This window comes from Nicotiana tabacum, chromosome 23 (genome assembly GCF_000715075.1).
Source record: "Nicotiana tabacum cultivar K326 chromosome 23, ASM71507v2, whole genome shotgun sequence".
Classification (NCBI taxonomy): domain Eukaryota; kingdom Viridiplantae; phylum Streptophyta; class Magnoliopsida; order Solanales; family Solanaceae; genus Nicotiana; species Nicotiana tabacum.
This window is the reverse complement of record NC_134102.1, coordinates 67,453,325-67,525,413: the sequence shown is the minus strand read 5'-3', so window position 1 is coordinate 67,525,413 and position 72,089 is coordinate 67,453,325. Positions and strand designations below refer to the sequence as shown.

Here is a 72,089-nt window from a genome sequence, read left to right as displayed (position 1 = left end):
AGTATGTTTGAGGTGTTGTGCGTATGAGACTGTTTTGGAAGGTTTTTAAGCTAGGTATCGGCTGGTTATTGATGCAGTAGCTTAGGTGTGTTGTTGTTTATTCTGTTCTTGTTGTTTTTGGTGTTGGTTTGAATTGAAAAGAAGTGACATAGGTGTTGCCCAATTTTATGAAAATAGTAGGTGTGTCGTTGTTGATTGTTGGACTATTTGGGAGGCTTAATATGATTAGTGTTGATGTTTTTTGGGATTTTTGGTGATTGTTGTAACTTGTGGTAAGTCATGTAAATAGGGGAGAAGATGTCCGTTTTATTGTAGAATAAAGTGTGCCGTTCAAATGCGCTAAGTTATGGAATTTATATTGTGATGATAGTATTGTTCATTGCTTGTAGACACAGGAGCTGCTGGTTAAGTTAGCTTGAGGATTGGACGGGATATTATGAGGTATGTTAAGGCTAATTCTTCCTTCTTTTTGCATAATCCAGGTAATGAAACGTAAACATAATGTTATTCTATAAATGGTTCTACTCTTAGTAGTTAAGGATGTCTATGTTATTCATTCCTGTGAAATGTAATTCAAAGCATGTCTAAGTATGTTCCTAAGTCCCTATTGAGGTATACGATAAAGATGTCCTAATGATCCTAAAAGTCTCTTCACGCATTTACCACCGAGCTATGGCCGGTCGGGCAGTTACCACCGGTTGGGTAGTTATGTATCGTTATTTGTCACCAGTTGGGAAGACACGTATTTACCACCAAGCAACGGACAGTCGGGCAGTTACCACTGATCAGTTGGGCAGTCATGTTACGATATGGATAATAGTCCAAAAGAGAGGCATTAAATATATAAGTATAATTAATATGCATATCATGGCCCTTCAGTGGCACTTCAGAGGTTCAGGTTGATTCTTATATATCTCTCATTGATGTTGGCTTATTGTTATGTTTTAGTTCTTCCTTACATACTCGGTATACTATTCGTATGAACGTCCGTTTTGTTGTGGACACTACATTCATACCTGCAGGTGTAGGTAATCAGTTTGACGAGCCCTCATAGTAGACGAGGTAAGCATTCAACGAAGGATCGGTAAGACTCCACTTTATTCGGAGTGCAACCGAGTCTATAAGTCATCATGTCAATGTTTTGATATAGACCTATGGGTAGGATGGGGCCCTGTTCCGACCATCTTTCGATGTCAAATACTCGTTGAGGCTTTGTAGACACAAGTTCATTATGTACAGTATGTTAGAGGCCTTGACGACCTATGTGTATTCATGTTTTGAGTACGATAATTAGCTGATATATTGTTTTCCCACTTACAGTTATACATTACGAGTTGTGGCCATGATGGCCCATATAGTTACAGAAAGAATGAGTTCCACCTAGTTGGCCTATGTATGGTCTAGGTTTCATCGAATGATCATGAGCTATAGAGTGGTTCACTCGGGCCAGTACGACACCGGGTGCCTGCCACGCCTCCCCAAGTTGGGGCATGGCAAAGTTGTATCAGAGCAGGTCATGTCCTAGGGAGTTTACAAAGCTATACCTTGTAAAGTGTCACTTATGGGTGTGTTGCACGCCAGACTTATAAGAGGCTATAGAGAATTTAGGAAATGTTACTCTTCTTTCATTTTCTGATCGTTCCATTGAGCTAAGTCATAAGAAGTTAGTATGAAGCTTCCACTGGATTTTGTTTGCACCATAGGTGCAAGTATTACAGTAGATCTTTAAGGTGTGGATGTAAATTCCACCCATGTGGAAGGGAAGTTATGAACGCGACGATGTGAGATTAAAAGGTAAGTAAGGTAAAAGTGAAGAAGGTACGAGATACTCAAGTACAGAGGGTTGTGAATAGTCCAAACATAAGATAGAGGGCTAGAACTGCCATGATTTAGTATCCATAATGATAGTGGTGTCGTCAGTAGAACATCTTCCAACCTATGGTTTCTAGGTACCAAGAGGTCTAGTTACGAGAGCAAAGAAGAATTAGAGGTAACGTGATGTCTCGCTTAAGGTTCCAGAATAACATAAGAAAATCCATGGTGCTAGCAAGTTAAATGAAGGTTGCGAGTAGTATGAATATATACGTGTAGGTTGAATGCTAAAGTATGGTAGAGCGACAAGATATTGGGTAGACATGAGTAAATATAAGAAAATGTGAGTGAGAAGGTGAAGCGAATAGGTAAGGCCTCAAGATTAATTCCATCAAAACAAGAGAGCTTATGGTTTTCGTAAGTTATAGAATGCTACGTATAGCCTGAATGAACTCAGAGGAGTTTAAGACTAGGACCAATTAGAAGAGATGTAATGCTTCCCTAGTAGAAGAATAAGAGCGTACTTGCGATAAATGATAAGAGGATTACATTTAGGAATATAGCCTTTGATTGACGTAATGATTCAACAAGAAGGGATTTCATGAATTGCACGGGACTAGAATACCTCCCATAAGATGAATCACGTTGAGATGCTACGAAATATGGTTATTGAAGTATAGTATCGTCCTTAAGGTGGATCAGGCAAATAACTTTAGATGCTCGCCGATGAGACATGAGCCCTAGTGACAATGTATTACATAAGAGGTTTCAAGTTATCAATGGTAGATTATGGATCAATATTAAGGTGAATCAACAATAGTTGAATAAAAGTTCCAAAGTATGAGATGAGATAAGGCTACCTTTCTTAAGATGAACAATAATGAGAAAGCATTAAAGGACTTAGATTTATACATATATGATAAGCAACGAGAGAGTAACCTAGAGTTGGGTAGCAAACCTCTGTAATAATAAATTGGAGTAAGTGTTATGGTATAGTATGACTTACCTAGATGCAGTAAAGTCATAAGGATAGATAACAGATGCTATGAAATAGAATATAGCATTAGTCGTAAGTTCAACAAAGTACCAAGCGAGGAACTTTAGTACACCTATAGACGCCCAGACGGACAACTTGTCATAGTTTTGTATATGTTAACAAAGTGAGGCCTAGAGATTGGCTAAAAGCTGGAGGAAAAAGGAGAGAGGAGTCACATAGGTGAGCGTACAAGGATATAGTCGTACAGGATGCATGACAGAAGGTAGCAACAATTACGAGATTGGAAGAATTCCGACCATAAATCGTAGTGTGAGAAAGGGGCCTAAAGAGGGGAATGCCATGGCCTTTGGATTTATTCACTGAATAGTTGCCTAGATGCAAGGACAATATTAAAGTATTCGTAAGAGCTGTAGGTTATGAGACTAATAAGCGCATCAGTCAACATTCAAGGACGAATGTTTCAAAGGGGGGAATTTGATGAGACCATCAACAATCATGGGGGCCAAAGTTTGACGAGCACGAAACACAACACAAAATTATTGCTCGCTAGTCAAAGATAGTATAGATTAGTTATCGTCTCCATATGGATTAGATTTAAACAGAGTTCGAATAATCTTCAGTTGATTACTATCTAGGACAATTAATACTTGATTTGATGACTATTAATACGATTAACTACTAAAAATTAAACAAATAACAATTGATCACAAAAGACAGCAGATGAGCAATGAAGAAATATCAATGAGAGGAATAATGGTATTTGACTAGATTGGTGCAAGAGAACTGACCCGGAATCCAATTCTTGAGTTAATTAACTCTATAATACGGTTGATTCTCACGAATTCAACCGATAATCAGATTACACTTGAAGTTAATGTTCCTCTTTCGATTAAACGTTAATTCAACAATTAATCCAATTGAAGCACGGTAAACAATTGCAATAATAAAATGATGGTTATGATCTAAAGGGTAACTTCTCACGAATATTCCCCTATTTTCTAGTTCGATTAACAATTTAAGAGGCTCTTCGATTACCTATTTGAATCACGAATTTAAACTAGAGCATAAGATGTGAAGAAATTCAATATCAAACTCCTCTTTCGATTACGCAAAATAATAAATAACTCCACAAGACAAATTAACACTCCATCAATTAATTCTAACAATTATCAAAAATCGAATTCCTAATCAAGTTATCGAAACACCATATCTTTCAACACCCTAATGGAAATTACTCCATAGCAATGGAGTATGATATCTCAATAAGGTCCAAAAACAAAGAAAACATCAATTCTAATGATTGGATACAAACTCCCGTATTGCACCGATTGCAGGTCGAAATATTAATGAATTCTTGAGTCTTTTTGCCTTGGTTCGTTTTCCAATCTTCCGTAGGTCAAAAGTCCCCTCAAAATTATATTTTTGGTGTATTTATACCATCTAGAAATAAATCCGTATGAAGCTACCCTTTCCTAGCCGAAGTAGGAAACTACTATGTGATTTTTGTACACCCGCGCCGCGCCATGCATCGCGCTTGTGAGGAAATCCAGAGAGCTCGCACTTTTCCTGTCAGACCAATTTTTGCGCTGCCGCACCGTGCCTCGCAGCGCCCCATGCGGCGCGGCTATGCCTTTTTCTCAGGATAAATTCGTTTGTTCACTTTTTGACATCTAGACTTGGTCCTCGACCCCCAAACGTGATCTCAACTTATTTTCTTGGGCTTCTAATTAGACTTCAAAGCTCCAACTTGTTCGATTTTGCTCCAAATTACCTTAATAACTCGGAATTGTTTCTTGCAAGGCATACAATACATAATAAGTATAATTCACTATTATTTAAGCTCAAACACACGTAAAATGCAATAATTAGAGTGCAATACTACGGCTAAAACACGGGTTTCTATCCTACCATCAACACGTCACACTTAGACCATTGTTCGTCCTCGAATAATCAAACTGCACTTCACATAGAGACGACCTTTTCATTAAACAACCTCCCTAACACACCATGCCAAGAATATTTAAAATAGATTAAACACCAAGTCATAACATCCTAACCTCAAGACTCGACTCAAAAGCACCATGCGTTTTTCATAACCTGTTCACTTACTCTAACACAGAGGTCAAAGACTTTATCTTACCTTCATAAGTTATGCGCCCTCACACAAATAATAGAGAGTAGTTATACACACAATAAAATTCAAGAACAAATAGGAACTCAAGGTAGAAAGAATTCACTCACTCTCAGAAATAAAATTCATGCGCCACAGAGAATGTACCATAAGCTTGCTCGTAGTGTAATACTCTACTAATTAAGCTAATTTAGTCAAAGATCAAGGAGGACTTTATTTTGGTTGTAATGCAGGCTGCGGGACGGGTAGGATACATATGGATAATAGTGACTATACCTTCCTAAGCACTTAAATACATACAAATTCACCAATTCAAACCCCACACTTATTTTGAACCAAACCCCAACATTTTCTTAAGCACAGGCAAATCAGGATTTACCACTAGCAAGATATAATTTTCTTTATAATATATACACACCAACATTTTTTTTTCTTTTTCTAGATTCTGATTTTCTCTTCTTTTTTCTCAATTCCCTACAAGTGGCTATCACAACAATATTTTTCAAACAGTTCACCTTTCTCCTTTTCTATAGTTCCACTCAAAATCCAACCATACCTCTATGTAGCTTTTAACAAGCTCATACCAAATTCAAGTGCTCAAGAGAGGTAAACGGTTCAAACATATAGTCAATTCAAACAAAGGGGTCAGACTTGTAGTGTGGTTGCCAAAAAAAATAGGATTACAGGCTTAAACGGGCTAACTAGGATGCACAACAATTAAGCGGTCACAGACATATAATTGGCTCAACAAATAAATGCCTATATCACTTCCTAGACTAAACAAGACTACTATTTCTCTTTACAAACACACGGGGCAAGTTCTAGACATCACTGAAATGCATAGAATATTAACAAAAACCCCACTCACACATTGACACATAACTCACTTAGGATCGGATCTTTCCCGACTCTCTAGTCAAAGCAGTTAAGCACAATCGAGACCAACAAATTAAGGCACTTATCTACGAGTCAAGAACTGAGCCTAGGCGTTACAACTAAGGCACTCACCACTCTCAAGGCATATGCAGTCAAGGAAAATTGCTTCACATTAGCACTATGACTCAAGATTCTTTATTCCTATAAAACAAAAAACTAACTACACCCGGTTCAAGTAAAATTCTTGGAAAAGAACTGCGGCATAAAGAAAAACCAAGGGAGAATTACTATACTACCTAAGAAAGTAAAAATAAAATAAAAGGAAAACTTTTTAAATTTTTTTCTCGTTCAACTTCAAATCCCTCAAGAAGCCAGTCGATGAAATCCATCGCCAGGAAGAGTCGAAACTAAACAATTAATTACTAACAATTACAGGCCGATAGAATTTAGAGTTATGATTATAGACCATATTTTCTAAGAAAGCAAGAAACAAATCAAACAAAACCAAGTGGCAAATAGAAAATAAGTACAAATACAATCAAATAGGAGCACCCCACCCCACACATAAGAAATTGCATTGTCCCCAATGCAAAACAGTAAAACAAGAGTGGAAAGGTAACTCCCTAGGGCCCGTGGCCTACCCCTCATCAACACCCTCAAGGGTGCGCATGTACTCTTCATCATCAGAAGGAATTAGAGTTGGTGTCCTCATCCGGTGGCATCTGTACTCCATCGGCTAAGCCTAACCACTGTTGCGTGACCGCGGAGAGGGGATGGTCCTCCTTCATCTCTGCCAAGTCAACCTCCCCCCAAGAAGCGCAGAGGCGTATATCAGCAAATAGCAGCTGCAGTGTCTACTCAACACGAATAAATCTCTGATCTACCGGAACAACAACATCGGGAGGGAGGGGGGTCTGTCATAACTGTGACATCAAAAGGCTTATGATGCTGAAGAACCGGAATCGTCCGGTCATAATGGTACTCCTCCTCCACATGGTATGTCCGCAGAAGCCGCGTGATCATGCTCGGGAAATACAGGCAGTGGACCCCAAGTGATCGTACTTGAGACATGTTCTCAAGCATAATATTACCCAGATCAAACTTCATCCGAGTCAAGATAGCATAAATAAGACACACTTTTAACCGGGAGACACCAATGTCGTTCTGGGTAGGCATGATCTTTGCATTAATCAACCAGAGAATGACTCTGGCGGGACGCAGGAAATGGCACTTCTTCATGTATTTACCAACTCATTAGCATCTTGTGTCCATGTGTCAAGAGACCCCGCATCACACAGCTGGCGTCTAATATCAGGATAAGGGTCCGACGCAGTAACCTTTGGAACAAATTATGAGAGTGCTCCATGAACCCCATGATTTGATTTATTACCTGGGAAGAAAATGAATCATCTTGCCTCTCACCTCCACTTCATACACCGCATCTAAACTGGCCTCAGGTTGCCAGTTATCATAGAATTCCTTAACCATGTTCACATTCATCGACTCACCGGGACAGAACAAGCTTTCAAAACCCAGGTATCTGATGTTTTTATAAATCCCCGAGTATTTCCTGGCTAGCTTACCATCATTAATACCGACTTCCGGGTCGGGACTCACTGCCGGAATAAAGGTTCGGTACCACATCCTAGCATGAGCTGGCACAACCCGAATGTCATACTTGCAGCCTAGTACTACATCCGCATCGGGATCAATACACTCCTCTTCCTCCTCCACTGGGGCGGGGGAAGGTGCCCGCCTACCTCTTCTATGGATACTAGAGGCAACCTCTCAGGAATCTGTGTTAGAAAGTTTTCTAGGGCGGCGAGACATTGTACCTGCACAAGACGAACAACATTAGCCACAACATGTAAAACAAAAACAAGACCAAACGGGGTAACCACCCCACACTTATGTTATTGGCATATTCACAAGTATAATGTATATTCGGGATTCATACTACCGTTGAATGCATGCCACAAGTAATCAACTACCCGCCCAACCACCAATACAATGTAACAACAACATCACCACGGACTATACTAATGTAAAATACAAAATCAAGAAGCTAAACTTGTAACTAAGAAAATAAAAATAAGCAGTTATACCAATTCACTACTACAAAATTTAGAAGTTACAATACAACACTACACAAGTACATAGCATGAATCGGACATCCCAAATAGTGCCTAGCAACATATTAGCATGGGGTGGTTAATTGATTAGCACTCGGGACTAACACGTTAAAGTTTCATAACATACGAACATAACCTCCCACCCCACACTTATTATCTAGCATCACATTATCTCATAACAATTATCCTCCAATTAAGCTACAATGTCACCTTCTATGCCGTTGAGGCATTTAATCAAGCACATGGTAGTCACCAAATTTACCTCATAAATTCATCTTCAATTAATCTAAGATTAATACACAAACATCACCAATAAATCACCTTACAACAACCACAACACCACCACAATGTAACAATGGCACAAAGTGCTCCAAATTTAAACAAAACACCTTCCATTTTCGGCCATATAGGCACCTCCACCATACTTCACCAATAAATTATTCCAACACCACCAAAACATACTAAAAATCCTCCACAATTATAAGAATAATGAAAATGCCACAAGTTAAGCACCATTTTCGGTCAAAAGATGAATATTAACCCCAAAAATAATTTTAAAAAATTTAAAAACTACCTAGGGTTAGATACATTAACTAAATACCTAAAATTCCTACTAAAAGAAAAGATATGAGAGAAGAGCACTTACCTTGATGAGTGATGGAGGTAGAAGAATTTGAGGGGATGAAGGATTTGAGGAAGAAAAATGGAGGAAAGAAGAGGGATTTGGAGTGAGGGAGAGAGAAGTGAAAGAATAGAGAAAGAGAGATGTGGGAATAGGGGAGGGGAAAAATGGGTTCTGCTTTATGTTGGGTTTAATTTTTGTTTAATTTTTTAAACTTTTTTTTTTAAAAAATCAGCCGTAATTATTTTTTGCCTTGCCGCGTCGCCCCATTCGGCGTGGTAGTGGGGGTTTCTAGAGAGTCAATTTCTGATAGATTTTGCCCGTTTGGCCTAGTGCGGCGCCCCACGCGACGCCTAATGCGGCGCGCTAGGCCACCTTTCTCAGAGTACCAATATTTTTCACTTTTTAGCCTACGGGTCACACCTTGACTCTTTTATATACTTATTTTGTGCTCGATTCATGCTTATACCTGTCCAAACAAGTACCAAAACTCCTAAACTCTAATAATCCTACACTATAATTATCTAACTATTCTACAAAAGCAAGAAAAAGGGTTAGATATAGTTCTGAGTTATAGTCGTCAGCTTGACTCCGTCACTTAGGCTCATTTGATCATGATGCTAGAGGATTGCTTGTCAAATCCTTCAACAAGGTACGGTTTCAACCTGTGCCAATTCACCTTAAAGCTTTCATTCCCTTCTTCATCCTGAATTTCAATGGTACCATACGGTGAGACATGTTTCACCACATACAAACCTGTCCATCTTGATTTGAAATTTACGGGGAACTGTAACACCCCAAAATTTTTTAAAGTACTTAAGCGCTATTAAGAAAGTTGATGTGTGCTAATTATATTATTTTGTATGCAGGCGAGGACTATTAATATGATAGATATCAATTAAATATGATAATAAGTGTACGGGGCATATTATAAGTGATATGGGGTCTAAGGAGAGCCCTAAGTCTAAGTCAAGTTGGAAATTACATGATAGACCAAAGTTCCAAATGAGCAGGCTCAAGACCAAACTTTGGATGAGCATATATACATATATATAAGGAGTTATATAATTGACAACCTATCAAAGGAAATATCTTCGAGTCAAGTTTCTAACACTTTAAATCGTTCGTCATTTGGACACTCCTACAATAAGTTATGACCAAATTCCCAAAGGCTGGCAGAATTATTCTACGAACTTCAAAAGTTATTTGCGGACTGCCGAATGGTCGCAGACAGGTCCAGTGTAGCCCAATTCTAGGCATCAGTTTCGCAGTCCATTTTGCGGACCGTATACCTGTTCTGCGGTCATTTCTGCGACCGCAGACCTGAGTTCGGATGGTCCATTTTTCTATTTTTATAATCCGACCCCATTTTGATAAATAGCCTTTGGGGCTTATTTGGAAGGCAAAAACCTGATATTTTTAGAGAGAAGTGAGAGTGTTCTAGAGAGAGGAAGTAGCTCAAGTGCTTTGTTCATCAAGATCTTTTCCAAGCTTTGAAATCCAACAAGGAAATCTCACAAGATCTTCACTCAAGAGGTAAGGATCTAACCCTAGTCTTCAATTTCGAGTTTGGGGTAAAAGATGAGTGATTGGAAGTATGATTCTTGGGTGTAAGAGTATTATTTATACATGCATGTAACAATAAGGTTTGTAGGAAGATTGTTGAGCTCAAATAAGTAAAGATTAGATTGTGGAATTAAGGAAATCTTGCAGAAGAACCTTGTAGTCAAATTTGCACACCTAGTGTTTGATAAAATGCTCAAATGAGCTGAAACCATGAATATCTTCCTAATTTGTGTTCAATTTTGTTATGTCTCAAAATAGATTGGGATTGCTAGGATTTTTGGAATGCTGTAGTAATTTAAGGAAAGCTCAAAGCGAGGTATGTTGGCTAAACTACTCTCTTAGGATGGAATTCCATAATGTTCCCGTAAGTTTCAAGTATTGTTGGCTAAAGTTCCTAGTTCTTATGTTCCAGGTTATCCCTTATAAACTTGACTATTCCGAATGAGCCTCATGTCTAAATATATATGTTCAAAGTGTTGATTGAGTATTAAAATGTTATAGCTTTGAGTCGTATTTCAAATGAAAGCTAGTATGCCAAATTATGTAAGAAAAACTCGATATGCTAAGACTCTTAATTGCTCATATGGGTACCTAAAGTCTTGATTGGAAATGTCTTGTTGTTAATAATCTATAAAGATGCTTGAAAATAAAATAAGTGAATTGGGGATATAGAGTGTGGCCGATGTGCCAAGAATGAAAGTTATACTTATGGCTAGTGGTGCCAATGAAATAAGATGATGTGAGAAAGATTATGAAATAAGCTTTGATTCAACTGTTCCAAAATTATTTAAAAAATAGAAGTTCCTAAAAGCTTATGTACTCAAGTCATGCCCATATGTGGCTGTTTTAACTGATGCTATGCTTGGTGAGTATTTTCAATGTGTTTTGCGTTTTTACATATTCGTGAGTTGAAATTGTGTATTGCCCTTTTTAGGGAAAAGTATTTCAAGAATAAATGGTGTGTTACTTATTTATGATTTTAACTTGCGCATCGATTTCCAATCATTTTACTCTATTCTTGTAAAGAAATCTATTGTGCTTATATTCTTCATTTCTAATGAACATAAAGTTGTGATTTCCGGAATATTATATATGTTGATATTTATGATGATGATACATGAGAGGAAAGAAATGAAAGTGTGGAATATCAAATATGGCCACCGTGCCTTGAATAAAGAATCTTCTGAATGACCAAAAGAGTCAAGGGAATATTGTTGTTGTTATTGGTTGAAAATACTAGTGGAGATTCATACAATGTGAAAGATGATGAGGTAAATACATTTGTACCTATGTTACCTTTGTGTGCAAAAACAAAAATAATATTTTTGGGAAGTATCATTAGCAAACCGAGGAAGGGTGGGTTGTAACAACCCACACCTAAAACTACACGTGCCGGTGTAGGAGTGGATTGTGATTATTCCTCCTATTTGGGACGAGATTGATGGGTTAATATAATTTCCCTTAATTGAGATGAAACTAGTAATAATTGTGCATTGGAAAAGTCTACCCACACGGCATATGTGAGAAGGCGGCCTAGCTGATCGGGTGGAGATCAGACGCCATGTTGCGCACATGGTGGTACTACTCTTGGTAACACTTTTCTTTCGCATCACATGTCGAACCACTTTGTTCGTGTGGAGATGGCCTAGCCGATTGGTCTTGATCTGACTCCATGCTACAAACACGGTGGTATGTCGGTGTTAATGATCTCCCAACCAATAATATATATTAATTTCGTATTTTGCAAGTTGTTATGTTTTAACTGTACATTTGGATATTGTTGATTGTGACTTGTTGTTTCTATGTTTTTCCTTTTCTTATCTGGGTATTCTATTTTGAAAGAGGACAGTCATCTTTACATACTAGTACTATTCCATATTTACTAACGTCCCTTTTGCCGGGGGCGCTGCATCTTCAATGGATTCAGGTGGTTCATCAACGGGCAACTTTGGTCCTCGCTAGAAGTTACTCCCTATTTAGCAGGTTTTGGTGATCCTACTCTATTCCGGTCCTGATATCATTTGATGTTATTCTTTGTGTTTTGAGGTATAGCCGGGGCCTTGTTGCCGGCATTTCCATATAACTCTTCTGTTGTACTTAGAGGCTCCGTAGACAGGTTGTGGGTGGTGTTTGATGTGGGGAATTGAACTAGAAATATTGATATTTGGAAAAACATATTTTTCATTATATCTATGAACTTGTAATATTTTGGAAATTATGAACGAAGATGCTAATGGAATGAAATGGGAGTTGTTAATGAAATCTTTTCAATGTTTGACTAATGGAGTGCATCTCCTCTTTATTCATGAATGAGTTTGGGTAGAAGAAAATCTAATAGGCTTGCTCGGGCGGGTTCACTCGGTTGAGCACCGGTCGCACTCCCCGAGTTCGGGGCTTGACAAACTTGGTATTAGAGCCTAAGGTTTTAAAGTGTCCTAGGATGTCTCCGAGCCGTGTTTGGTAGAGTCCTTCTTATCGGTGTGTTGTTGACCAGATCTATAATGAGGTGGCTACTTTGACATTTAGGAATTTCACACTTCTTTGGTACTCCAGATCGTGCGATAGAGCTCAAGATAGGAAGCTAATTTCCTTGTCGTATCTCATTTTCCATAGGAGTAACCCACGGGTTCGAGGCAGTGAGGAGGTTTTGAAAGAACTAGTTGCTAAGGGAAATGTCCTTTTTCCTATTAATGTCACGACGCCACCAGATTATGTGGTGAGAGCACCTATGAAACGAAAGAGGGTTGTTTGTACCGATAAACTAGAATGTTGATCTGTAAGAAGCGCCACTTGGGGACGTGTTGAATAACTTTTGAAATATGTTATGGTTGTTGATAGAGGGGGCACAAGATGGACAAATTCCCTAGGTTGGGTACACCTAGCCCGGTCTGCCCGATATACGGGCGGGAACAGTTTTCATCGTGTTATGAGTATGCTCAGGAGCGTGTTAGAGGTGGTAAGCTTGGGGATTTCCAAAGGCCCATAGAGCAAACTGTTACAGAGATTGTTACTCCCACCGTGAAGGCCTGGACGAAAGATAAGAGGGATTATTATGACTTATGCAAAAAGGGTAAACATTAGGTCGGTGGGGTGAGTTAGTTTAACGGACCTCATCCTCGTTGTGAGAAATATAGGCGATGTCATTCGGGGGTATGTCACTATTGTCACGCCCCAAACCTAGGGGATATGGCTGGTACCCGGTGCCTTACTGGCACGGGTGAACCACTCTGTAACTCATGATCGTTCGACCAAAACTAGAACATGCATAGGTCGAGTTGGTTAAACCCATTCTTTCTGTAACCATCATGGGCCAACATGACCACAACTCGTAATGTATAACTATAAGTGGGAAACGTTGTATCAATGAACCATTGTTCTCAAAACAGGAATACATATGGGCCATCAAGGCCTCTGACATACTGTACATGATGAACCTGTGTCTACAAAGCCTCTAAGAGTATTTGACATCAAAACATGGCCGGGACAGAGCCCTGACCTACCCATAAGTCTGTAGCAAAACTATGACACGAAGACTTTCAGACTCGGCTGCACTCTGAATGAAGTGGAGTCTTACTGATCCTTCGTTGAATGTTAACCTCGTCTACTATGAGGGCTCGCCCAACTGATTATCATACCTGCAGGCATGAATGCAACGTCCACAACAAAAGGGCTTGGTCATGGGTATTGTACATGTATAAATGAATGCAATGTATAATGAAATAAGTCAATAAGATCTCTCAGAATGTCATAAAATCAATATGCCTTTGGATAAACTTTATCAACTTATGTATTTTTTGAGACCATGAGCAGACGATATAATAATAGGACACATGGGGAATCAAGAACATAGGCACCCCTAGTACTTTTATGAATAAAGTCATTTATGAAAGTTGCAAATTTGCTCGTTTCATTTGTATCACATGGATCATTCCAAAAATAAAGAAAGGATAACCTTAACATACCTGTTCTTAACCCACTGGCTCAAGAGCTCAACTCGTATCCACTTCACGATCTATGCAATAACAAGAATAATACTATTGTCAACCATACGGATAATTCTTTTAATCGCATAACGGAAGATAACCTATCCTACAATGAAACGGACATGATTTCCCTTGTTATTAGCATCCCCTCAAGCCTACCATAGTCAAGGTAATACAACAACACAGCTAGCAACTCCCACAACAAGTTTTACAACCCAAACTATGATACAATGAGCGACAAGCTCGGCTACGATTATCAAACATACTTCTCCAATATTTCTTTCCTTCAAAACACATATCAATGACAACTACAACTATATATCCAAGTTACTCCAATGATTTCCAGCCACAACACAACTTCAAACATTACCGAATAGCCGACACAATAACAACAACGTCAAAATGTAATTTTCTGCTATTAATTCCATAACTCTCATTCCACAATTTAGCCATGACCTAGACGAATTTAAATATACTAAGGAGAGGAAAATTATTACCTTATTTTCCAAGAAATACTCTTATTACATCTTACTTCACATCAAAGAAAGCCCGGATTAACCAACGCGCCAAAGCAGAACAACGAGATCGAGGCGGTGCACAAAATCCATATATTGTCTTTGAGAAAGATTACACTTTGCTTTCATGAAATTTTGAGCTCATGTTTCTGAAAATTATCTCAAATTAACGTTCTTTGCTTCTACACTATGTTGAACCTATCTATTCTTCAATTTCATTCTCAAATCAAGTGAAACAAGAGACATAGTTGTACCATTTTTCCATTTACACATGTCCTCCTTAGCTTCTCTCTTGAGACATTGAGTTTAATAGTGCCACCACCACTTATGGGTGTAGATTAGTCACTAATGTTGCTGCCACCATGTGACATGTGGAATGTTATCCACTACACCAATTATTCAATAATTCAATTTAATTAGTCTTCCACTATAATTTTCTACTTAACTAATTACACACATAATTAATTTCTAAATCTCATTTCACTTAAATACTAATTAATTTTAACATACTTTATATACCTTAATATCATGGTCACATGGTATATTGTATTGCACTAGTTCATACATACAGGGTATTATAGCTTGGATCATTTTTTCATCCCAAAATAACAAACTTTGACGAAACTTATTTTATTCGATCTATTTACCCTATGACCTTCGCGACTTTACTTATCACTTGTTATAAATAGTATAAATACTTATAACCCCAAAAATAATCTTGTCCTTGAACTTATGTCAATTATCTTACGATAAATCCAACGTTCAAAAGTACGGGATGTAACAACTATGGTACCAACTAGCTCGTCGTTCGGCAGTTTGAGGCCTTGAGTAGCTTCACTTCAGGTATTATGACTTGTACGTGTGGTCAGAATTGAATTTCGAGAAATCCGGAGTTGATTTAGAAAGAAAATTCTCATTTCGGAAGCTTTAAGTTGGAAGAATTTACTAACGCATGATTTTCAAGGAAACGACCTCGGAATGGGGATTTGAAGGTTCCAACAGGTTTAAATGATGATTTTGGAATTGGGCATATGTCCGGATCAGGTTTTGGATAACCAGGAAGCGTTTCAGCGCCTATTGTGGAAAGTTGGCATTTTGGAAGGATTTCATAAATTTGGATTGAAGTGCATTTCAATGTTATTGATGTCCGATTGGGATTCTGAGCTTGGGAATAGCTCCGTATGGTGATTCAGGACTTGGGGATCACGCCCGGAAGTGGATTTGGAGGTCGGTAGGTTGTTTCGGGGTCTTTTGGCAAAAAATGGAAATTTGAAGGTTTTTGGAAAGTTTGACCGGGAGTGGACTTTTTGATATCGGGGCCGAATTCCAGTTCCGAAAGTTGGCGTAGGTCCGTAATGTCAAATGTGACTTGTGTACAACATCTTTGGTCAATCGGACATGATTTGATAGGTTTCGGCATCGAATATAGAAGTTTGAAGTTCTAAAGTTCATTAAGCTTGAATTGGGGTGCGATTCATGATTTTGATGTTGTTGGATGTGATTTGAGGCCTCGAGCAGGTCCGTGTTATGTTATTGGACTGGTTGGTGTGACTGGACGGGGTCCAGGGGGCCTCGGGTGAGTTTCGGATGCTTAACAGATTGATGTTTGGACTAAGGAAAATGCTAAGGCAGCTGGTATCGGGTGTAACCGCACCTGTGAGGTTTTGGCCGCAGGTGCGGAGCCGCAAAAGTGGCTAGGAGGGTTGCAGAAGCGATTTTGGGCGAGCTGGGCAGTGCCCGTAGGTGCGAGACCTCTTCCGTATCTGTGATGATGCAGATGCGGCCTCTTGGAGCGCAGAAGTGGAGTGGAGCGCATGAGCGAGGTGCATTTGCGCACCTGCGATGTCGCAGAAATGGGTCATTGTCCGCAGGTGCAAAGGGGAAGCCTCCAGTGTTTTCCATAGAAGCAGTCTTGGTGTCGCAGAAGCGACACCGCAGAAGCGGCCTTTGGCATCGCAGGTGCGAAAGTCGCCTGGGCAGAATATATAAGTTAGCCAAATTGGGTTTTGGCTCATTTCACCTCTTTTCTCTTGTTGGAGCCAGTCTTGGGTTCGATGTTGAAGTGCCATTTTGTCATCCTTCATGAGGTGAGTAATTCCCACATATTGTGAGTTAAATACATGGTTTATATATGGATTTAGGCATGCAAATTTGTAGAAATTTGGGATTTTGGTAGAAAACCTAGAAATGGGTATTTTTGGATTTTGACCACGAATTGAGAATAAATTATATATTTGAGTTCGTGGATGGGTAATGTTTATCTTCGAAAATATTCGGAATTTGGGCACGGGGGGACCGAGGGTGATTTTATCGACTTTTCGAGCGGAGTTAAGAATTGTTGTAAATTGAATTATAATGAGTATTAGAGTATACATTTATGGATTTGCACATTTATTGACTAGTTTTGAAGTGATGGGCATCGGTTGGAGTTGTTGGAAGGGATTGGGGAGCCGGTTATGGAATATCGGAGCGAGGTACGTCTCCTTTCTAACCTTATAAGAGGGAATTAACCCCATAGGTGAATCAAATCATTATGTGCTTCTATTTGTGGGGGCTACGTACACACGAGGTGACGAGTGTTCGTGCATAGCTACTAATATGCTTATGTCCGGGTAGTCTAGGACCCATATCATGTTGTACTTCCGATGCTACACCCTATTTGTTAATTTAATTGAATAAAACATTTAGAAACTCAATAACGGAATTGTAGAAAGGTTAAACCTCATTTACTTGACCGTTAAATGGGAATTTGTAATTCTTGGAATATTTGCCCCTTAATAAATCTTGAATTGGTTGTTTAATGTGTTTTCTCTTTTATGGAGTGATCCGCATGCCTCGGTAGCAGATAGATGCATCTATGGTTCACGTCATTCGACCCTCGCCAGTGCACAGTTTAAATATTTATGTTGGATCAAGCCGTATGTGTCACGACCCAAACCGATGGGCCGCGACGGGCACCCGGTACCTTACTCAACCGAGTACCAACATAATGTATCTTTTCATGTCATACTATCATAGATAACTGAGCTGAAAGGCTGCCGTGAGATAAGTAGAATACAACATGTGATACCAACTTATACATAAGACATACGGGCCTATAAGACCAAAATAACCACTCGTACACTGAACATAGGACGACAAGGCCATACAATCTTTTACGTACATGACATCTGTCTACAAGCCTCTAAGAATACATAATTTTCATAAAGGTCGGGACAGAGTCCCGCCAGACCCAACAATACACGTCTAAATCATACTAACCAAACAAGCAACTCCGAAGTAAATGGAGCGCACCAACATCTTCCGCTGAGCTGATAGCCTACTTGAAGGGCTCTCGACCTGTCTATCGGGACCTGCGGGCAGGAAACTCAGCATCCCCAGGCAAAAGGGACATCAGTACGAGTAATGTACCGAGTATGTAAGACACATAAATAAGTACATAACAGACATGGAAGAAATATAGAGTAAATGACTCAACTTGTAAGTCTGGATAACTCTATAAATCATGAAATAATTATAGTGTCGTGCGTATGCGTATGAATGTCATGTCGTGCATAGGTACATATTTCATAACATCATCAGGCCTCTGAGGGCATCCCATCATATCATCTCGGCCACTGTGGGCAAAATCATCAACGTATACCAGCTGATCAGGTGGTGGTGCGTATATAACGCCATAACCTTTCCCATATCCCATATACATACATATATATATATATATATATATATATATATATATATATATATATATATATATATATATATATGATCAGGTGGTGGTGCGTATATAACGCCATAACCTTTCCCATATCCCATATACATATATATATATATATATATATATATATATATATATATATATATATATATATATATATATATACGTGTATATAACGCCATCTGGTCATGGGTCAATGTGCATGTATAAATGCATGAAATGCATATGAAATACATTAATAAAATCTCTCGGTACGTCATAAGACCGTTATGCCTATGATTAATATCATAAAATAAACTTTACTAAATTACGTATTTTTGAGACCCATGAACAGATGATAAAATAATATGACACATGGGGAAACAAGAACATAAGCATCTCTAGTATTTCTATGAATAGAGTCATTTATAGAATTTGTGCATCTGCTCATTTTGTTCGTGTCGTATAGATCATGCCAAAAAGAAAGAAGGGATAGCCTTAACATACCTGAGCCGATTCTCTTGACAATCCCTCTAACACACGTCAATTGCGACAACATGTAATCGGCAGATCGAAGTAGAAAAAAATCCGTATCCTCCAATCTCTCAATTGATAGGAATATCTAGCCAAAAATATCTTCAATAACATAGTATTGCCAACTAAAAGTATGATACAAGATTCTGAAATGAAATTCTTCTTTAAAAGTAGGGAAACGATACTTTTGGAAATCCCTCTAATGTCTTTAACACTAAAGTATTAGCAGCTAGCTCTTTTGGATAATGAATGAAATAGTAGCAATTGATTAGGAGAGCTTGTATAGTTATATAACAAAAAGAGACTTATCTTAGTGGGTGATGACTTAGCCAAGAACCCCTAAAATATGTGCCACCTTTCTTCATATCATATGAGTCACTTGGTGAATTTATTAATCATTTCATGGGCTTCCATGTGGGGGCCTTTGTCCCACTTATTAATTATCCATAAATTCATAATTACATGGTGAATCTTCCATTAAACAAATAATTAACCAATCACCCACATAATTAAGAATAATCTCAAATTACTTAGAGTACTACTCCCTTTTAACACACCTTATACACCTTACTATCATGGTCATGGTTTACCTTGTACGGTACTAGTCCATAAATACCGGTTATTTTAGCTCGGGTTATATTTTATCCCAAAATGTCAAACTTTGACGAAATTTATTTTCTTCGATTTTCTTACCCTCCCACCTTCACGAATTTACTCATCACTCGTTTGAAATAGCATAATGCTTATAATCTCAAAATAATCTTATTCCCGAACTTACGCTGATTAACTTACGATGAAACTTTAACATGCGAAAATGCAGGATGTAACATCTCATTTCTGATCTTTCATCAATTTAGTTATGGCGTACTTTCACGTACGAAAACATGGGGTGTAACATCATTTCCCCCTTTGGAACATTCGTCCTCGAATGTTAACTGATACACTTATCATTTTCATGACCTATGCCTTCCGAATACTTTAGTACTCTCCTTGCCATCTAGGCAATTGTTCTGTGAATAATTCCAAAGGCCAGGGCATTCCCCCCTTTAGGCCTTTTTCTCTCACCATGACTTGTGGTCGGAATCCTTCCAATCTCGTAACTGTTGCTACCTTCTGTCATGCAGCCTGTACGACTTCTTCCTATTATGTGAGCCTATGCGACTCTTCCCTCCTCTTTCCTCCAGCTTTTAGCCAATCTCCAGGCCTCACTTTGTGAACATATACTAAATTATGTCAAGCTGTCCCTCTGAGCGTCATTAGCTTTACTATATCTAAGTAGGCCATACTATACCATAACTCTTACTTCGATTTATCGTTATTGAGGTCTGCTACCAACTCCAGGTTACTCTCATTGCTTATCCTTAAGACTGATGGCCTAATCTCATCTCATACTTTGTAACTTTTATCCATCCCTTGTTGATTCACCTTAATATTGATCTACGATCTACCACTGATAACTTGAGCTCTTATGTAACACGACCACTAGGGCTCAAGTCTTATCGGGGAATATCTGAAATGATTAGACGGATCCACCTGGGGCCGATACTATGCTTCCATAACCGTATTTCATATTATCCCAATGTGATTCACCTTAGGTGGGTATTTTAATCCCGTTCAATTCGTGAAATCCTCTTCAAGTCATTACTCAATCGAAGGCCCAAACGCCATTCTTTATCCATCACAATTACACCCTCATTATATTACCAGGGAAGCATTCTATCTCATCTAAATGCTATTAGTCTTAGACTCATTTGAGTTCATTCGGGCTATACTGAGCTTTCTATAACTTAGAGAAACCATCAGCTTTCTTATTTTTATGAGCTTAATCTCGAGGACTTATCCATTCTTATCACCTTCTCACTCGCCCTTTCTTATCCTTACTCCTGTCTTCCTAAAGCCTTGTCGCTTTACCATACTTTAGCTTGTGACCTACACATATCTATTTATACTACTCGCAACCTTCCTTCAACTTGCTTACACAATAGATTTCCTTGTGTCATTCTGAAACATCAAGCGAGACACCGTATCGTTTCTAACTCTTCTTTACTCTTTTTACTAGACTTCTCGATACCTAGAAACCATAGGTTGGAAGATATGCCACTGACGATGCCGCTATCCTCCCTGGATACTGAATCCCAATGCTTTTAGCCCTCAATCTAAAGTATGGATTATTCACAATCTTCTGCACCTGAGTATCTCGTATGTTGTTCACCTTTACCTTACTTTCCTTAAAATCTTGCATCATATCTTCTATCTTTTTCATGACCTTCCTTCCACTTAGGTATAATTCACGTCCATAACTTGAAGCTTTATTATAATACTTGCATCTCTGGTGCATATAAAATTCAGTGGGAGCTTTATACTGAGGCTGGTACTCTTCTAACTGGCCTTATCGTAGAGCCATTATAGAATATGGCTAATGTACTATCTTTCTTGTACCTCTGATATTAAGAGTGATCCTGCAATGTTCTCAACCACGATTTCTATAATTTTCTGGGTCTAATAATCAGACTCCTGATTTACTTGGTTGATGTAACTCTTTTAGTTTCCTCTTCCTTCTGATCAGCCTTTATGTAGGCTTAAGCTATCTTCCGATCTACGACTTCTGGTATTAGTTATTACTTTAGCCTTTCATGGGCGTTATGGAATATCCATGATACAATCTCCTAGCAATTCAATCCTTTGTCTATGCCCTGGACTCAATTCTTTCTTTTAACTTATACCGGAGTCTTCTATGTCTGTATGAATGACAACATATATGGTGCATGGATATCACTCTGAAGTATTAAGTGCATAATCCCTTTTGTTCCCTCTGAGCTTCCTTTAAACGTAAGCTATTACTTTTCCTAGTCTTTCTGCCCCTCTGTTGCGTGTATACTTAGCTTATCTTATTTCCCATGCATGCCGAAATTTTTTTGCAACTCACATGGTCTCGAATATTACTTTTGATTTTTTTTCTTACCGTTACTTAGCCATGGTAGGTGCCACTTTCTTATGGAGTACATACAATGTTGTTGTGAGACTGTTGTTATAAGATCACTTCCTCTTTAGGTCACTGAGCTTAGGTCGAAGCCTTCTTCCTTACTTCCTCATCTAGTTTTTCATTGTAGTACTTAGGGAGGACCCTCTAATTCTTGCAAAGATGTGAGCTTATTACGGACCTTTTGATGTCCTTCCTTGCTTATAATTATTCGTAGTTACTTACCTCCATGCCTTTGTGCTTGTAGGGCTGCTTTTGCACTGATATTTTGACTGTCTTCCCAGTGGCACTCTCTTTTATTCCCTTAACATTCATACGATACCTTTAACTATCTCGACTCCTATCTGAATATATTTCGAGTAGTACAATGACATTACTATGAGGCTAAATTTACTATATTGGGTTTTACTATGTTTATCTTGCACGATCTGCTGATTCATCTGTAACCTCCTATCTAGCCATAACTAGGCTCTTCCTGAATCAACTGCTAACTACTCGTTGGCCCATTCTCATATCAATATTTTGCGTAATCTCTCTTGGGTTATTTCCTTTGTCTAACTTAACTCTTGCACTGGCTCCTTATTTATCAATAACATTCCGGGAAGGAACCCTTACTTCCTTTTCTTGACGTCGTGCTTGCATAATATTCTAGAATTGTACCGTGTCTGTAGGATTTGGATAAGTCCAATCTCACTCCTTTTCACATTTTTTTATCGCATTTGTTTCCATTTCATAGTTACTAGAACTGCTTAATTCTGATTTAATGCCACATCACTCTATATTCCCCTCTTTAGGGAAGTACTAAGCTTTAGCGCTATGATGATCTACGTATAGATGTTTTACCTCTTTGGCATCTTTTCACATCATCGATGACTCTTACCCGCCATGCGGTGATCCTTCTGCACTAAGGATAACAAAATTCCTTACTCACGAGGGTGACACTTAGTGTAACTGGAACACTTAGTACTTTAAGCTTAACTTTGCTCACATTGCTTGCTATAGGAAAGCATCTTCCTGAATGACCTTTAAGGGTTATTATTCTGTCGTCCATTCTATTATTGGCGAAATGCAATATCTGAATTCTCATGATGCCGACAATTATAAAATCACTCAGTCCCTAATCCATGTTTAGTTTATCTTGTTCACCAGCCCATACTAATTTCTATTACTCTGGGGTCTAACTCTCCCTTCTGGTAGTCATGTTGGAGTCACGAACTTATTTCTCGAAATGAGGATAAGACTTCATGGCCTATATTCTTTTGTTGTCTCAAGGCCTGTCACCTCTTGCATTTTCCTTCACTTGACTATAGACTCTATAATACTGTCATATTTTTGATCCACCATTGTCATCCATATCTCACATCTTACTCATATTGCTTCATTATCTCTCTTCTTATTTCCCTGCTAATATTTCTGTCTATCACTTTTTTTTTTCTGAAAACTTCGACAAAATATGCTTTCGGTTTTAGCTAACCTTGCTGTATTCATTGGCTTTTCGGGTTGCCCAGCATTCTCGTTCTACTAGGGACGGGAGCCATACTAAGATAATATTTATTCCTTCCAGGATTCCAGTGCTTGTCCTTGGACATTCTAGTATTCATATCTAGCTATACTATCCTAGAGTGCACCATCTAGGTGTCTCGCAAGGAGATCTATTAGCACATTTGCAATATCCTTCGGAAATGTCAACTAACGCAAACAATCCATCCGTCATTTTGGGTCACTCTAACCCCAGCAGGATCCTAATATCCGTCCTTCTCTTATACTACTTCTGTTATCCCCCCATAGGGCACAACTGATATTGGTGTGGCCGATTGTACATACCTCTGTTACCGTTGAAGGTAACTCAAAATTCTTACATTGATCTACCTGAGTGGGAAATACTGATAATCTTCATTAACTGGGTGCCTCATACCCTTCTTCACCTTGCTTCTTTTACTTGTTGAAACTTGTATCTAGCTTCTGAATCTCTTATTCCTTTTTTTACCGTAAGAGTGGATAGATATTCTTGTCTTAGGGATCCTTATTAAGAAGCTTGCACGTCTTAGTATCCTCATGTTCTACTGGAGACCTTACATTCATCATAAGCATGATGCAAAATCGAGTTCCTATGACTCAATTCTTCCATAGCCATATTCAATACCTTACCAAACGTCTTTCTAGATGTAGGCATCGTCGTATTATGAATAAGATAGAATTTAGGAAATTGAGTTCTTACAACCGAGCTCTACCACATGATCTAGAGTAAAAAGAAAGAGTGACAGTCCTAAATGCCCTGTAGCCTCCTGCTTATAAGTGTGGTACACGACACACCCATAAACAAGACTCTACTAGACACGGCTTGTAGATTCCCTAGGGTAGAACTAATCTGATACCACTTTTTTCACGACCCAAACCGATGGGCTGCGATAGGCACCCGGTACCTTACTCAACCGAGTACCAACATAACATATATTTTCATGTCATACTATCATAGATAACTGAGCCAGAAAGCTGCCGTAAGATAAGTAGAATATAACATGTGATACCAAACTTATACATATGAAGTACAGGCCTATAAGATCAAAATAACCACTCGTTTACTGAACATAGGCCGACAAGGCCATACAATCTTTTACGTACATGACATCTATCTACAAGCCTCTAAGAATACATAATTTTCATAAAGGTCAGGACAGAGTCCCGCCATACCAAACAATACAGGTCTAAATCATACTAACTAAATAAGCAACTCCGAAGCAAATGGAGCGCACCAACATCTTCCGATGAGCTGATAGCCTACTTGAAGGGCTCTCGACCTGTCTATTGGGACTTGTGGGCATCAAAAAAAGGGACGTCAGTACGAGTAATGTACCGAGTATGTAAGGCACATAAATAAGTACATAACAGACATGGAAGAAATATAGAGTAAATGACTCAACCTGTAAGTCTGGATAACTTTGTAAATCATGAAATAATTATAGTATCGTGCATATGCGTATGAATGTCATGTCGTGCATAGGTACATGTTTCATGACATCATCAGGCCTCTGAAGGCATCCCATCATATCATCTCGGCCACTGTGGGCAAAATCATCAACGTATACCAGTTGATCAGGTGGTGGTGCGTATATAACGCCATAACCTTTCCCATATCCCATATACATATATATATATATATATATACATACATATATACGCGCGTATATAATGCCATCTGGTCATGGGTCAATATGCATGAATAAATGCATGAAATGCATATGAAATACGTTAATAAAATATTTCGGTACATCATAAGACCGTTATGCCTATGATTAATATCATGAAATAAACTTTATCAAATTACGTATTTTTGAGACCCATGAACAGATGATAAAATAATATGACACATGGGGAAACAAGAACATAAGCATCTCTAGTATTTCTATGAATAGAGTCATTTATGGAATTTGTGCATCTGCTCATTTCGTTCGTGTCGTATAGATCATGCCAAAAAGAAAGAAGGGATAACCTTAACATACCTGAGCCGATTCTCTTTACAATCCCTCTAACATACGTCAATTGCGATAACACGTAATCGGCGGATCGAAGTAGAAAAAAATTCGTATCCTCCAATCTCTCAATTGATAGGAATATCTAGGCAAAAATATCTTCAATAACATAGTATTGCCAACCAAAAGTATGACACAAGATTCTGAAATGAAATTCTTCTTTAAAAGTAGGGAAACGACACTTTTGGAAATCCCTCTAATGTCTTTAACACTAAAGTATTAGCAGCTAGCTCTTTTGGATAATGAATGAAACAGTAGCAATTGGTTAGGAGGGCTTGTATAGTTATATAACAAAAAGAGACTTATCTTAGTGGGTGATGACTTAGCCAAGAACCCTCAAATATGTGCCACCTTTCTTCATATTATATGAGTCACTTGGTGACTTTATTAATCATTTCATGGGCTGCCACGTGGGGGCCTTTGTCCCCACTTATTAATTATCCACAAATCCTTAATTATATGGTTAATCTTCCATTAAACTAATAATTAACCAATTACCCACATAATTAAGAATTATCTCAAATTACTTAGAATACTACTCCCTTTTAAGACACTTTATGCACCTTACTATCATGGTCATGGGGTACCTTGTATGGTACTAGTCCATAAATACCAGGTATTTTAGCTCGGGCCATATTTTATCCCAAAAAGTCAAACTTCGACGAAATTTATTTTCTTCGATTTGCTTACCCTCTCACCTTCACGAATTTACTCATCACTCGTTTAAAATAGAATAATGCTTATAATCTCAAAATAATCTCATTTTTGAACTTACGTCGATTAACTTACGACGAAACTTTAACATACGAAAATGCGGGATGTAACATTATCATTACCGAGCTTCCATCAATTTATTTATGGCGTATGTTCACGTACGAAAATAAGGGGTGTAACAGTATGACCTGAATATGATTTACGCATGATTGAATTGTTTGCTTTGGAATTTATGATAATTGATACCGCTTCATCGGCCTGAGATACAAAACAAATTATTAAATGATGAAAAATAAATTTGAAAATTTCTTGTTAACAAAAGAATTATTTACTTATTTCATGATATTGAGATTACGGCCATTCTACATAATCCATGCTTAATTATACCATTGATATTTTATTTATAGCCCATAGTAAGTGTCGAAGTCGACCTCTCGTCACTACTTCTTCGAGGTTAGGCGGGATACTTACTGGGTACGCGTTGATTTACGTACTCATGCTACACTTGCTGCACATTTTTTGCAGGTACATATATGTCTAGTGGACTTGTGGGCGCAGGGACACGGTTATTGCGGGGACTTAGGAGAGCTTCACTATATACCACGATCCGCAGCCAGCAGAATCTCTTTCAGAGTATTCTCTTTCAGAATCTCAGCTCAGTAGCTGGTTTTGGGGCTATGCACCAATTGCTATGATATTCATGAGTTGTTATCGCATAATATTAAGGTAATGGTAGGATACTTGTCTACGTATAGGGGCAGTGAATGAATTAAAAGGATGTTTTTTCTCAATGCGTGATTCAGAGGTTCAGGTTTTTATTTCTAGCGGAGGAAAGGCAATCGGACTAAGAATGTTCCGGTTGGATTGATGGAGTAACGAGACTTGATATTTTTGAGTGTGGTGGAATCTTCATCCGAGATGTGGTGTTGTCGTCCTTGATTGAATGTGTTAGGTTTGCCGGTGTTATGGCCTTCTTCAAATCACCTTTGGGGAAGAGTAGTGTGAATGGTGCCGGGGAAGCGGCTGTCAGATGTCACAGTGTGCTGTGGTTCAGAATCGAATCGGTAATCCTAATGTTGGTGTCTTAAGGAGGATGATCTTCGTGGAGATTTAGGGTTGGCGGCGATCTGTTGGTTCGGGTGCTACTGAGATGAATTTTGAGTTAAGGCAACAGTTGGGCATCGAAGGGTGAGGAAGGACATGTGGGAGGTGTCTTGCGGTGGTTAAACTTCTCGAAGGCCATGTGTAAGGAAACAGAAGTCGAGTAGCTGCTTAAATGAGAGGATTTGACCAAAGTGGGAGAATGGAAGAGTAGTATACGGGTTCTGTGGTAGGATAGCCACACGCCTTAGGGGAAGTTAGAGTAATTTGGGATTCATAGTGGACAGTGACTAGGTCTACGAGCTTAATTTGGAATATTGGATGCTATATTGAGGAAGATTAGGTGTGACAGGAGGGAGTTGCTTGATATGAAGAAGGATACAACATGACTTTGGATTGGAATCTATTGTCGCACCTTTAGTTGATATCCAAGAGGAGTGAACGAACTTGTACAGCTGGTGAATGAGCACGAGCTTAGGATGGTTTATTGGTTTCGTGGTAATTGTACTCGGTGCAGCGTTGTTAGAGGATGTCGGCATGGAATTTCCACAGGTGGGTTATCTCCTGTGACCAGGTTAGCGGTTGCGTGGTGTTGATGAAGCTTCTACAAAGAATTTTACTGGCTATCCAGTAAAAGGTCGAATATGTGAATGTGGCTAGTGATTCAAAATGTTCATGAAATGTTTAACATAAGGATTTCGAGGAATTTGGCGGGTTGGTTGTGCAAGATCATGTCAATAGGGGATAAGGAATCTTGGTGGGTTCCAGAGTTATGCAATGGTAGCTTCAAGTTAAGTGGGAGAGCCCCACCGTCTATGATTGGATTGCGTAGTTGTCAACTTGTGCAGTTTCTGGTTATCGGTGTATTGGCGGGTTATCATGACTAAGGAAAAAGAACATCAGTGGTAATTTGAGCAAAGGATTTGAGGAATGTGTACTGTAATTGGCCTTATCGATTCATGTTCAGGTTTTGGGAAGACTCAGAGTTTATGCTTCGTAGGGATGTGATGTACAAGGAAAAGGAATTTAGCCGGTTGCTTCTTTGAGAGGGTGTACACGTGCTAGCAGAGCCTTGGAGTTGGTTATATTCGGGACCAAGCCAGAGTGGGTGACTCTCAACAATGGTCCTAGTGGATTCAAAAGTTAAAGTGCGGTGCCTCAGGATTTCGAGTCCGTAGTATGGTTAAGTATCGAGCTTTTGCAATGGATTATGAAAGGGGACGAGAGTGTTCTACGTTATCTTTGGTCTGCAGTGTAGCATTGGAGGAATGGGTGAAAGTAACTTCGGATTCATAGAGGAATTATCATTATGGGTATACCAGTTGAAGATGTGAATATGCGCACAAGGAGGGTATGAGATGGTTCATGGGTTTTGAGACAACGTGGTCTCGTGAAATAAGGTCACTCAGGATGAGTACGGAATTGGGTTCATGATGCTTTGAATGGAGCTATCATTATTCCTAAGGCAAGTCCAGAGTAAACTAGAAGTCGGATTGGTTAGAAATGGTTGAATTGGCATGATGGTGGCAATGATCAGTTCCTTCAGTGTGTTAAGTTATACATATGATTTGTGGCGGTGCGTGCGAGGCTTGATGGCCACCATAATTGATTTTATTTGGAGGCATTCGAGTATTATGGCCTGTTATGTGTAGATGGATCCTGGAAGGGACATGGTGGTTTAGACCACTACTTGGGGTTGTATTTCCTACGGCTATGAGAACTCGGTCGCGTGTTGCTGTGGTTATCCTGAAATGAGTTAAGTGAAAGGTTCATATATGATGAAGTGTGTATCCTACTAGTGGTTCAGGAATTATGATGGAATTCTTATACTCTCACATATTGTCGTGTTAGATGCAATAAGCGACATAGAAATCGAAAGCTGAGGATCAAGGTTGCAGTTTGGTGTTGACAAGAATGTCACGAGCTCGAACGAGCAGGAAAGAATTCAGATGTTTAGAGTAAGGTGGTATTGTCTTTAGCGTCACCTGAGATCGGTGTCCTGTGTAAGAGGCTTTGTGTACTGATTTGCGGATTCTTGATTTGCTTTACAACATTAATGTGGCCGGCATTATAGAGGTGCAGAATTGCTACCTGAGCGGAATGGTCATGGGAGCATGCCCCATAGGGAGATTTGTATAAGTGTGACATGTCAGTCACTTGATTATTAAAGATTGAGACCGAATATGAAGGTCATGGTAATATCGCAAGTGCGAGAGTTTATGCCTTAGAGGCATTCTATTCCTTGGGTTGTGGTCCATGTGAGTTTGTTTCAGATTTGACGGCTGTTTTTATGTGTCGTGAATAGGTCATTGTGGGCCCTTGATGGGCTATTTAGCCAAGCATGGTATGATCAGAATCGGTTTGAGGTCCGTGGATGGATCTAAATGTGAATGTCGGCCCTATATTAGGCCGGATGTGTTCATTTCAGCATAGCGTTGTTTTCGGAGGGGTCTTCGGGCCTTGGATGTTATTTCTGTCGTCAGCTATTACGTGTAATCTATATTTTGCCAGGTGGGTTGTGAGGTGGTTTGATTATTCACACTGGTATTGAGATCCCGGGAAATTTGTGGTGTTGTAAGAGCAGGAAGGCTCTCAAGATACATGTCATTTATTACACCTTAGTTATGCTTAAGTTTCGCAGCGTATGACACTATCCGTCTCCCCAGGATTTGTATTATGCACTTCGCGTGCTGGTGGTTGATATTCAGGTATATTATGTGTGGATCGAATGGCACGCCGCCACAGATATGTTGTTTGGATTGGGTGGCACGCCGCCATGGGTATAATGGTTGGATCGGGTTGCAGGCCACAATAATATAATATTGAGTATAATTTCCCATATCTATTCTTGTGTGTTTTGTTTCTCGTTTCTGAGGAAGGATCATAACATCCTTTCGGTTGTTTAATTAGTTACGTGGGTTGAGTAGTTCTTTCCAGAGTTCGTTTTTCCTTATGTATCACATTCGAGTTTGTAGCTTGTTGGCATATTGTGGCATCATATGTTACTTTTGGTAGTGTTTGAGGTGGCTTATTGCCTGAGCAACTTGTATTGGGTGAGATGAGATTATTGGACCTGGGCTCAGTGCGATCAGATTTATATTAAGCATATTAAAGAGTAAATATTGTTATTCAGTCCAGAATGAGGTAATGGTTCTTGTCGGGAGGAGAGACTCCATAAATTGGGATTCGGCAGGTGGATATGAGTTCTACACATCTTCTCTGTCGTGGTAGTATTGCGAGAGTTAAAGCAAGGCTTAATTAGTCATGAGGTACACTACGGGCGTCGGTTAGTGGATATTTTAGCTGTTGCGCTTTAGAAAGATTGCCTTGGTCAAATGAGTTACTCGGTGCATGGTAAGAATTCTGTAAGGGTATACAATCGTGTTTGGTGTAGTGTGTAGTGATTGATACGGTGTTCGTATGTTGGAAGCAGGCCTAGTAGAGAATTTCGGATGTTGGAATTTGGCCCTAAGGATTATTTGCCTAAATAAAGGGGGATCTTCAGATTTGCTCGAGCTAATGTGCTCAACTGAGTTGTGGTAGCACGGGTAGGTGCACGAGGTGTTAAACAGTGATTTCAGACAACTCCAGAGCAATCCTTAGCACGTTCGAGGATGAACGTATGTTTAAGTGGGATAGAATGTAACGACCCGACCGGTCGTTTTGAACCCTAGAGCGTCGTTCGGAGATTTGAGGCCTTGAGTAGCTTCACTGCAGGTATTATGACTTGTACGTGTGGTCGGAATTGAATTTCGAAAAATCCGGAGTTGATTTAGAAAGATAATTCTCATTTAGGAATCTTTAAGTTGGAAGAATTTACTAAGGCATGATTTTCGAGTAAACGACCTCGAAATCGGGATTTGAAGGTTCAATTAGGTGTGTATGATGATTTTGGACTTGGGCGTATGTCCGGATCGGGTTTTGGATAACCCGGGAGCGTTTCAGCGCCTATTGTGGAAAATTGGCATTTTTGAAGGATTTCATAAATTTGGGTTGAAGTTCATTTCAACGTTATCGATGTCCAATTGGGATTCTGAGCCTGGGAATTGCTCCGTATGGTGATTCAGGACTTGGGGGCACATCGGAAGCAGATTTGGAGGTCCGTAGGGCGTTTAGGGGTCTTTTGGCGAAAAATAGAAATTTAAAAGTTTTTGGAAAGTTTGACAGGGAGTGGACCTTTTGATATCGGGGTCGGATTCTGATTTCGGGAGTTGGAGTAGGTCTGTAATGTCGAATGTGACTTGCGTGCAAAATTTGAGGTCAATCGGACGTGATTTGATAGGTTTTTGCATCGAATATAAAAGTTTGAAGTTCTAAAGTTCATTAAGCTTGAATTGGGGTGCGATTCATGATTTCGATGTTGTTGGATGTGATTTGAGGCCTCGAGCAGGTCCGTGTTATGTTATTGGACTGGTTGGTATGATTGGACGGGGTCCCGGGGACCTCGGGTGAGTTTCGGATGCTTAACGGATCGATTTTTGGACTAAGGAAAATGCTAAGGCAGCTGGTATCTGGTGTAACCGCACCTGCGAGGTTTTGGCCGCAAGTACGGAGCCGCAGAAGCGGCTATGAGGGTTAAAGAAGCTGTTTTGGGCGAGCTGGGAAGTGCCCGTAGGTGCGAGACTTCTTCCGTATCTGCGATGGCACGGATGCGGCCTCTTGGAGCGCAGAAGCGAAGTAGAGCGCATGAGCAAGGTTCATTTGCACACCTGCGATGTTGTAGGAGCGGGACATTGTCCGCAGGTGCTAAGGGGCGGCCTCCAGTGTTTTCTGTTGAAGCGGTCTTGGTGCCGCAGAAGGAATGCCGCAGAAGCGGCCTTTGGCTTAGCAAGTGCGAAAGTCGCCTAAGCAAAATGTATAAGTTAGCCAAATCGGGTTTTGGCTCATTTCACCTCTTTTCTCTCGTTGGAGCCGGTCTTGGGTGCTATTTTGAAGTGCCATTTTGTCATCCTTCATGAGGTAAGTAATTCCCATATATTGTGTGTTAAATACATGGTTTATACATGGATTTAGGCATGAAAATTTTTAGAAATTTGGGATTTTGGTAGAAAACCTAAAAAATGGGTATTTTTGGATTTTGACCACGAATTTGGGCATAGAATTGAGAATAAATTATATATTTGAGTTCATGGGGTTATGGATAATGTTTATCTTCAAACAATTTCGGAATTCGGGCACGGGGACCCGAGGGTGATTTTATCGACTTTTCGAGCGGAGTTGAGAATTGTTGTAAATTGAATTATAATGAGTATTAGAGTATACATTTATGGATTTGCACATTTATTGACTAGTTTTGGAGTGATGGGCATCAATTTGAGTTGTTGGAAGGGCTTGGGAGCCGGGTATGGAATTTCGAAGTGAGGTAAGTCTCCTTTTGAACCTTGTAAGAGGGAATTAACTCCATAGGTGAATCGAATCATTATGTGCTTCTATTTGTGGGGGAACGTACACACGAGGTGACGAGAGTCCGTGCGTAGCTACTAATATGCTTATGTCCAGGTAGTCTAGGACTCATATCATGTTGTACTTGCGATGTTGCGCCCTATTTGTTAATTTAATTTTTTAAAATATTTAGAAACTCGATAACGGAATTGTAGAAAGGTTAAACCTCATTTACTTGACCGTTAAATGGGAATTTGTAACTCTTGGAATATTTTCCCCTTAATAAATCTTGATTTGGTTGTTTAATGTATTTTCTCTTTTGTGGAGTGGGCCAAATGCCTCGGTAGCAGATAGATGCATCTGTGGTTCGCGTCATTCGACCCTCGGCAGTGCACAATTTAAATATTTATGTTGGATCGGTCCGTACGACCTCGGTATGATTTGCGCATGATTGAATTGTTTCATTTGGAGTTTATGATAATTGATACTACTTCATTGGCCTGAGATACAAAAAATAATTGTTAAACGTTGAAAAATAAATTTAGAAATTTCTTGTTAACAAAAGAATTGTTTACTCATTTCATGATATTAAGCTTACGGCTGTTCTACGTAATCCATGTTTAATTATACCATTGATATATAATTTATAGCCTATAGTGAGTGTCAAAGTCGACCTCTCGTCACTACTTTTTTGAGGTTAGGCGGAATACTTACTGGGTACGCGTTAATTTACGTACTCATGCTACACTTGCTGTACATTTTGTGCAGGTACATGTATATCTAGTGGCCTTGTGGGCGCAGGGACATGGTTATTGCGGGGACTTAGGAGAGCTGCACTCTATACCATGATCCGCAGCCAACAGAGTCTCCTTCAGAGTATTTATATTTTTCCTGTCCAATTTGTATTCCGGACAGATGTTGTATTTTATTTTACTTCCTAGTTGATGCTCATGCACTTGTGACACCAGATTTTGGGGTTATTATGGGTTGTTTGGTATTGAAATTGTAAAAATATTTTTATTTACTCTGTAAAGTCCACCTTTTATTATTAAATTGAAGGAAATCGTGATTTCAAATACTAAAATGAGTAATTAAGTTAATCAATTATTGTTGGCTGGCCTGACAGCGATGTTAGGCGCCATCACGACCTCTAATGGAATTTGGGTCATGACATCGCCAAAGGTTTAATTGGGTGTTCGGCGTAGGAATTTAGAGTTGAAGAAAGTGAACGGGTTATTCTCAAGATTTTCACTGTGAATATATTGGGTGAATTGTTAAGGAAGGTAAAGTATGTGTAGTCACATAAGGCCTTATGAAATCTTGAAGGAAATAGGCCAAACTATGAGTATGATGTTTCCCTATTATTTTCCTCCGTGTACCATGTGTTTCATGTGTCTATGTCTAAGAAGGTAGTTGGAAATCCTTTGTCTATCGTTGAGTTGTGGATGTATTGTTAGGAGTGGTTTTGGTGATTCTCTGGCAGGTGGATAGGCCCAGTTACAGGGAAAACTCTGCCGAAATCTTTAAGAATTTGTAAAGATAGCCAAATTTTAAGGGCCATAAGTAAGTCGAGATTTTGGAAAGGAAGTATAAGACCCATGTAGTCATAAGTGCCTATGTATAATGGTTGGAGTTAAAAGGATGGTAACTCTATTCTTAGGAGTGACTTGTAAAACATTCGAGGACGATTGTTCTTAAGTGGGGGAGAATGTAACACCCCGAAAAATTTTGAAGTACTTAAGCGCTATTAAGAAAGTTGATGTCTGCTAATTATATTATTTTGTGTGCAGACGAGGACTATTAATATGATGGATATCAATTGGATATGATAATAAGTGTACGAGGCATATTATAAGTGATGTAGGGTCTAAGAAGAGCCCTAAGTCTAAATCAAGTTAGAAATTACATGATAGACTAAAGTTCCAAATGAGTATGCTCAAGACCAAACTTTGGACGAGTATATCTACATATATATAAGGGGTTATGTGATAGACAACCTCTCAAATTTGAGTATAGTTTCTAACGCTTCAAACCATTCGTCATTTGGACACTTCTACAAGAAGTTATGACCAAATTCTCGAAGGCTGGTAGAATCATTCTGCGAACCGCAAAAGTGGTCTGCGGACCGCAGAATGGTCGCAGACCGGTCCAGTGTAGCCCAGTTCTGGGCATACATTTTGCGGTCCATTTTGCGGACCGCATACCTGTTTTGCGATCAGTTCTGCGACCACATGCCTGAGTTCGGAGGGTTCATTTTCCTATTTTTATAACCCAACCCCGTTTCGATAAATAGACTTTGGGGGGCTCATTTTGAAGGCAAAAACCTGATATTTTTAGAGAGAAGTGAGAGTGTTCTAGAGAGAGGAAGTATCTCAAGTTCTTTGTTCATCAAGATCTTGTCCAAGCTTTGAAATTCAACAAGGAAATCTCACAAGATCTTTACTCAAGAGGTAAGGATCTAACCCTAGTCTTCAATTTCGAGTTTGGGGGTAAAAGATGAGTGATTGGGAGTATGATTCTTGGGTGTAAGAGTATTATTTATACATGTATGTACCAATAAGGTTTGTGGGAAGATTGTTGAGCTCCAATAAGTAAAGATTGGGTTGTGGAATGAAGGAAATCTTGTAGAAGAACCTTGTAGTCAAATTTGCACACCTAGTGTTTGATAAAATACTCAAATGAGCTGAAACCATGAATATCTTCCTAATTTGTGTTCAATTTTGTTATGTCTCAAAATAGATTGGGATTGCTAGGATTTTCGGAACGTTGTAGTAATTTAAGGAAAGCTCAAAGCGAGGTATGTTGGCTAAACTACTCTCTTAGGATCGAATTCCATAATGTTCTCGTAAGTTTCAAGTATTGTTGGCTCAAGTTTCTAATTCCTATGTTCCGGGTTATCCCTTATAAATTTGACTATTCTGAATGAGCCTTATGTCGAAATATATTTGTTCAAAGTGTTGATAGCGTATTAAAATGTTATGACTTTGAGTCGTGTTTCAAATGAAAGCTAGTATGCCAAATTGTGTGAGAAAAACTAGATATGTCTAAGACTCTTAATTGATCATATGGGTACCTAAAATCTTGATTGGAAATGTCTTGTTGTTAATAATCTATAAAGATGCTTGAAATTGAAATAAGTGAATTGGGGATATAGAGTGTGGCCAACGTGCCAAGAATGAAAGTTATACTTGTGGCTAGTGGTGCCAATGAAATAAGATGATGTGAGAAAGATTATGAAATGAGGTTTGATTCAACTGTTCCAAAATTATTTCAAAAATAGAATTGCCTAAAAGCTTATGTACTCAAGTCATGCCCATATGTGGCTGTTTTAACTAATGCTATGCTTGGTGAGTTTTTTCAATATGTTTTGCGTTGTTACATATTTGTGAGTGCAAATTGTGTATTGCCCTTTTTGGGAAAAAGTATTTTAAGAATAAATAGTGTGTTACTTGTTTATGATTTTAACTTGCGCATCGATTGCCAATCATTTTACTCCATTCTTGAAAAGAAATCTATTGTGCTTAAATTCTTCATTTCTAATGAACTTAAAGTTGTGATTTCCGGAATATTATATATGTTGATATTTATGATGATGATACATGAGAGGGAAGAAATAAAAGTGTGGAATATCAAATACGGCCACCGTGCCTTGAATAAAGAATCTTGTGAATGGCTAAAAGAGCCAAGGGAATATTGTTATTGTTATTGGTTGAAAATACTAGTGGATATTCATACAATGTGAAAGATGATGAGGTAAATACATTTGTTCCTATGTTACCTTTGTGTGAAAAAACAAAAAAAATAATATTTTTGGGAAGTATCATTAGCAAACTGAGGTAGGGTGGGTTGCAACCCACACCTAAAACTACACGTGCCGGTGTAGGAGTGGATTGTGATTATTCCCCTTATTTTGGACGAGATTGATGGGTTAATATTATTCCCCTTAATTGGTATGAAACTGGTAATAATTCTGGATTGGAAAAGCCAACCCACACGGCATATGTGGGAAGGCGGTCTAGTTGATCGGGGTGGAGATCGGACGCCACGTTGCACACATGGTGGTACTACTCTTGGTAACACTTTTCTTTCGCATCACATGTCGAACCACTTTGTTCGTGGGGAGATGGCCTAGCCGATCAGGCATGATCGGATTCCGTGCTACAAACACGGTGGTATATCAGTGCTAATGATCTCCCAACCAATAATATATATTAATTTCGTATTTTGAAAATTGTTATGTTTTCACTGGACATTTAGATATTGTTGATTGTGACTTGTTATTTCTATGATTTTTCCTTTCTTATATGGGCATTCTATTTTGGAAGATGTCAGTTAGCTTTACATACTAGTTCTATTCCATATGTACTAATGTCCCTTTTGCCGAGGGCGCTGCATCTTCAATGGATGAAGGTGGTTCATCCGCGGGCAGCTTTGGTCCTTGTTAGCAATTACTCCCTATTCAGCAGGTTTTGGTGAGCCCTACTCTATTCCGGGCCTGATATCATTTGATGTTATACTTTGTGTTTTGAGGTATAGCCGGGGCCTTGTTACCGGTATTTCTATATTACTCTTCTGTTGTACTTAGAGGCTCCGTAGACAGGTTGTGGGTGGTATTTGATATGGGGAATTGAACTAGAAATGTTGGTATTTGGAAAAACATGTTTTTCATTATATCTATAAACTTGTAATATTTTGGAAATTATGAACAAAGCTGCTAATTGAATGAAATGGGAGTTGTTAATGAAATCTTTTCAGTATTTGATTAATGGAGTGCATCTCCTCTTTATTCATGAATGAGTTTGGATAGAAGGAAATCTAATAGGCTTGATCGGCCGGGTTCACTCAGTTGAGCACCGGTCGCGCTCCCCGAGTTCGGGGCATGACATGAACAGCCTAAGTCTACTATTGTATAGTAAGACTTTGTCCCTTTCACGAAAATCCTTTGGCTTAATCAGTCGATCATTCCATCTCTTTGTTTTCTCCTTAAAGATTCACGTATTTTCATTCGCGTCCAGTCTAAACTCCTCCTATTCGTTCATATGTGCTAACCTGTGTTCACCTGCAAGACTAAGATCAAGATTAAGCATCTTAATTGCCCAATAAGCTTTATATTCTATCTCGACAAGTAGGTGACACGCGTTTCCATACACTAGTTTGAATGGTAAAGTCCCTATTGTTGTTTTGAACGCAGTTCTGTACGCCTATAGAGATTCATCCAACTTTACAGACCTATCCTTACGGGAAGCAATAACTGTCTTTTCAAGAATTCGTTTAAGTTCACGGTTAGCCACTTCAACTTTCCCATTAGTTTGGGCATGGTACGGGGTTCCTATTTTGTGTGTGACCCCATACTTAGACAATAATGTAGCGAACTGCTTGTTCACAAAGTGCGACCCAGTGTCATTGATAATCACTTGAGGTGTCCCAAAGCAGGTAAAGATGTTCTTCCGTAAGAACTCACACACCACCCAAGCATCATTGGTCCTAGTAGGGATTGCTTCGACCCATTTAGAGATGTAGTCAATAGCTACTAGGATATACTCATATGAATAAGACGATGGGAATGGACCTATGAAGTCAATGCCCCAAACGTCAAAAATTTCACATACCAGAATAGAGTTTAGTGGCATCTCATCCCTCTTGCTAATGTTACCTGTCCTTTGACACTTGTCATATGCAGCTATATACGCCCGTGCGTCTTTGTACAAAGTAGGCCAATAGAAATCGGCCTCTATGACCTTTGCTGCAGTGCGATTTCCACCATAGTGTCCTCCAATTGCTCTATCATGGCAATGAGAGAATGCTTGCCATCTCTCCTTCAGACACACACCTTCGAATCACACCATCTGCACATAGTTTAAACAAGAAAGTTTCATTCCAAAAATAGATTTTTACCTCACCTTGAAGCTTCTTTCTTTGATCACGAGAGAGGTCATGAGGCAACCATCCACTAGCCAAAAAGTTGGCTACATCAGCATACCAAGGCGGCCTTTCGGAGACCGCAACAATGGAGAAAATCTGCTCATCAGGGAACTCTTCACTTACTTCAATTGTTTCAACCGGAGGTCTCTCAAGTCGAGATAGATGATCGGCGACTTGATTTTATGTGCCCTTCCTATCTTTTATCTCCAAGTCAAACTCTTGGAGCAATAACACCCACCGTATTAGACTCGGCTTGGACTCCTTCTTACTCAACATATATTTCAGCCTTCTATAATCAATGCACATTCTTCACCCAGTGACTGTTCTTGTGGGGATCAACTCATTGTCTTTATTTTTCACCGCTGTCATGCCTCCCTTCTTAGGTACAACTTGCACCAGACTAATCCATTGGCTATCAGAGTGTTATACGTGAAAGTATGCCATAAGTAAATTGACGGAAGCTCGGAAATGAGATGTTACATCTCGCATTTTTGTATGTTAAAATTTCGTCGTAGGTTAATCGACATAAATTCGGGAATGAGATTATTTTGAGATTATAGGCATTATGCTATTTCAAATAAGTGATGAGTAAATTCGTGAAGGTGAGAGGATAAGCAAATCGAAGAAAATAAATTTTCTACAAAGTTTGATATTTTGGGATAAAATACAGTCCGAGCTATAATACTCAGTATTTATGGACTAGTGCCATACAAGGTACCACATGACCATGATAGTAAGATGTATGAAGTGTGTTAAAAGTGAGTAGTATTTTAAGTAATTTGATATAATTCTTAATTATGTGGGTAATTGGTTAATTATTGGATAATGGGATATTACCTAATTAATTAAGGATTTTGGATGACTTACCCCCCCCCCCAAAACAAAACGTGGCAGCAACCCCCATCACTTTTAAAGTGACTATTCACTCTTACATAGATGACAAATTTAGAGGATTAAATGGCTTACTTATCTAATAAGTGGGCCACACCCACTAGAAGAGCTTTCCTACACTAGTGATATGTTTTATTTTATAATATCAAAAGACCAAGAATTAAAGAATTGAGAGAGTGGGCTGGTCGAAGTGAATCCTTCAAAGAGAAAATATTTCCATACCAAATTTGAATGATGTTGTTCGTTGATTCCGTGCCAATGGGATAAAGCGTGCATTGCAAATTCTAAGAGACCACAGTATAATCTTTTTCAAGAATATCATACGAATTTTCTCTACTTCGATCCGTCATTAGATGTTTTTCGCAAAAGACGTGTGTTAGAAGGATTGTCAAGAGAATCGGCTCAGGTATGTTAAGGCTATCCCTTCTTTACTTTTGGCATGATCTATACGATACGAATGAAATGAGCAAATGCACAACTTGCATAAATGACTATATTCATAGAAGTATTAGAGGTGCCTATGTTCTTGAATTCCCATGTGTCTTATTATTACATCATCTGTTCATGGGTCTCAGAAAATACGTAAGTTGATAAAGTTTATTTCATGATATTAATCAGAGGCATAATGGTCTTATGACGTTCCGAAATTTTTTATTGACGTACTTCTCCTGCATTGCATTATACATGTACATTGACCCATGATCAGATGGCATTATATACGTGTATATATGTATATTATATGTATATGGGATATGGAAAAAGGTTACAGCGTTATATACGCACCACCACCTGATCAGCTGGTATACGTTGATGATTTTGCCTACAGTGGCCGAGATGATATGATGGGATGCCCTCAGAGGCTTGATGATGTTATGAACACATGTATCTATGCATGACACAACATTTATACGCACGTGCATGACATTATAAATGTTTCAAAATTTACAAAGTTATTTAGACTTACAGGAGGAATTCTTTATTCCATGTTTTATCTATGTCTCTTATGTATTAATTTTCATGCCTTACATACTCGGTACATTATTTATACTAACGTACCTTTTGCCTAAGGACCTTGCGTTTCATGCTCGCAGGTCCTGATAGACAGGTTGAGAGCCCTCCAAGTAGGTTATCAGCTCATCGAAAAATGTTGGTGCGCTCCATTTGCTCTGGAGTTGCTATTGGTCAGTATGATTAGGACATGTATGATTGGTATGGCGGGGATTTGTCCCAACCTTTATGACGTTTATATATCCTTATAGGCTTGTAGACATATATCGTATACGTGAAAGATTGTACGGCCTTATCGGCCTATGTTCAGTGTAATATTTATCTTATATGCCCTATGTCACATGTATAAGTTTTTATGTCAGATTGGGTCGTCTTATATTGAGTATTCCTTTATGATTATTCTGGTAAGCCATGACGGCCCTTTTGGCCCATTTGCCAATGATAGTACATTAAGAAAGATATGTTACGTTGGTACTAGGTTGAGTAAGGTACCGGGTGCCCGTCACGACCCTTCGGTTTGGGTCGTGAAAAAAGTGGTATCAGAGCAGTTCTGTCCTAGGGAGTCTACAAGTCGTATCTAGTAGAGTCTTGTTTATGGGTGTGTTGTACACCACACTTATAAGCAGGAGGTTACAGGGCATCTAGGACTGTCACTCTTTCTTCTTACTCTAGATAGTGTGGTAGAGCTTAGTTATAACAACTCAATTTCCTAAACTCTATCTTATTCATAATACGATGATGCCTACATCTAGAAAGACGGTTGGTAAGGGATTGAATACTGATGTGGAAGAGTTGAGTCAGAGGAACTCGATTTTGCATCATGCTTATGATAAGTAAATATAAGGTCTCTAGCAGACGTGTGAACTTATCGAAAAGAAGCCCTAAGGCATGAATATCTATCCACCCAAATGGTAAAAAGCAACGAGAGATTCAAAAGGTAGATACAAGCTTCAACAAGTAAAAGAAGCAAGGTGAAGAAGGGTACGAGGCGCCCAGTTAATGAAGATTATCAGTATTTACAATTCAGGTAGAGAAATATAAGCCTTTTGAGTTACCTTCAACAATAACAGATGTATTTACAATCGACCACACCCATCTCAGTTATGCCCTATGGGAACTAACAGATATAGTTTAAGAGAAGGACGTGCTGTGAGGATCCGGCTGGGGTTAGAGTAACCCAAAATGGTGGATGGATCGTTTGCGTTAGTTGACATTTCAGAAGGATATTGCTAATGTGCTAATAGATCTCCTTGTGAGACACCCAGAGGGTGCACTCTAAAATAGTGCAGCTGGATATGAGTACTACAAAGATAGGCACTGGAAGCCTGGAATGGATAGATATTATGTTATTGTGGCTCACATACCTAGTAGAGAGAGAATGTTAGGCAACCCGAAGAGCCGGTGGATGGATCAAGGGGAGCTAAAAGCAAAATAATGTCTTGTTCGAGTTTTCAAAATAAAGCAATATACATAAATGTTAGCGGGAAATAAGAAGAGAGTTAATGAAGCATTATGAGTAAGATGTGATACATGGATGACAACGGTAGATCAAAAAGATGACAGTATTACAGAGTCTATAGTCAAGTGAAGGAAAAGACGAGAAGTGACAGACCTTGAGACAACAAAAGAGTATAGGCCATAAAGTCATATCCTCATTTCAAGAAATAAGTTTGTGACTCCAACGTGATTACCAAAAGGAAAAATAATTAGACCCTAGAGTAATAAGAAATCAGCATGGACTGATGAACAAGATAAACTAAATATGAACTAGGGACTGAGTAATAGTTGGCATCATGAGAATTTCAGAGATTGCGTCCCGGCGATAATAGAATGGACAACAGAAGAAGATTCATGAGAAATTCAGAGAATGGTCATTCAGGAAGACACTTCCCTAAAGCAAGCAATATGAGCAAAGTTAAGCTTAAGGGACTATATGTGCCAGTAATACTAAGTGTCACCCTCGCGAGTAAGGAATTTTGTTATCATTGGTACAGAAGGATTATCGCGCGGCGAGTAAGGATCATCGATGATGTGGAAAGACGCCAAAGATGAAGAGGTAAAACATCTATACGTAGATCGTCGTAGCTCTAATTCATAGTACTCCCCTAAAGGGGTGAATGTGGAGTGATGTGACATGAAGTTAGAATTAAATGGTTCTAGTAACTATGGAATGGTAAAGGAGGAATGCGATAAAAATGAGAAAGGGATGAGATTGCAATCATTCAAATCCTACAGATATACTATAATTCCAGAACATTATGCAAGCACGACGTCAAGGAGAGGAAGTAAGGGTTTCTTCCCGAGATGTTATTGATAAATAACCCAAGAAGGATTACGCGGAATGTTGATATGAGAATGGGCCAACGAATAGTTAGCAGTTGATTCAGGAAGAGCCTAGTTATGGCTAGACAAGAGGATACAGACAAATCAGCAGATCGTGCAAGATAAACATAGTGAACCCCAACGTGGGGAATTCAGTCTCGCAGATATGACATCGTGATCCTTGAGATATATTCAAATAAGAGTTGGGGTAGTTAAAGGTAAATAAAAGAGAATGCCACTGGGAAGACAGTCAAAATATCAGTTCAGAAGCAACCCTACAAGTACAAGGGCGTGGGGGTAAGTAACTACGGATAATCATAGGCGGGGAAGAACATCAAAAATTCCGTCAAGTATACGATGTGATAAGATTGTAACTTTACAAGAGCCAGAAGGTCTCCCTAAATACTACAACGAAAGACTAGCTGAAGAAATAAGGAAGAAGCCTTCAACCTAAGCACAGTGACATAAAAAGAGGAAATGGTCTTGTAACAACAGTCTCACAACAACATTGTATGCACTCCATAAAGAAGTCGCACCTAGCGTGACTAATAAGCGGGAAATGAAACCAAAAGTAATATTCAAGACCATATGAATTGCACAAAATTCTGACATGCATGGGAACTAAGATAAGCTAAGTATGTACGCAACAAGGGGGCAGAAAGATTAGGAAAAGTAATTGCTTATGTTTAAAGAAAGATGAGAAGGAGCGAAAGGAATTATTTGATCAATGATCTAGAGTTATACGTTATGAACGCACTCAAGATTTCAGAGTATTATCCATGCAACATGTATGTTGATAATCATACAGTTGTAGAAGACTCTGGTATAAGTTAAAAGAAAGAATTGAGTCCAGGTCATAGACAAGGGATTAAATTATTAGCTGAGGATATCATGGATATTCCATAGTGTCTATGAAAGGCTAAAGTAATAACTCATACCATGAGCCGCAGATCGGAAGATAGCTTACGCCTACATAAAGGCTGATCAGAAGGAAGAGAAAACTAAAGAGTTACATCAACAAAGTAAATCAGGAGTCTGATTATTGGACCCAGAAAATTATAAAAATCGTGATTGAGGACATTGCAGAATCACTCTTAATATCAGAGGTACACGAGAGATAGTACAACAACCATATTCTATAACGGCTCTACAAGAATGCTAGTTTAAAGAGTACCAGCCTCATAAGAAGTCAGTATGGAGCTACCACCAGATTGTTATGCACCAGAGGTGCAAGTATTATAATAGAGCTTCAAATTGTGGATGTGAATTATACCTATGTGGAAGGGAGGTCACGAAAGAGATAGAAGATGTGATGCGAGATTTTACGGTAAGTAAGGTAAAAGTGAACAACGTATGAGATACTCAAATACAGAAGGTTGTGAATAGTCCATACTTCAGATAGAAGGCTAGAAGTGCTGGAAATCAGTATCCAGGAATGATAGCGGCATCGTTAATGGCATATCTTCCAACCTATGGTTTCTAAGTATCGAGAGATCTATTCAAGAGAGCAAAGAAGAGTTGGAGACGATGTGATGTCTCTCTTGATGTTCCGGAATAACATAAGAAAATCTATGATGCAAGCAAGTTTAAAGATTGCGAGTAATATAAATAGATAGGTTTAGGTTGCAAGCTATTGTATGGTAAAGCGACAAGGTTCTAGAAGACAGGAGTAAGGATAAGAAAGGGTGAGTGAGAAGGTGACGAGAATGGATAAGTCCTTAGGATTAAAATACCCATGTAATGTGAATCACATTGGGATGCTATGAAATACGGTTATGGAAGCATGGCATCGCCTCCAGGTGGATTAGTTTAATTATTTCAGATGTTCCCCGATGAGACGTGAGCCATAGCGGCAGTGTTACATAAGAGGTCAAGTTATCGGTATTAAGGTGAATCAATAATGGATGGATAAAAGTTACAAAGTATGAGATGAGATTAGACCATCATTCTTAAGATGAACAGGAATGAAGAAGCATTAAAGGACTTAGATTTATGCATATAGGATAAGCAATGAGAGTAACCTGGAGTTTGGTAGCAGAAATCAGTAACGATAAATCAAAGTAAGAGTCATGGAAGTAAATTCACACGGATGGATAAACAGATCTATGAAATAATGTATAACAATATTCGTAAGTTCAACCAAGTACCGAGCAAAGAACTTCAGTATACCCATAGATGCCTAAAGGGACATCTTATTAAGCTCTGTATATGTTTACAAAGTGAGGCCTAGAGATTGGCTAAAATTTGGAGGAAAAAGTAGAGAAGAGTCGCATAGGCACACTTACAAACTTAGAGTCGTACACACTGCATGATAAAAGGTAGCAACAGTTACAAGATTGGAAGGATTCCGACCATGAGTCGTGGTGTGAGAAAGAGGCCTAAAGGGGGGAATTCCCTGGCCTTTGGGATTCATTCACAACATAGTTTCCTAGATGGCAAGAGGAGTACTAAAGTATTCGCAAGAGCTATAGGTTATGATAATGATAAGTGCATCAATCAATATTCGAGGACGAATGTTCCAATGGGGGAAATGATGTTACACCCCATGTTTTCGTACGTGAAAGTATGCCATAAGTAAATTGATGGAAGCTCGAAAATGAGATGTAACATCCCGCATTTTTGTATGTTAAAGTTTCATCGTAAGTTAATCGACGTAAGTTCGGGAATGAGATTATTTTGAGATTATAGGAATTATGCTATTTCAAATAAGTGATGAGTAAATTCATGAAGGTGAGAGGATAAGCAAATCGAAGAAAATGAATTTTCATCGAAGTTTGATATTTTGGGATAAAATACGGTCCAAGCTATAATACCCGGTATTTATGAACTAATACCATACAAGGTACCACATGACCATGATAGTAAGGTGTATGAAGTGTGTTAAAAGTGAGTAGTATTTTAAGTAATTTGAGATAATTCTTAATTATGTGGGTAATTGGTTAATTATTGGATAATGGGATATTACCTAATTAATTAAGGATTTTGGATGACTTAACCCCCCCAAGAATTTCATCTCCAACGTGGCAGCATCCCCGTCACTTTTAAAGTGACTATTATGTCTTACATAGATGGAATATTTAGAGGATTAAATGACTATTATGTCTTACATAGATGGAATATTTAGAGGATTAAATGGCTTACTCATCTAATAAGTGGGCCACACCCACTATATGAGCTTTCCTACACTAGTGATATGTTTTATTTTCTAATATCTAAAGATCAAGAATTAAAGAATTGAGAGAGTGGGCTGGTCGAAGTGAATCCTTCAAAGAGAAAATATTTCCATACCAAATATGAATGATGTTGTTCGTTGATTCCGTGTCAATGGGATAAAGCATGAATTGCAAATTCTAAGAGAGCACGGTACAATCTTTCTCAAGAATAACGTACGGATTTTTCCATACTTCGATCCGCCTTTACATGTTTTTCGCAAAAGACGTGTGTTAGAGAGATTGTCAAGAGAATCGGCTCAGGTATATTAAGGCTATCCCTTGTTTACTTTTGTCATGATCTATACGACACGAAAGAAATGAGCAAATGCACAACTTCCAAAAATGACTCTATTCATAGAAGTATTAGATGTGCCTATGTTCTTGAATTCCCATGTGTCTTATTATTACATCATCTGTTCATGGGTCTCAGAAAATATGTAAGTTGATAACGTTTATTTCATGATATTAATCATGAGTTACAGAGTGGTTCGCTCGGCCAGCACGACACCGGGTGCCAGCCACGCCTCCCCAGGTTTGGGGCGTGACAAAGTGGTATCAGAGCGGTTCGTATCCAAGGAAGTCTACAAAGCCGTGCCTAGTAGAGTCTCACTTATGGGTGTGTTGCGCGCCATATTTATAATTGAGAGGCTATAAGGCATTTAGGAAATGTTACCCTTCTTTTGTTTCCAGATCGTGCCATAGAGCTGAGTCGTAAGAAGTCAGTATGAAGCTTTCGCAAGATTTTGTATGCACTAGAGGTGCAAGTATTACAGTAGAGCTTTAATACATAATGTGGTAGGAAGGTTATGAAAGAAACAACAAATACGATGCAAGATTGAAAAGTAAGTAAGGTAAAGTAGAGGTGAAGAAGGTTCGAGATATTCAACTACAAAGGTTGTGAATAGTCGAGACTTCAGATATAGTTTGGGTTTTAGTTTAATTTACAGAGGAGACCCTAGTGAATATTTTGTAAATCTCTAAGAGTTAACATTCGAGGACGAATGTTTTAAAGGGGGGAAGGTTGTCACATCCCGTACTTTTTTACAGAGGATTTGTGACCATAAGACCCCGTAAGTTTACAACTTTGATACCGTAAGATACATATTGATATAGTATTTATTTTGAGTGGAACATTTATTATTGAAAAATGTTTAAAAAGTATGATTTTATATAGTTATTAATATTTTCGGATATGGTAAATTATACACATAATATAAGAAAGTTTATGAGATTTTCTTTATTGTAAAAATAGAAGTTATTTTCTCACAAGAAAAGATGGTTATCTTTTTACCATTTTAAGAATTAAGCGTACGAGAATTTTTACTTTTTATATTAGATTAGGAAAATTATAAGTTGAGAAAATATATGTATTTTTTTACATGGATGTTTTAATGGAATAATAGTATATGTATTGATTTTATATGGTACCACATGACCACGATAGTAGGGTACATAAAGTATATTAAAAGTGAGTAGTATTTTTAGTAAGTTGAGATAATTTTTAATTATGCGGGTAATTGGTTAATTATCGGGTAACAGGACATTACCTAATTACCTAATAAGTGGATAAAGATTTACATTTCCCACCCCACCTCCACGTGGCAGCACCCCTCTAAGCCTATGAATGACTCTTAAGTCATTAGTCTAGGTGGCACAATTGCTATGTGAAAAAGTGTGTGCACAGATTTTCTTTTTATAAGCTTTTCAAATCCTTTCCACGAGACAAACACAGATTGAATTTACAAACTGAGTATTCTGCAGAGATCATGGTACCAAACAACCAAATTGATTTATTAAAGCAAGCAAGGACTAAATTGGTAATTATCTAAAATATTTTGAATAAGTCTAAATTTTCCCACGTGGAAGCAACATATAGACCCTTAGTGACTCTTGAATTAAATTGCAAGATGGCACCTTTGAAAGGGTTTGGTACTCTAATCCCCATTCTCCACAATATTAAAATAGAGGACTACTCAACCTGGATACTACCAAGCAAAAGAGAATGTTCAGTTAAAGGGTAAAGCCTTAAATAATAGGCAATAGCTACCTAGCTTTTATTCATTGTTAATCAAAGCGTAGTGTTAAACTTCACAGTTCATCAAGATCCTTAAAGCAAGTTTTAAGCAACTGTACCTCTTGAACCGGGATTTGCTTTCATCTTTTGCTTTTCTTACATCAATGCCAGTAATTAGCACATACATCAAACTTCATTAATTGTTCTTCGTGATGACGTGAACAACAATATGCTGTAACTGATTATAAAGCCAATTTCTTCATCTATAAAGGCGGGAAGCTTCGTGCACCAGTTATGTGAGGCTATCCCCTTCATTCTTTTGCACGACTCCGATTGTACATAATATAATGAACGAGCTCCCAAAGATACTCTACTCTTAGAAGCTAGCAGTACTTACATTGCTGCCCTTCTTATGAAACGATTGATATTGATGTTACTTCTTTTATTCTTATATTATCAATGTTGTTGGTAGTTCCTGATTCTTGATGAAGAGTTAATCCTAATAACGTTTACGAAGGATACCGACCTTATGTCACTCCGAAAGGTTCAAAATGTGATTCCAATGAGTCCAGCATGTATCATATATATGTATCTATTTTACTCTACCGAGCCGCGCTATAGTCGGCCGGGTACGGCACCTATTGTGCAACCACTGATCAGTTGGGTTTTACCGAGCTCCACATGGCCGGGTACGATTCTACCGAGCCCTATGATGGCCGGGTACGTTTTACCGAGCCTATTATGGCCGGGTACGATATGATGATGGTGATGCCCACAAAGGCATATGTTTTAAAAGTTTATGTATATATATGTATGTATCATGTATTTTATGTCAGTAGCCCTCAGAGGTACCCAAATGTCACAGGTTGTATATTCTCTATCCCTATTTACATTACTGTTCTTACTTATGCTTTCCTGCCTTACATACTCAGTACATTATTCGTAGTGACGTCCGTTTTATTTGTGGACGCTGCATGTCGTGCTGCAGGTCCTGATAGACGGGTAGAATCAGTTTGACGAGCCCTCATAGTAGACGAAATTGGCATTCAGCGAAGGATCAGTAAGACTCCACCTCAGTCGGAGTGCAGCCGAGTCTATGAGTCATCGTGTCAGAGTTTTTCTACAGACTTATGGGTATGCCAGTACCCTATCCCATTTGATGTCAAATAATCTTAGAGGCTTTGTAGACAGAGGTTCATTTTGTATAGTATGTCAGAGGCCTTGACGGCCCATATGTATTTATGTTTTAAGAAAAAAATGTTTCTGTGATACAGTGTTTTCCCACTTACGCTTGTACATTATGAGTCGTGGCCATGTTGGCCCATGATAGTTACAAAAGGAATGAGTTCAGCCAACTCGACCTATGTATGTTCTAGTTTTGGTCGAACGATCATGAGTTACAGAGTGGTTCGCTCGGGCCAGCACGGCACCGGGTGCCAGCCACGCCTCCCCAGGTTTGGGGCGTGACAAAGTGGTATCAGAGCGGTTCGTATCCAAGGAAGTCTACAAAGCCATGCCTAGTAGAGTCTCACTTATGGGTGTGTTGCGCGCCACATTTATAATTGAGAGGCTATAAGGCATTTAGAAAATGTTACCCTTCTTTTGTTTCCAGATCGTGCCATAGAGCTGAGTCGTAAGAAGTCAGTATGAAGCTTTCGCAAGATTTTGTATGCACTAGAGGTGCAAGTATTACAGTAGAGCTTTAATACATAATGTGGTAGGAAGGTTATGAAAGAAACAACAAATACGATGCGAGATTGAAAAGTAAGTAAGGTAAAGTAGAGGTGAAGAAGGTTCGAGATACTCAACTACAAAGGTTGTGAATAGTCGAGACTTCAGATATAGTTTGGGTTTTAGTTTAATTTACAGAGGAGACCCTAGTGAATATTTTGTAAATCTCTAAGAGTTAACATTCGAGGACGAATGTTTTAAAGGGGGGAAGGTTGTCACATCCCGTACTTTTCTACAGAGGATTTGTGACCATAAGACCCCGTAAGTTTACAACTTTGATACCGTTAGATACATATTGATATGGTATTTTTTTTGAGTGGAACATTTATTATAGAAAAATGTTTAAAAAGTATGATTTTATATAGTTATTAATATTTTCGGATATGGTAAATTATACACATAATATAAGAAAGTTTATGAGATTTTCTTTGTTGTAAAAATAGAAGCTATTTTCTCACAAGAAAAGAAGGTTATCTTTTTACCATTTTAAGAATTAAGCGTACGAGAATTTTTACTTTTTATATTAGATTAGGAAAATTATAAGTTGAGAAAATATATGTATTTTTTTACATGGATGTTTTAATGGAATAATAGTGTATGTATTGATTTTATATGGTACCACATGACCACGATAGTAGGGTACATAAATTATATTAAAAGTGAGTAGTATTTTAAGTAAGTTGAGATAATTTTTAATTATGCGGGTAATTGGTTAATTATCGGGTAACAGGACATTACCTAATTACCTAATAAGTGGATAAAGATTTATATTTTTCACCCCACCTCCACGTGGCAGCACCCCTCTAAGCCTATGAATGACTCTTAAGTCATTAGTCTAGGTGGCACAATTGCTATGTGAAAAAGTGTGTGCACAGATTTTCTTTTTATAAGCTTTTCATATCCTTTCCACTAGACAAACACAGATTGAATTTACAAACTGAGTGTTCTGCAGAGATCATGGTACCAAACAACCAAATTGATTTATTAAAGCAAGCAAGGACTAAATTGGTAATTATCTAAAATATTTTGAATAAGTCTAAATTTTCCCACGTGGAAGCAACACATGGACCCTTAGTGACTCTTGAATTAAATTGCAAGATGGCACCTTTGAAAGGGTTTGGTACTCTAATCCCCATTCTTCACAATATTAAAATAGAGGACTACTCAACCTGGATACTACCAAGCAAAAGAGAATGTTCAGTTAAAGGGCAAAGCCTTAAATAATAGGCAATAGCTACCTAGCTTTTATTCATTGTTAATCAAAGCGTAGTGTTAAACTTCACAGTTCATCAAGATCCTTAAAGCAAGTTTTAAGCAACTGTACCTCTTGAACCGAGATTTGCTTTCATCTTTTGCTTTTCTTAGATCAATGCCAGTAATTAGCACATACATCAAACTTCATTAATTGTTCTTCGTGATGACGTGAACAACAATATGCTGTAACTGATTATAAAGCCAATTTCTTCATCTATAAAGGCGGGAAGCTTCATGCACCAGGTATGTGAGGCTATCCCCTTCATTCTTTTGCACGACTCCGATTGTACATAATATAATGAACGAGCTCCCAAAGATACTTTACTCTTAGAAGCTAGCAGTACTTACATTGCTGCTCTTCTTATGAAACGATTGATATTGATGTTACTTCTTTTATTCTTATATTATCAATGTTGTTGGTAGTTCCTGATTCTTGATGAAGAGTTAATCCTAATAATGTGTACGAAGGATACCGACCTTATGTCACTCCGAAAAGTTCAAAATGTGATTCCAATGAGTCCAGCATGCATCATATATATGTATCTATTTTACTCTACCGAGCCGCGCTATAGTCAGCCGGGTACGACACCTATTGTGCAACCACTGATCAATTGGGTTTTACCTAGCTCTACATGGCCGGGTACGATTCTAACGAGCCCTATGATGGCCGGGCACGTTTTACCGAGCCTATTACGGCCGGGTACGATATGATGATGGTGATGCCCACAAAGGCATATGTTTTAAAAGTTTATGTATATATATGTATGTATCATGTATTTTATGTCAGTAGCCCTCAGAGGTACCCAAATGTCACAGGTTGTATATTCTCTATCCCTATTTACATTACTGTTCTTACTTATGCTTTCCTGCCTTACATACTCAGTACATTATTCGTACTGACGTCCGTTTTATTTGTAGACGCTGTATGTCGTGCTGTAGGTCCTGATAGACGGGTAGAATCAGTTTGATGAGCCCTCATAGTAGACGAAATTGGCATTCAGCGAAGGATCAGTAAGACTCCACCTCAGTCAGAATGCAGCCGAGTCTATGAGTCATCGTGTCAGAGGTTTTCTACAGACTCATGGGTACGCCGGTACCCTATTCCATTTGATGTCAAATAATCTTAGAGGCTTTGTAGACAGAGGTTCATTTTGTATAGTATGTCAGAGGCCTTGACGTCCCATATGTATTTATGTTTTAAGAAAAAAAATATTTTTGTGATACAGTGTTTTCCCACTTACGCTTGTACATTATGAGTCGTGGCCATGTTGGCCCATGATAGTTACAAAAGGAATGAGTTCACAGCCAACTCGACCTATGTATGTTCTAGTTTTGGTCGAACGATCATGAGTTACAGAGTGATTCGCTCGGGCCAGCACGGCACCAGGTGCCAGCCACGCCTCCCCAGGTTTGGGGCGTGACAAAGTGGTATCAGAGCGGTTCGTATCCAAGGAAGTCTACAAAGCCGTGCCTAGTAGATTCTCACTTATGGGTGTGTTGCGCGCCACATTTATAATTGAGAGGCTATAAGGCATTTAGGAAATGTTACCCTTCTTTTGTTTCCAGATCGTGCCATAGAGCTGAGTCGTAAGAAGTCAGTATGAAGCTTTCGCAAGATTTTGGATGCACTAGAGGTGCAAGTATTACAGTAGAGCTTTAATGCATAATGTGGTAGGAAGGTTATGAAAGAAACAACAAATACGATGCGAGATTGAAAAGTAAGTAAGGTAAAGTAGAGGTGAAGAAGGTTCGAGATACTCAACTACAAAGGTTGTGAATAGTCGAGACTTCAGATATAGTTTGGGTTTTAGTTTAATTTACAGAGGAGACCCTAGTGAATATTTTGTAAATCTCTAAGAGTTAACATTCGAGGACGAATGTTTTAAAGGGGGGAAGGTTGTCACATCCCGTACTTTTCTACAGAGGATTTGTGACCATAAGACCCCGTAAGTTTACAACTTTGATACCGTTAGATACATATTGATATGGTATTTATTTTGAGTGGAACATTTATTATAGAAAAATGTTTAAAAAGTATGATTTTATATAGTTATTAATATTTTCGGATATGGTAAATTATACACATAATATAAGAAAGTTTATGAGATTTTCTTTGTTGTAAAAATAGAAGTTATTTTCTCACAAGAAAAGAAGGTTATCTTTTTACCATTTTAAGAATTAAGCGTACGAGAATTTTTACTTTTTATATGAGATTAGGAAAATTATAAGTTGAGAAAATATATGTATTTTTTTACATGGATGTTTTAATGGAATAATAGTATATGTATTGATTTTATATGGTACCACATGACCACGATAGTAGGGTACATAAAGTATATTAAAAGTGAGTAGTATTTTAAGTAAGTTGAGATAATTTTTAATTATGCGGGTAATTGGTTAATTATCGGGTAACAGGACATTACCTAATTACCTAATAAGTGGATAAAGATTTATATTTTTCACCCTACCTCCACGTGGCAGCACCCCTCTAAGCCTATGAATGACTCTTAAGTCATTAGTCTAGGTGGCACAATTGCTATGTGAAAAAGTGTGTGCACAGATTTTCTTTTTATAAGCTTTTCATATCCTTTCCACTAGACAAACACAGATTGAATTTACAAACTGAGTGTTCTGCAGAGATCATTGATTTATTAAAGCAAGCACGGACTAAATTGGTAATTATCTAAAATATTTTGAATAAGTCTAAATTTTCCCACGTGGAAGCAACACATGGACCCTTAGTGACTCTTGAATTAAATTGCAAGATGGCACCTTTGAAAGGGTTTGGTACTCTAATCCCCATTCTCCACAATATTAAAATAGAGGACTACTCAACCTGGATACTACCAAGCAAAAGAGAATGTTCAGTTAAAGGGTAAAGCCTTAAATAATAGGCAATAGCTATCTAGCTTTTATTCATTGTTAATCAAAGCGTAGTGTTAAACTTCACAGTTCATCAAGATCCTTAAAAGCAAGTTTTAAGCAACTGTACCTCTTGAACCGAGATTTGCTTTCATCTTTTGCTTTTCTTAGATCAATGCCAGTAATTAGCACATACATCAAACTTCATTAATTGTTCTTCGTGATGACGTGAACAACAATATGCTGTAACTGATTATAAAGCCAATTTCTTCATCTATAAAGGCGGGAAGCTTCATGCACAAGGTATGTGAGGCTATCCCCTTCATTCTTTTGCACGACTCCAATTGTACATAATATAATGAACGAGCTCCCAAAGATACTCTACTCTTAGAAGCTAGCAGTACTTACATTGCTGCCCTTCTTATGAAACGATTGATATTGATGTTACTTCTTTTATTCTTATATTATCAATGTTGTTGGTAGTTCCTGATTCTGGATGAAGAGTTAATCCTAATAACGTGTACGAAGGATACCGACCTTATGTCACTCCGAAAGGTTCAAAATGTGATTCCAATGAGTCCAGTATGCATCATATATATGTATCTATTTTACTCTACCGAGCCGCGCTATAGTCGGCCGGGTACGGCACCTATTGTGAAACCACTGAAAAAATGTTTCTGTGATACAGTGTTTTCCCACTTACGCTTGTACATTATGAGTCGTGGCCATGTTGGCCCATGATAGTTACAAAAGGAATGAGTTCAGCCAACTCGACCTATGTATGTTCTAGTTTTGGTCGAACGATCATGAGTTACAGAGTGGTTCGCTCGGGCCAGCACAGCACCGGGTGCCAGCCACGCCTCCCCAGGTTTGGGGCGTGACATTATAAATGTTTCAAAATTTACAAAGTTATTTAGACTTACAGGCGAAATTCTTTATTCCATGTTTTATCTATGTATCTTATGTATTGATCTTTATGCCTTACATACTCGGTACATTATTTGTACTGACGTCTCTTTTGCCTGGGGATGCTGTGTTTCATACTTGCAGGTCCCGATAGACAGGTTGAGAGCCCTCCAAGTAGGCTATCACCTCAGTGGAAGATGTTGGTGCGCTCCATTTGCTCCGGAGTTGCTATTGGTCAGTATGATTAGGACATGTGTTGATTGGTATGGCGGGGCTCTGTCTCGACCTTTATGACATTTATATATCCTTAGAGGCTTGTAGACATATATCGTGTATGTGAAAGATTGTACGGCCTTATCAGCCTATGTTCAGTGTAAGTTTGGTCTTATAGGCCCTATGTCACATGTATAAGTTTTTATGTCGGATTGGGTCGTCTTATAATGAGTATTCCCTTATGATTATTCTGGTTAGCCATGACGGACCATTTGGCCCATTTTCCAATCATAGTACGTTAAGAAAGATATGTTACGTTGATACTCGGTTGAGTAAGGTACCGGGTATCGCGACCCTTCGGTTTGGGTCGTGACACAGAGATAGGGAAGATCACTCTCGCATCTAGCAATTTGATGATCTCCTTGTGCACTACCTCCTCCAAAATTTTGTTCAACTTTTGTTGGGGCTGCACCACTGGCTTGCTATTTTCTTCCAATATAATTTTGTACATGCAAATGGCTGGACTGATTCCTTGAATATCAGCTATACTCCAGCCAATGGCCTTCTTGTGTTTTTTTAGCAGCTCCATCACCTTTTGCTCCTGTGTACCTGTCAAGTCAGCAGAAATAATCACAGTAAAATTATTAATTTCAAGAAAATCATATTTCAAATAAGTGGGGAGGACTTTCAATTCCACATTAGGCTTAAAATCCTCCTCTTTTAGTTCCTCCTCATTAACCACTTGATTCTCAGTTTCAAGAGCTTCAGCCTCTTTCTTTATTTTAAGATCTTCATCCTCCACTGTGCTATACTGAGTAATACACCTTTCTAGAGTATCCCCCACAAGTTTGTCAAACTCGTATGTTTCAGTCATTTCCTCAACAACATCCAGTTTGAAACACAAGTAGGCGGACGCCTCATCACTTAGGTATTTTATCATCCTCTTCACCTGGAACACCACTTTTTTAGTGCCTATCTGAGCATAAGCTGGCCCTCATAGATATCAAGGATAGCTCTGCTTGTACATAAAAATGGCCTCCCTAGAATTAGAGGCACCTCCTTGTTCACCTCCATATCCACCACAATAAACTCTACGGGGAACATAAATTTGTCCACCCGCACTAGAATATCCTCAATGATTCCTCATGTAAAATTGTGGTCTAGTCAGCCAGTTGTAAGGATAATGGTATTGATTTAATCACTCCAAGCTCACCTTCCAGTTTCCTGAATACAGATAGAGGCATTAGATTTATAGAAGCACCAGAATCACAGAGGGCCTTGTCGAATTTTTCACTCCCCAATGAGCATGGTATGGTGAAGTTTCCTGGGTCCCCACACTTTTGGGGAATTATATTTTGTAATATGGCACTGCAATGGGCATTTAGCTTGACCACGGTTGTCTCCTCCAATTTTCTCTTGCTAGACAAGATTTCCTTCAAGAACTTTGCATAAGCAGGCATCTAAGTGAGTACCTCTATGAAGGGAATGTTCATATAGAGTTGTTTGAGCATCTCCAAGAATCGCCCAAAACATTTGTCAAGTTTTTCCCGTTTCATCTTTTGAGGGAATGGTAGAGCTGACATATGTCTGCTTTCTTCAATCTCCTTTTGTACCCCACTACTATAGCCTTTCTGCTCTTCACCCTTTTTCTCTATTGGTGTCTCTGCCTGCTTGTTCACTACCATGGGTCTATCTTTCACCACTAGGTCAACAAATGTTTTGCCACTTCTTAGAGATACAACTTTGATTGTTTTCTTTGGGTTCTTTTCAATGTTAGAGGGCAAAGTACCAGGAGCCCTCTCAGATAACAAATTTGCAATCTATCCCAATTGTCTTTCTAAATTCCGGATGGTCGTGACCTGCTCTCGTATGGCTGTGCCCTTCTCTCAGATGGCTGTTCCCTGAGTCTCAAATTTTTTATCTGATTTGTTGATGAATGCCTTCATGATATCTTCCATACTAGACTGATTTGACTATTGTGGCTGGTATTGCTGCCTTTGCTAGTTCTGAAAACCTGGTGGTCCTTGACCCTGGGGTCTGAGATTATTTTGCTACCATGAATTCAAGCTCCCACTAGGTGAACTCCACGAAAAACCTGGATGTCTTTGAGCCATAGCATTATAGTTGTTCCCACCTTGGTAGTTTCCTCTATTAAAGTTCCCCACTGCGTTGACTTCCTCAGCTGATGATTGACACTCATGTGTAGGGTGTCCCAATCCACAAAAGTCACATGCTGCTTGTTGTTCACTCTGTAGCTTGGCCAATGTCATTTTCCTTATCTCATTGGCCATGGTTTCTAGCTGGTCTTGCATGGTTGTGTTAGAGTCCACTTGGTGAACCCCAACTAATTTTCTTCTGTCATTACTCTTAGTAGGCCACTGGTTAGCATCCTTTGATAATTCATCAAGGATTAATACAACCTCATCTAGAGTTTTCTTCATTAGTGGGACTCCACATGCAGTATTCAGAGTTCGCCGCGAAGAAAGTGTCAGTCTATCCCAAAAATCCTGGAGTTGCATCCACAAATCTATGCCATTGTGCTGACACTTTCTGACTATCTCCTTGAATCTTTCCCAAGCTTCAAAAACCATTTGTATCCTTATGAACTTCCCTATTTTTGCAGCTGAGAAGTACTTGTGAAGAAACTTCTTGGTCATATCTTCCCATTTCCTGATCCATCTTGTGGGTAAGCTACGAAGCCATTGCTTCGCGTCATCTTTAAATAAAAAGGGGAATTCCCTTAAGTAGACTGCATCCTTTGATACTCAATTATATTGGAAGGTGTTCATGATATCTTCAAAGTCCATCAATTGAGTATTAGGATCTTCGTTCACCTTCCCTGTGAAAATGCAGTTGTTTTGGATAATTTGAAGCAAGCTTGCTTCAATTCGAAGTTGTTTGCTGCTATGGGTGGAGGTCTGAAACTTGACAGTCCTTGATTATAGACTGGCCTAGCGTAGTCACCCAATGATCTTCCAGGCCCGGGTGCTAAATTCTCGAACTGGTCTTCAACCAAGGGTCAGTTTAGATTGAATCTTCGACCTCCATCATCATTGACGGTCTCATCAGCAATTTTTCGTGCAGCTTCTTGTTGTGCTGCCTCTCTTGCAGCTAAGTCTACTCCATCATTCTCTTTGTTTGCTATGGTATCTTGAGTCGAAGTTTGACCCATGAAATTTTTTGTTAATTCTCTTTCTTTTCTTAGTTGTCGCAGGTGTTTCTCCAACTCTAGTTCGTAGGGTATCACTTCCTTTGAAGAGGATCGAGTCATACACCAGAGAAATCAAACCTGTATCCTGTACACAAGTGAGAAACGTGAATACACTAAAGTAAAAATTGGTTCCTGAATTAGTACTAAAAACTATTTTAAACACTATTGATTGCCAATCCTTGGCAACGACGCCAAAATTTGACGAGCACAAAATACAACACAAAATTATTGCTTGCTATGCAAAGATAGTATAGATTAATTACCTTCTCCACATGGATTGGATTTAAACAGTGTTCGAATAATCTCTAGTTGATTATTATCCAGAAAAATTAACACTTGATTTGATGACTATTACTACGATTAACTACTAAAAATTAAACAAATAATAATTGATCACAAAAGACAACAGATGAGCAACGAATAAATATCAATGAGGGGAATAAGGGTATTTGACTAGATAGGTGCAAGATAACTGACTCGAGATCCAATTCTTGAGTTAATTCACTCTATAATATGGTTGATTCTCACAAATTCAATCGATAATCAGATTATGCTTGAAGTTAATGTTCTTCTTTCGATTAAACATTAATTCAGTAATTAATCCAATTGAAGCACGATAAATAATTGCAACAATAAAATGATGCTTATGATCTAAGGGTAACTTCTCACGAATATTCCCCTATTTTCTAATTCGATTAACAATTCAAGAGGCTCTTTCGATTACCTATTTGAATCACGAATTTAAACTAGAGCCTAAGATGTGAAGAAATTCAATATCAAACTCCTCTTTTGATTAAGCAAAATAATAATTAACTCCACAAGACAAATTAACTCTCCGTCAATTCATTCTAACAATTTTCAAGAATCGAATCCCTAATCAAGTTATCGAAACACCGTATCTGTCAACACCCTAATGAAAATTACTCCATAGCAATGGAGTATGACATCTCAATAAGGTTCAAAAATAAAGAAAACATCAATTCTAATGATTCGATACAAACTCACGTATTGCACCGATTGCTGGTCGAAATATTGATGAATTCTTGAGTCTTCTTGCCTTGGTTGATTCTCCAATCTTCTGTAGGTCAAAAGTCCCCTCAAAATCATATTTTTGGTGTATTTATACCATGTAGAAACAAATTCGGACAAAGCTACCCTTTCCTAGACGAAGTAGGAAACTACTCTGTGATTTTTTACACCCGCGTCGCGCCATGCGGCGTGCTTGTGAGGACAAATCTACCCTTTCCTAGACCAATTTTTGTGTTGTTGCACCGTGCCCCGCAGCACCCCATGCGGCGCGGCTGTGCCTTTTTCTCAGATAAATTCGTTTGTTCACTTTTTGACATCCGGACATGGTCCTCGACCCCCGAACGTGATCCCAACTTTATATTTTGAGCTTCTACTCAGACTTCAAAGCTCCAACTTGTTCGATTTAGCTCTAAATTACCTTAATAACTCGGAATCATTTTCTGCAAGATATAAAACAAGTAATAAGTGTAATTCACTATCAGTTAAGCTCAAACACACGTAAAATGCAGTAATTAGAGTGCAAGACTACGTCTAAAAGACGGGTTTGTAGCCTACCATCAATGTTACCCCATGTTTTTGTTTGTAAAAATACGTCGTAAGTAAATTGATATGGGCTCGGAAATGAGATCATATTTGAAAGTACATAAAGTAAGCTAGTCATGTTACCTTGCAGATTACAAATTCTTTTAGCTTTTAATCCTTCTAAACCTCTTGGTACTTGCAGTTCATGATTTTGAATATTTGTAACCTCCAAGGTAACATGACTAGCTTATGAGTGAGACTAGGGTTCTTAACATGATAAGAAGGTGATTTTATGATGTATTTTAGTTTTATTATAGTCGTGTGTTAAGTTTTGAAGTCAAGCGAGTTGTGAAATAAAAGTCGACGAAAGTCGTCACAAGTTACGTTCATAAATTGTACTGAAATTTGGGTCTAATCTTACTGAGTCTACGAGTCTATATTCTAAATCATTAAATCATTTGTCGATACGATATCAGAGTAGAGAGATATTCGTATTTCGCGAGACTGCGCATACAGCTCCCTTTGAGACCCACAAGATCGATTGAGAATTATCTTGCTATATAAAGTTATGGTCTTCGTCTCCAAGCCTTATTTTCTACCCAAATCAGACCTAAAACTCTCCCAATACCTCCTAAATATATCCTTAGTATTTGGAAGCAAAATCAAAGGTAGAGAAGGTGAAACAAGTGGATTCAAGCATTTGGAATCCGAACTAGTCGATAGTTCGCCTCTTTCTCTCTTCGTGGATGATTGAAGAAGGTATAGCAATGAAGTAAGCTCCGGAAATTGGGGGGTTTGTGTGCTATAAGGTATGTTCTTCACCCATTTCCTTGGGTTGATTCGTTTTTAGGCCATAGCAAGCCTAGATGTTCTTCACCCCTCTCACTAGGTTGATAAGTTATGGCATTTGTATTGTGACAATAGTGTTGTTCATTGCTTTTAGACACAGGAGCTGCAGGTTAAGTTAGATTTAGGATTATACGGTATGAGCACCTAATTTTTGACCATATTTAAATTTTTCACTACTCTTTAGTATATAAATAGTTTTTAAGTTTAATCTTGATATTTTAGTTTTTGTTTCACCTTTTTATAGGTTTTATTTGAGAAAATTGGAAACCAACAAAAAGATTCACATTTTTAGAATATTATTTTTTGTTTATTTGAAAAAGAAAAGAAAAACTCACAAAAAAATATGTTCTCTTTTAAAAGATACTTTAGCTAATATTTCATCATTATTTGTCTTAAAAAGAAAAGAATTTGAAAATGAAGCAAATAAAAAGAACCAATCAGGAATGACCAAGTTGCAAAAATTCTCTCACAATGGCATTGCCAATTCCATTTTTGTGCCTCACGTGCTCTCAGATAGCAGATTTTTCCTTTTAAGTGCATTGGAAAGAGAGAAAGATTCCTCCCAAGAAATTTCCACTCACCTGCTCACATATTCATCACACAATTAAGGGACATTCCTTGCACAACCGGGAGGGGGAGGGGGGAGGGGAACGAAAAAAGAAAAAAATGAGTGCTTCTTCTTCCTCATAGCAGCAACAAAAATCCACTGCTTCTTCACAAAACAAATCAGTGAACTCCCACAAATTTTAGCTTGAAACTAGGTTAAAGCAATCCCTAACTTCACCCCAAATTCTGGCTCAAAAACACCCCAACCAGCCCCAAAATGAAGTCATGTAGCAGTTGCAATTTTCAGTCGAGTTGTACACCAAAATCAGCCATGAAATCGCCTTGAAACCAACAATTTTTCCTCCACGAAACCCAGCACATCTTAACCAAAAATGGAATAGATCGGGTGAAGTTTTCTAAAAGTCCGTTCGAGTTAGAAGTTTTCCGGTCAAGGTCTTGTTCACGTTTCCGGTTCTGGCCGTGTGTCAGGTTTAAGTTTCCTCCTCATTTTGTACATTGCTGAAGGTTTTGAATCAAATTTGGAAAGGAAATTCTCAAAGGTGCATTTTAATTACATAATGAATATTTAATCCACTGAATGCTATATGCTTTGTTGTTTGATTGTTTCTCTAGTTAATGAATAGCTTCTACTTGTTTAAGCTTTCAAATGCATGTTTGGATGGATTTACATGTTGCTCATGGAATTTCTCTTCAACTGTTAATGTTAATTATTTATTGGCTTTAATGACAGATATTGGGCTGTTTGCTTACTTTAGTAATTTGCATTGACTGAAAAATCTGAAAATTAATTAATTTAGCATTAACATGCCCTTTGGAAGATTGTTAGATAATAAAATTGGGCCATTAAAGTTAATAACCAATGATGGATTATCTTACTGTTTGCTTGGTTTTCATTAAATTAGTTGTTGAGTTTTTCTTATTGGTTTCTTGTTTAATTAGAAAACTTATTAATTTACATGTTAAAAATATTGGTTTAAGTTTGGTACATAATCTGTTGAGTTGGGTTTAGTTAGACTTAGAGGATGAAGATTTGGCAGATGGGTTTTGAAATTTTAAAAAAAAAACAAAGTGGATTTGAAAATTTTCATTTTTATTTTTGGACTCTATTAAGCTGAACCATATCAGGCCCAATTAATAAGAGCTGTAGGTAACCCAATCTTAGTAAGTACATCCAGCTGGCCCATTTTCTTTTATAGACAAAATGCCAAGCTTTCCAGAAGTAGTTGTGTCTTCCTTTTAGCAAGAAGTTCATCAAGAAGTTGGTGTAAACAATTTGTAAATCATGCTCTTCCAATATTGTATTCCATAATCAATGACCTCACAACAAATCTCAAAGTAGCTTAGGACAATAATTCATGAACATCGTAGTTGCTTCCGGCGCGATTAAATAATAAATCGTCGTGACTATGGGTGCGGTTCACGTGGCATAGTCACGATACGTAAACCCCAATTCGAGTGCGCATTTCACGCGACTTGACCATAGCTTCAAATAATAATAATAAACATGTTGTAAATAGCAGGTGCATTTTACGTGGCACGGTTTGTAATGTGTACCAAAATGACAAGTGTACGATATCGTAACTTGTTCAAAAATAACTCCATAAATACTAAAAGCAGTTAAATAAATAATCAAAAGTGGTATAGAAGCGATAACACATAAAAAGTTAATAAACATGTAATAATTCAGATAATTAAGCCAAGTATTAATTGTTAAGTGACCGTGTTATAACCACGGAATCCGGGAGTGCCTCACATCTTCTCCCGAGTTAACAGAATTCTTTACCCGATCTTCCGTGTTCGCATACCATAAATAGAGTCAATTTCCTTGATTTGAGATTTTAAAATAAACCGGTGATTTGGGACACCATAATAAATATTTCAAGTGGCGACTCTAATTAAATAAATAATCTCATATGAACAATGTCACTTTAATTGAAAAAACTCCCTATTCTTCGGACAAAGGAGGTGTGACAGCTCTGACGACTCTACTGGAGATCGAACCCAGAATCTCTGGTTCATGGTTCAGAATTCGAGCTTAGAATAACTGTTATGCTTGGCTTTCTTGTGATTGTCTGATATTACGTGTTTGAGCCTAATGTGCAAATGCCGCTCTTTACCGCTTTGATATTGTCGTGAACTGTATATAAAACTGTTACGACACCCTTCTTCTCTCTAAGTCTTCTAAATCTTCTGGGAAGCGTGCGCTTCGCGTGGCTTCTTTTATGTTAGAGTCATACCCCTAATTTTAGAATGAGGATCGGACAAGTTGCAAAGCCGGTGAAGCTTCTGTATTCTCGATACGCTGACCCCCTTCCCCCGGCTCGAGTTGTCCGCTCGGGTAAGCCTTGTCTAGAACTCTATACAGTAAGGTTTAAACTTAGAAGAACAAAGCCTCATGCCGGATCCCTAGTAGGTACGCTTGTTTGCATAACGTGCATTTGACTTTGGGGACGCAACACGGGGGTTGTATCCGTCTAGGACAGGTGTACCCCAATATAAAAAGACCATCCTGATACTTCTTACGTGCTACTTGTTGCATTTGTTTGTTCTGCTTTACATGTTGACTGATTCTAGAATAGGGAAAGAAAATCAAGAAACACATGAGAGAAAAAATTGACCCGGTTCCTAAAAATCCCGGTATTTGAAAAAAAAATCCTGAAACTCTGCCGAATTTTTAGAAGGTTGTCACAAATGAGTCCAAATTTTCAAAAATGACATTTTCCTCCGGTCCTAAAAAACTGACCAAACTACGCGGGTCCGATTCTCACCGGATGTGAGATACGTAGGCAAACCTCATCGGTTCCGGCCCACAATTTAAAAAAACAAAACCAAAAATATTTCCTTTCTTCTTTAGAAGTTTTTCTTTCGAAATTCCAGGAAAAAAAAAAGAAAAAAAAATCGAAATTCAAAAAATATATTTTTTTATTTTTTTATTTTTTCTACTTTAGAAGTCTTTCTTTGCAAAAATTCTCAAAAAAAAAAGTCAAACAATATTTTCTTTTTTTAAAAGTCTTTCTTTCATAAATTCAAAATAAAAAATCAAAAATTCAAAAATATTTTCTTTCTTCTTCAGAAGTTTTTCTTTCGAAATTCCGAAAAAAAAAATAAATCGAAATTCAAATATATTTTCTTTCTTCTCTATAAGTCTTTCTTTTCAAAAATTATCAACAAAAAAAACAAACAAATCAAATTCCAAAAATATTTTCTTTCTTCTTTATAAGTCTTTCTTTTGAAAATTAAAAAAAAATTCAAAATTCAAAAAAAAGAGTTAGTTTATTTACTTTATTCCTGATCTTCCCGAACTACGCAAAGATCTAATTTATGTTCCCACATGATATGTAGGCAACCCACATCAGGTTCGATCGATTCATCTAAAATGAAAAAAAGAAAGATAAGAAAAGAGAGTATTTATTCTAACATGCTTGTTGTTTTGGAATAAAAGCTAGTTAAAGGTGGTCGGTTTGCTGGTTTGCAATGGCGAGTCCAGGATCTCTCAGAAATAAAAGCATTTTCACGACCGAAGGAACAAGAACCACTATTGTTGATCTAATTAAGGTCACGAAAAGGCAAGTAGACAAGTTGGTGATAAAAATAGAGGCAAATGTGAGGTTGACATTACCAGATTTGAGTAATAGGACATGGCTTGCTCAGGATGATTTGATGATAGGGAGACACAAGAATTCTTCCAAGTCTTTTAGTAAACGAGTTGCTTTGAAATTTCCCATGTCGTCAGTCCTGAAATCCGATAGTCGATATTGGGAACGGTTTGATCAAAAATCAAAATTTGAGTGTTGAATCAAAAGCAATAAAAAGGACTGAATGACGTAGTAGTGTTGATGTGCATATTTGTGGCTAAGATGTTTCTTAGCAACTGGAAAGTCACTCCTTTTTTGGACAGGGAGGAGTCTTGGTAGCTTATTTTGTCATCTTTTCTATTATCTGGGTTATCCAGGGTTGTAACCCAGATTTTAGTTTGTTTGTCTTATTGTCAAATGTCACGACCCAAAATCCATTAAAGGTCGTGATGGCGCCGGACACTGCTGTCAGGCAAGACAAAAGTAAATACTTAATTTGTTTCTCATTTTAATATTTTTGAAATCATATTTTCTTCAATTAAATGGTAAAAGATGAAATTTACAAAATAAGTAAAAATATTTTTAACAATTCAAATACAGTGCAATCCATAATCGTCCAAAACCCGATGTCACAAGTGCTTGAGCATCAACTAGGAATATAAAATAAAATACAATATCTGTCCGGAATACAAATTGGACAGAAAAATATAAGTACTCTGAAGGAGACTCTGCTGGCTGCGGACTCGTAACGTGGAATGCAGCTTACCTAAGTCCCCATAATAACCGCATCTTTGTGCCCACAGGGCCACTAGCCATATATGCGCCTGCACAAAAATGTGCAGTAGGTGTAGCATGAGTATGCAAATCAACGCATACCAAGTAAGTAACCCGCCTAACCTCGAAGAAATAGTGACGAGGGGTCGACTCCGACACTTACCTAGGGCCAACAATATGATAATATGAAATTCTAATTAAGCAAGATATATATAACAATAAAACTCAGAACAAGAGATAACTGAACAAGTCTTCAGAAATATTTAAGAGCTTGAATCACTTCCTTCCTTTAAAGCATATAATCACACAAACAATGAATTTATTCGGATTATGAAAGGAACTTCCAGTTCTATTATCACACATGAATACCACCGAGGACGTTCGGCCCGATCCAACATAAATGTAAACTCTGCACTGCCGATGGTCGAACGACGTGAACCATAGATGCATCTATTACCCCACTGGCGAATCATACATGCGAGGCGGTCAAATATACATTTATCAATAAAACATAACCCTTTCTTGATTCTTTTCAAAATAAAGACAATTCGACTTGAAGCTTTTAAATCCTTAAAAATCCTCAACTCAGTTCCATTTGATACAGTTAACAAGTATAATCAAATAACGGTGTCCACAAGCATGGTGTAAACCTAAAACTACCAGGACATAAATGGGAATAGTAGCTACGTACAGACTCTCGTCACTTCGTGCGTACGTAGCCCAGACAAACAACAACACATATTAATTAAGTTCACCTATGGGGTAATTTGCCTCTTACAAGGTTAGAAAGGAGACTTACCTCGCTCCGAAGTTCTATCACCGGCTCCCAAGCCCTTCCAATAACTCAAACCAATGCCCAACGCTCCAAAACTAGTCAATAAACGTGCAAATCCATAAATACACACTCTAATACTTATTTTAATCTAATTTATAACAATTCTTAACTCCCCTTGAAAAGTCGATAAAATCACCCTCGGGCCCAAGTGCCCGGATTCCGAAAATTTTTGAAGATAAACCTTACCCATATCACCACAAACTCAAATATATAATTTATTCTAAATTCCATGTCCAATTTCGTGGTCAAAATCCAAAATAAAATTTCTAGGTTTTCTACCAAAAACTCCACAATTTCTACCAATCTTCTTGCTTAAATCCTCATAGAATCCATGTATTTAACTTATAATAAGTGGGAATCATTTACCTTGCGATGCTTGATGAAAATCTCCCCTTGAAGCTCTCCAAAATCGCCCCAACCAGATGAAATATGAGAGAAAATGGCCAAATCTCGTCTCTAAAATGACACTGCCCAGCCCGGCTTCTCGCTTCTGCGGTCCAACAGTCGCTCCTGCGGCTCCGCACCTACGAAAATTCCATCGCAGGTGCGGTTCAAGCTCGGCCCAACAGCCCCCGCATCTGCGCCCCTTACACGCTTATGCGCCTTCGCTTCTGTGACTCCACGTGCACAGGTGCGGTCCCGCTTCTGCGGAACTCGACAACATCTGCGGTCCCAGCCTACCCCAGCAAGAACTGCTTTTGCGACAATCTTGGCCGCTTCTGCGGCTTCGCACCTGCGGCCAAAACCTCACAGGTGTGGTTACACCAGAAGACATATGCTTTAGTTTTTCTTACAAGTCCAAGCTCGATCCGTTAACCATCCGGAATCCACCCGAGGTCCTCGGGACCTCACCCAAATATACCTACACGTCAAAAAATGCATTACGAACTTAGTCTAGGCCTCAAATTGCGCCAAACAACATCGAAACAATGAATCACCCTCCAATTCAAGCTTAATAAAGTTTAAAATTCCAAACTTCTCCAATCGATGCCGAAACCTATCAAATCATGTCAAATTGACCTCAAATTTCGCACACAAGTCATAATGGACATTACAAATCTATTCCAACTTCCGGAATCGGAATTCGACCCCGATATCAAAAAGTCCACTCCCGGTTAAACTTCTCAAAATTAACCAAATTTCCCACTTTCGCCAAATGATCCCGAAATGACCTACGGGCCTTCAAATCTACACCCGGAGGCGCTCCCAATACCAGAATCGCCATTCGGAGCTATTCCCTACTCAGAATCCCAAACGGACATCGAGAGCATTGAAATGTACTTCAACTCAAATTTAGGGAATTCTTTCAAAATGCCAACTTCCATAATAAGCGCCGAAACGCTCTCGGGTCATCCAAAACCCGCTCCGGGCATACGCCCAAGTCCAAAATCATCATACAAACCTGTTGGAACTTTCAAATCCTGGTTCCGAGATCGTTTACTCAAAAATCACACTTTAGTCAATTCCTCCAACTTAAGGCTTCCGAAAATAGAATTTTCTTTCCAAATCAACTCTGAACTTCCCGAAATTAAATTCCGACCACGCGTACAAGTCATAATACCTGAAGTGAAGCTGCTCATAGCCCCAAACCGCCGAACGATGCGCTGGAGCTCAAAACGACCTATCGGGTCGTTACATTCTCGCCCACTTAAACATACGTTTGTCCGCGAACGTGCTAAGAACTGCTCTAGAGTTTTCTGAAATCATTGTTTAAAAGCTCGTGCACCAATCCGTACTACCACCACTCAGTTGAGTAATTTGCTCGAGCAAATCCAAATCCAAAATTCGAAATTTTCTGCCAGGCCTGCTCCCATCATCCGAACACCGTATCACTCACTACACGATGTACCAATACGTGATTGTATACTCTCATTAAATTCACACCATGCACCGCATCATTTACATGACCATAATAATATCTTCTGACAACAATAGCTGAAATACCACGCATCTGATGCTTACAACACACCTCATGACTCATATAAGTCATGTTCCAATTCTTGAAATGCCACAACAGAGAAGATGTGTAGAACTCATAGCCACCTGCCGAATTACAATTTATGGAGTATATCCTCCCGACAAGAACCGTTACCTCATTCTGGACTGAATAACAATATTTACTCTTTAATATGCCTTATATAAATCTGATCGCATTGAACCCAGGTCCAAAAATCTCGTCTCACCCAGTACAAGTCGTTCTGGCAATAAGCCACCAAAAACACTACCAAAGATCTCATATGATGCCACCATGTGCCAACAATCCATAAACTCGAATGTGGTACATAAGGAAAAACGAACTCCGGAAAGAACTACTCAACCCACTTAACTAATTAAACAACCGAAAGGATGTTATGAACCTTCCTCAGGAAATGAGAAGCAAAACACGCAATAATAGATATGGGAAACTGTACTCAATAACACATTGTTGCGGCGTGCAACCCGATCCACACATGATACCTGTGGCGGCGTGCAACCTGATCCAACCATGATACACGTGGCGGCGTGCCACCCGATCCAATCAACATATCTGTGGCGGCGTGCCACCCGATCCAACCATATACCTGTGGTGGCGTGTCACCCGATCCACACATAATAATCTAAAGAAGACACACATCGAGCCATAACGCTCATACACACGAAATGCCCGGATATCAACCATAAGCACGCCAAGTGCATAATGCAAATTCTGGGGAGACGGGTAGCATCACGTGCTACAAAACTCAAGCACCACTAAGGTGCGATATATGACTTGTATCTCGAGAGCCATCCTGCTCACATAATAACACAAACCATACGGGATCTCAATACGAGTGCGAATAATCAAACCACCTCACAACCCACTTGGTATAATATAGATTACACAGGATAGCTGACGACAGGAATAACGTCCAAGGCCCGAAGACCTTTCCAAAAACAATGCTATGCTGAGATGATCACATCCGGCCTGATATAGAGCCCACATTCACATTTAAATCCATCCAAGGACCTCAAACCGATTCTGATCATACCATGCTTGACTAAGTAGCCTCTCAAGGGCCCACAATGACCTATTCACGATACATAAGAACAACCGTCAAATCCTGAACAAATTTCCACATTCCACAACCAAATGAACCGAGCGACCTCCAGGCATAAATTATTACATTAGCGATAGTACCACAATCCCCATACTTGTTTTCGAATCTTTAATCAATCAGGTTACTACATGACACACTTATACAATTTTCCCATGGGATACGCTCCCACGACCTTCCGCACCAGGTCACAAGCTTGCATATCCATACCACCGGCCACACTAATACTGTAAAGCAAATCAAGAAGCCGCAAATCAGTATACAAAGCCCCTTACACAGGACACCGATCTCAGGTGACACTAAAGGCAGTGCCAGCTCACTCTAGACATCTGAATTCTTCCCTGCTCATCCGAGCTCGTGACATTCTTGTTGACATCAACTGCAACCTTGATCCTCAACTTCCAATTCCCATGCCGCTCACTGCACCTAACATACCGATACGCAAGAGTACCATAATTTCATCATAACTCCCGAACCACCAATAGGGTACACACTTCATCATATAGAAACTTTTCACTTAACTCATTTCAGAAGAACCATCGCCCCACGTGACTGAATTCCCATAACCGCAGAAAATACAAACCTCGAGTGGTGGTTTAAACCACCATAATTCTTCCGGGCTCCATCTACCCATAACAGGCCCTAATACTCGCATGCCTCCAAATAAGATCAATTGCGGCGGCCGTCAAACCTCGCACGTACTGCCACAAATCACAGGTATACTTAACACGCTGAAGGAACTGATCACTACCATCATCATGCCAATTCAACCATTGCTAACCGAATCCGACTTCTTCTAATTTACTCTGGATCTTCCTTAGAAATAACAACAGCCCTTTTATCAATATAACGAACTCAATCCACACTCATCCTGAGTCACCCCATTTCACGAGACCATATTGTCTCCAAAATCCACAATCCATCTCATGCCCTCCTTGTGCGCATATTCGTGTCTTCAACTGGTATACCCATTGTGAAAATCCCTCTATGAATCCAAAGTTATTTTCTCCCATTCCTCCAGTGTCACACCGCAGACCGAAGATAACGTAGAACACTCCAAGCTATTTTTCATAATCCGCTGCAAAAGCTCAATACTTAACCATACTATTGGCTCAAAATCCTTAAGCACCACACTTTGAACCTACTAGAACCATTGTTGAGAGTCATCCACTCTGACTTGTTCCCAATTATGATCAAACTCCAAGGCCCTGCTGGCATATGAACACCCTATCAAAGAAACACCTGGTTGAATCGCGTTCCTTGTAACTCACCTCTACACAAAGCATAAACTCTAAGTCTTCCCAAAACCTGAACATAAATCGATAAAGGCCAATTATAGCACACATTCCTCAAATCCTTTGCTCAATTCACCACTGACGTTCTCTTTCCTTAGCCGTAATAGCCCACCAACATACCGATAACTAGAAGCCTCTCAAATAGACAACCATGCAATCCAATCATAGGCTGTAGGGCTCTCCCACTTAGCTTGAAGACACCATTACATAACCCTGGAACCTACCAAGATTCCTTATCTCCTATTGACATGATCTCGCGCAATCGACCCGCCAAGTTCCTCGAAATCTTCCTGTTAACCATTTCATGAACATTCTGAATCACTAGCCACATTCACATGTTCGACCTCTCACCAAGTAGCCAGTGAAATTCTTCATAGAAGCTTCATCAATACCACGTAACCGTTAACCTGCTCACCAGAGATAAACCACCTATGAAAATTTCGTGCCGACACCTTCCAACAACGCTGCACCGAGAATAATTACCACTAAACCAATAAACCATCCCGAGTCCGTGCTCATTCATCAGCTATATAAGTCCGTTCACCCCTCATGGACATCAACTAAAGGTGCGACAATACATTCCAATCCAAAGCCATGTTGTATCCTGCTTCCTATTAAGCAACTCCCTTATGTCACACCCAATCTTCCTCAATATAGCAGCCAATATTCCAAATTAGCTCGTAGACCTAGTCACTGTCCACCATGAATCCCAAATCAATCTAACTTCCCCCAAGGCGTATAGTCATCCCACCAATGAACCCATATGCAGCTCTGCCACTCTCCTACTTTGGTCAAACCATCTCCTTTAAGCAACTACCCGACTTCTGTTTCTCACACTTGACATTCTAGAATTTAACCACCATAAGACACCCCACACATGTCCTTCCTTATCCTTCGCTGTCCAGTTGTTGCCTTAACTCAATATCTATCTCTGTAGCACTTGAACTATTAAATTGCTACCAACTTTAAACCCCTCCGAAGATCATCTTCCTCGAGCCGTCAACATTAGAATTACCCATTTAAATTCCGGAATTACTGCACTCCGTTGTCTCTGACAACCGCTTCTCTGGCACCATCTCACACTACACTGCCCCCGAAGGCGAATTGATGAAGATTATGACACCGGCGAACTTTAACGCGTTCAATAGGGACGATGACACCACATCACAGATGAAAATTCCACCACGCTCGAAAATACCAAGTCCCGTTACTCTATCAACCCAAACCTGAACATTTATAGTCTTATTGCCTTTGAACATTTATAATCCAAACCTGGATCTATGAATCATGCACTAGGTAAACCTCCTTTCCAAGTCATTCACTAATTCAACGAATAGACAAGAATCATACCATTACACAAACATGGTGCGATAGCAATGCACGAATCGTCATAATTGCAAAATTTCAAAACCTTAGGTAATGCTGATACTGAGCTACAACGACGGAACGAC

General features: G+C 38.7%; 1 protein-coding gene across 1 annotated transcript; it reads right to left on the bottom strand.

Moving 5' to 3' along the window:
* Nucleotides 1-37,773: 37,773 nt before the first annotated feature.
* Nucleotides 37,774-56,367, bottom strand: LOC142177198 (uncharacterized). The gene is made up of 5 exons (XM_075245664.1): nt 56,121-56,367; nt 55,964-56,028; nt 55,341-55,856; nt 38,473-38,590; nt 37,774-38,402 (listed from the first exon to the last, which is right to left on the bottom strand). Exons 1-5 carry the CDS (start codon nt 56,365-56,367, stop codon nt 37,774-37,776), a joined length of 1,575 nt encoding a protein of 524 aa, XP_075101765.1.
* Nucleotides 56,368-72,089: the final 15,722 nt, after the last annotated feature.

Bases quoted from the DNA above. Each gene is read 5' to 3' on its own strand.
- LOC142177198 (XM_075245664.1), bottom strand. From the start codon at position 56,367: ATGCCTGCTTATGCAAAGTTCTTGAAGGAAATCTTGTCTAGCAAGAGA. The intron at 56,029-56,120 runs GTGAGCTTGGAG...AGGATATTCTAG, and splicing joins TGTATTCAGGAAACTGGAAG to TGCGGGTGGACAAATTTATG. The intron at 38,403-38,472 runs GTGAGGTAAAAA...TGTGATTCGAAG, and splicing joins TCAAAGAAAGAAGCTTCAAG to GTGTGTGTCTGAAGGAGAGA.